At 43.8% G+C, this 56,328-nt stretch overlaps 1 protein-coding gene across 1 annotated transcript; it reads left to right on the forward strand.

The window, feature by feature from the left end:
* Nucleotides 1–15,933: 15,933 nt before the first annotated feature.
* Mylk3 (myosin light chain kinase 3) lies at nt 15,934–50,513 on the forward strand. The gene is made up of 13 exons (XM_042667380.1): nt 15,934–16,395; nt 26,170–26,260; nt 27,939–28,365; nt 32,493–32,947; nt 34,040–34,145; nt 34,659–34,752; nt 35,305–35,414; nt 36,849–36,990; nt 38,398–38,468; nt 42,936–43,064; nt 45,526–45,678; nt 49,275–49,407; nt 50,343–50,513. The coding sequence occupies exons 1-13, from the start codon at nt 15,934–15,936 to the stop codon at nt 50,400–50,402; spliced, it is 2,433 nt and encodes an 810-aa protein (XP_042523314.1). The 3' UTR covers nt 50,403–50,513.
* Nucleotides 50,514–56,328: the final 5,815 nt, after the last annotated feature.

Here is a 56,328-nt window from a genome sequence, read left to right on the forward strand (position 1 = left end):
TCTCAACACCATTTTTGAAGAAAGTGTACTTTTTTCATTATATCTCCTTGGTGGCCTTGTTGGAAATCACAGGCATTCCTTGGGGAAATGCATTGCAGTTTCAGACTGCTGCAGTAAAATAAGTATTAAAATAATTTGTGTTTGTTTCCCACTATTTAAAATTATTTTATAGGGCTGGGAAGGTGGCTCAGTGGTGGAGCGCTTGCCTTGCATGCATGAGGCCATGGGTTCGATTCCTCAGCACCACATAAGCAAAAAGAAAAAAAGCCAGAAGTGGCGCTGTGGCTCAAGTGGTAGAGTGCTTGCCTTGAGCTGAAGAGCTGAGGGACAGCGCCCAGGCACAGAGTTCAGGCCCCACGACTGGACTCCCCCCCCCCCCCAAAAAAATAAATAAAATAAAGTAATTTTATATTGTATTCAGTCTAAAGTTTATAATATCATGTGTCTAAAATGTATGTACTTTAAGAAACTTAATTCCTAAAAAACAATTATGCAAGTCATATTCTTTTTGCTCTTGGGTGGTCTTACCTTGATGATAGTGGCTGCTGACTGATCAAATCCAGCATAGTGAGTGGTTCTGACAATTTTTTTTTAATTTTTTATTATGAAAATACTGTACAGAGGAGTTACAATTACATGGGCAAGATAATGAGTACATTTCTTATCAAGCATTGTTGCTTCCTCCTTTGTTTCCCCTTCCTATCTCTTCCCATATCCTGTCCCCCCCATACCCCTCACCTACATCCCCTCTCCCCCCCTCCCCAGGTTCTGACAATTTCTTAACCCAAAATTTGCTATATTGGTTAAATTCCTTTCACAAAACATTTTTCTATAGTACATGGTAGCATTTTAGTCAGTTCCCTCATACCCTGCTACTGTTTTACCAACAAAGTTTGTATAATAAATTTAAGGCTATACTGTTATAATTTCAACTGTCTTCATCAGTAGAGTCCACTTCAAGAAACCACTTTCTTATTCAGGAGAAGTGTCATAAGATTGAGCAATTCAGTCACACTTTATGGTCAGTTTTGTAAGTTAATCAACACCTGAATTCCTATTGACGTTGATACTTTGGCCTTCTCTCATGAATCATGAATGTTCTCACCTGGTGTGATGCAAGAGTATACTGAGCTCAAGGCCAGCACAAGCCACGTGGATCCCGACAAAACAAGGTCTGGGCACCTGGTTTGGTGTGTGGCTACTTGGGATGAAGATCAGAAGGATTGAAGTTTGGTGCCAGCCTGGGCAAAAAGCAAGATCCCATCTCAACGAAAAGTTAGGCATAGTTGTGTGCATCTTTCATCCCAGTTACCTAGGAAGCACAAATAGGATCAGTTTATTAGCAGTACAGCTTATTCTGGGGACTGGGAAGGTGGCTCGGTGGTAAGTGCTTGCCTTGCATGCATGGGGCCCTGGGTTCGATTCCTCAGCACCACATAAGCAGAAAAAGCCGGAAGTGGTGCTGTGGCTCAAGTGGTAGAGCGCTAGCCTTGAGCTGAAGAGCTGAGGGACAGCGCCCAGGCCCAGAGTTCAGGCCCCACAACTGACAAAAAAAAAAAAGATTCACACTGGCAATACAGCTTATTCTGAAGTCAACATTAATCTCGCATGTTTCTATTTTAACTCTTGGGTTACCAGGTGTATTTTAGCCAGTAGTATTTAAAAAGCCTTTTCTTGAGACTGTCTTAACAATGGGCTCAAAATATTCAATAAATCAGATTGTAAACAGATGTGCTATTCTCTATACTTCATATATTTCTGTGTGTGTATGTGTGTGTGTGCGTGTGTGTGTATTGCTTTTGTGTAGTGGGGCTTGTGCTCAGAGCTTTGTGCTCTTGCTTGGTGTTTTCTGTTCAAGGCTGGTGCTCTGCCACTTGAACCACATCTCCACTTCCAGCTTTATGCTAGTTAATTAAAGATAGTCTCATGGCCTTTCTTCCTAGGCTGGTTTCAAGTTGCAATCCTCACATGTCAGCCTCCTGAATAGCTAGGATTACAGGCATGAGCCACCAGTGCTCAGCTGATTTAGTATTATTTCTTAGGGGCTCTACAGTTTTTCAAAATGGCATACAAACATTGGCTTGTTGTTGGATTGGCCCCTAACATGAGTCTGCTGGTCCTTTCAGTCTTTGAAGTGTAGACATCTCCAACTAGGAAAGCTTTAGATAACATTTTCCAATATGATACTATTTAGTCTGCATTGAAAATCTTAGTATAGTCTCCTTCCTGAGTTGTTGCTAACTGCAGCCTGAGGCAGTGTGACAGGATACCTGGCAGAAGAAAATTAGAAAAGGCAGAGATAGGAGATGAAAATCAGTGGGGACTAAGAGTCCCAAGGCTTTCCAACACTTGGGCCTTGAATACCCACAAGCAAGCATATTTATTTGAGTTCACACAGGGAAGCTTCCCATGGATACATGTAAAATATAAAGCATCTACATTGCTATTACAATCAGAGCTAAATCAGACTTTGTGAGAGACACTGGTTCCCTTATTCTTTTGAGACAGAAGACTTTGCAGCCCAGGGAAAGTCCAGACAAGATGTCCACTTATCTAGTCCAAGGTTAAGCTGTGAAGGTTTTTTGTCAAGCCTACCAGTTCCCCAGCACAGCTGCTAGCCTAAGGAAAGGGAGCAGGGGAGGGTTGGCAATCCAGTCTCTTAATCCTCTCCAGAGTTGTCTTTTAACCCTTTCATGGCCAGCTTCTAAATGTGCTGTTGAGACAGTGTTCCAACCTCTCAAACCTTTTCCAGGATAACAGCTCAGCTTTAGAGTTCCCTACACTGAGTGATCTTAGAACTTGATAGCTTGCTGCAGCTTTTACCTCAGTAGTTTTTGCTTTACTTTGCACTTGTTTCTGAGGAGGTTTCTTAAAGCTCATCAGTCTCTTCTGTCAGCTTCAAACTTTTCTGTAGCTTCCTTACTTCTCATACTAACTGAAGAGACATAGGCCTTGCTCTGACTTAAGCTTTGGTATAAAGGGATGTGGTAGGTTTGACCGATTATTTTCTCCATCAGTATAAAGCCTGCTTTGCTTTCTTCCATTTTGGGGGTTCAATGGAGCAGTTCTTTTTCCTTTGCATTCACAACTTGGTTAAGTGATGTATGATACCTAACTTTTGTCTTGTTTGTCTTTCAATATGCTTCCTGGTAAAGTTAATATTGTTTATGCCTTTGACTTAATGTGACTCTGTCTTTAGCTTGAATACTTAAGTTCATTGCAAGCCAAGCACTGGTGGCTCATGCCTGTAATCCTAACTACTCAGGAGGCTGAGATCTGAGAATCATGGTTCAAGGCCAGCCCCAGCAGGAAAGTCTGAGACTCATATCTCCAATTAACCACCAGAAAACTGGAGTGGCACTGGCCAGGAATGAGCCCCATCACCTGTGGATCACCACAAAGAGATCTAAGTCTGAGACCATGGCCAAGAGATTTCACTGTCTTCCCCTCAGATTTCCCGCTGAGCCTAGGTTCAATAGAACACTATCTCTCCAGCTTTCTTCCTCCTAGAGGTTGACTTACTGCTGGATGGAATTTCAAGCTTTGAGACCTGCAGGCATATTTTCTCAGCTCTTCACCTCTAATGCAGGTCTCAGAGTTCTGCCATTTCTACATACTCTTCTGCACACTTGGGGAAACCCTAGGCTTGAATAATTGCTGCTCTTAGGTGCATAAATTAGAGGGGGGGTACTCCTCTTGCTGGAGCAAGAGGGATGCAGCTGGGAGGCTGCGAAGTTTTTGGAGGACCTACTGCATCTTCAGGTATGAAAAGAAAGGAAACGTCTATGTGACTATAGCCCTCACTCAAACAACTGACCCTCAACTAGGCTAGCATGCAGCTCACATTCTCCAGCAGCTTGGCAAAGTTGTTATGGTAGTTTTATTTTTCTTTTTATTTTTTTGAGAATGGGAGAAACACTCCTCAAGAAAACACTTCTCCCTAAGAAGTCAACTAAAATGGTAGAAATGTACATCTCAACAGGTGTGCAGGGCTGGGAAGGTATCTCAATGGTAGAGCGCTTGCCTTGCATGCCTGAGGCCCTGGGTTCGATTCCTCAGCACCACATAAGCAAAAAGAAAAAAGCCGGAAGTGGCGCTATGGTTCAAGTGGTAGAGCGCTAGCCTTGAGCTGAAGAGCTGAGGGACAGCGCCCAGGCCCAGAGTTCAGGCCCCACGACTGAACACCCCCCCCAAAAAAAGAAAAGAAAAGACAAGCTAATAGGACTCCTAACTAAATCCAAAACTATTGAAGTAACTAAAATGCTAGACAATGAATTCCAAGTCTAAGAAATGATTGGTGACCTCAAAGACGATTCAAACAGCTAATAAAGTTAAGACGTCATTGTAAGAGCTAGATGAGAAAGCCAGGAACATGAACAAGAAATTCAGCAAGGATACTAAGATTCTGGAAAAATAAAACAACCCTCCACCAAAAAACTAAAAACCCACAACAATGAAAACATCACCAATAGGCCAGAATAAGCAAAATAAAATATCAGAGATTGGGTCAGGTATGAAGGGTGGCTCATGCCTGAAATCCTAGCTTCTCAGGAAGCAGAGATTAGGATTGCAAAGGCCAAAAAGTGAGAACTCCCCACCCATCTCAACCAGTAGCTGGATTGGTGGTATATGCCTGTCATCCCATCTATATGGGAGACTTAAATAGGAGGATAATGGTCCAAGCTGGCTGAACAAAAATATGTGACTCTATTCAAAAAAGTTCTCAGATATAGCTTTAGTGGCATAGCACCTGTCTAACAAGTATAAATCCTTGAGTTCAAACCCTAGCACTACTAAACACAAATCAGTCAATTGGGTTGAAAACAAAGATGAGGGGATATTACATTCAAAAAGAAATATAGAAAAAATAAGTGTGAATGTGGCCTTCAAAAACTCTGAGAATGATCAGAATTCCAAACTTGATAATTGATGGGATAGTAGAAGGAGCTGAAACATAAACCAAAGGAATAGAAAACTTATTCAAGGTGATTACAGCAGGAAATTTCCTAAATCTAAAGAAATATATGTACTTACAAACACAAAAGCCTATAGAAAGAACCTCAAACAAACATGACTGGAAACCTCTCAGTCACAATGCTAACATTACAAACCAAGAAAGAACATTGAAGCTTTGGGGAGGGGTGGTCAATTTACAAAGGCAAACCAACAGAATTACATCAGACCTCTAAGCAGAAACCCTAACAGCCAGGAAAGCATAGAGTGAAATTGAAATGATATTTTTCCAGGTCTGAAAGTAAATTAACTATCACCAAGTTATCCTTTAAAATTGATGGAAAAATAAAGACCTTCCAAGATGATCGCAAATCAAAACAGTATCCACTAAGACAGCACTATAGATGAGGCAAAAAGAAGGTTCTGAACATAAGAAATCAGAAAAGAATAAATTCCAGGTATATACAAATAATGAAAATGTCAAACATGTATGAGTCAATAAAACATTGATCTAGCCAAGTGCCCCTGGCTCATACCTATAACCCTAGCTACTCAGGAGTCTGAGTTCAAAGCCAACTCAGACAGGAAAGTCTGTGAGACCCTTATCTCCAATTAACCACCGGAAAACTGGAAGTAGCACTGTGGCTTAAGTGGTAGAGAACTTGCCTTGAGCTGAAGAGCTCAGGGACAGTGCCCAGGCCCAGAGTTCAAACCACAAGACTGACCAAAGGAAAAACAAAGAGGTAGAGACACACAGATCACAAGTTTGAGGTCAACCTGGACTATACAATGAGACCTTGTCTCTCTCAAAAAAAAAAAAAAACCAAACATTGAAAGTATGAATGACCAACACATTTTGATCTATTATCTATAGATAGGAGCAATGACAGGGAGACTGTAATGATCTATAGGCATATTTCCCAACAATTAGGAGTGATTTCTTCCTGAAGCTTGGCTGGGGGAAGGAGGCACTGAATTTGCATGTGAGATATTCCTACTTATTCATTCATCTCACAGAGACATCATTATTTCCTTGTGCTTCTCTGATTGAGAGGTGGAGGAATGAGCAGTGTGGCCTGGAGTGGCTCTCAGCTGGCTGGGGCCAGTTGACACAAGCCACTTAAGTTTCCAAGGAGCCAAACTATCCCCACTCACACATGGTTGATGCATTTGTGTCTAAATGTGGTACAGTCAGGGCACCTGGCCAGCTTCAGGGCAAGAAATAGAAAACCATCTCCATCACCAGGGAAACAAGGGCCTGCGTGCATGGTTTATCCCGGGGCCAATGAGAAAGTTCAAAGGGATGGTCAGTGTGAAAAGGAGACCAGAGGACAGCTTGCATATAATCTGAGATCTTATCTTGGGTTAGAACTGTTGACAAGCCACTTAACTGCCCCAGATTTAAGTATTTCTGCATATAAGATGGAGGAAACAGTATTTACTCATCTCATTGGAAACTTATGAAAACAGTTCTAACGGGATCCATGGATGGAAGGTGGTATGTAAGTGCAGATGATAAACTTAATGTGTTTTTGTGTTTTCAGAACTGTATTAGTGTGGTATGTATGTAGACTTACCAGATAATAGTTTTAGAGTTTATTCAGAATAAAAATGAGCAGTTCTTGGCATTATATATATGGACTTGTCTTCAGTGTAACCCTGTTTGGGGGGATTGGCCTGTGTAGATCATACTTAAAACTGTCCCCCAACCTCTTGTTATATGAGTGCATAAATCTTTTGAGACTATTGAAGCTGGCTATTGGTCACAGAAGCTTGACAACTTTACTTTAAATTTTTTCTGAATTAAGCTGGGTGCCGGTGGCTCATGTCTGTAATCCTAGTTTACTCAGGAGGCTGAGATCTAAGGATCGAGGTTCAAAGCCAGCCCAGGCAGGAAAGTCCCTGAGACTCTTTTCTACAATTATCCACCAGAAAACCAGAAGTGGCACTGTGGCTCAAGTGGTAGAGCACTCACCTTGAGCTAAAGAGCTCAGGGACAGTGCCCAGGCCCAGAGTTCAAGCCCCACAACCAACTACAATAAAAGAAATAGAGCCAGGCACTGGTGGCTCGTCCTAGCCACCTAGAGGTTGAGAACTGGAGAATCATAGTTTGAGGCCAACTCAGGCAGAAAAGTTCCCAAGACTGCTTCTCAACTCACAGCTGTATGTGGTGGCAATCTAGCTGTTATCAGCTAGATTGAAGGCTAAAATTGGGGGATTGGGATTCTAGGCTAGTCTGGGCAGAAAAATCTATGAGGTGCTATTTTAACAGAAGAATCTAGGTGTGGTGGTACATCCTTATCATCCTAGCTACAATGGAAAGCAGATGTTGTTCAGAAGTGGGCCTGGGCAGGATGTAAGATTCCATTTCAAAAACTAAACTAAGCTGCACTCCGGTGGCTCACACCTGTAATCCTAGCTACTCAGGAGGCTGAGATCTGAGGATCATGAGTCAAAGCCAGGATGGCAGGAAAAGTCTATGGGACTCTTATCCCCAATTAACCACCAGAAAACTGGAAGTGACACTGTGGCTCAAGTGGTAGAGCACTTACCTTGAGCTGAAGAGCTCAGGGACAGTGCCCAGGCCCAGAATTCAAGCCTCACGACCGACCAAAAACAAAACAAAAACAAAACAAACTAAACTAGTAGACTGGGAATGTGGCTTAGTGATAGAGTGCTTGCCTAGCATACATGAAGACCCGGGTTCAATTCCTCAGTACTACATAAACAGAAAAAGCCAGAAGTGGAGCTGTGTGGTTCATGTGGTAGACCCCTAGCCTTGAGCAAAAAAAAAAGAAGCTCCGGGACAGAGCCCAGGCCCTTAGTTCAAGTCCCAGGACTGGCAAAAAATAAAAATAAAAAATTAATAAACTAGTACAAAAAAAGGGACTAGATGGGCTAGGAAGGTGGCTCAGTGATAGAGTGCTTGCCTTGTATACATGAGGCCCTGGGTTCAATTCATCATCATTACATAAGCAGAAAAAGCCAGAAGTGGCTAGAGATACAGCTTAGCAATAGAATGCCTGCACCTGACAAACATGAGACCCTGAGTTCAAACACCAGTACCACCAAAAGAAAAGAAAAAAAAGGAAAAAAAAGCAGCACAAAAGAATTGCTTTTCCCTGTGAGATTTGCTATTTTTGGAGGTTCTCCTAAGCTTGTGTTTGTAGGTATTTTCTATTTACTGAAGACTAAGCAACTGACCTCAGCTCTTCCAATAGGGTTATTAAATATTGTTTCCTGTCTACTGAGGTCCTGAGGAAGTCTATCGCTCTATGTTCTTGGTTAATTAAACCTATCTCTGGCATATGTTATCTTTCTAGAACAGTTTCTGAGAGTCTGGGTAAATGGTTGACAATTATAAAATAATAAGCTTTTGTAGAATAACCCAAATTATATACCTCATTTCTCAAAAATAGAAAAAGTTAAAGAAAATCTAGGGGCTGGGAAGGTGGCTCAGTGGTAGAGCGCTTGCCTTGCATGCATGAGGCCCTGGGTTCAATTCCTCAGCACCACATAAGCAAAAAAAGAAAAAAGCCAGAAGTGGCGCTGTGGCTCAAGTGGTAGAGTGCTAGCCTTGAGCTGAAGAGCTGAGGGACAGCGCCCAGGCCCAGAGTTCAGGCCCCACGACTAGATCCAAAAAAAAAAAAAAGAAAATCTATAGGCTCACATAGAATTAACTAGGTTGGCCTCTATGTAGAATTTAAACAAAAATAAGAGTCTAATATATGTACTTGTGGTTTTATGTCTGTTTTGGGGGTGAATCATTTACCTATTGCATCTGGGAAGAGCATCATACTCTACAGAAGTTCTAGGGCGAGTCCTGCTTCTGCCAGTGGTGGGATGAGGATCTCGGAACTGCAGGAGGCACTTACATAGAATTTTCAAAGATTGGTCCCTTAGAAATTGCTCCACTTGGGCTGGGAAAGTGGCTCAGTGGTAGAGTGCTTGCCTAGCATGCATGAGGCCCTAGGTTCGATTCCTCAGTACCACATAAACAGAAAAGGCTGGAAATGGCTCTGTGGCTCAAGTGGTAGAGCACTAGCCTTGAGCACAGAGAGGCTCAAGAACAGTGCCCAGACCCTGAGTTCAAGCTCCAGGACCAGGAAAAAAAAAAAAAAAAGCTCCACTTGGCCAGGTGCTGGTGGCTCACACTTATAAGCCTAGCTACTCCAGAGACTGAGATCTAATGATTGCAGTTCAAAGCCAGCCAGGGCAGGTAAGTCTATGAGACTCTTATCTCCACTAAAGTACTAGAAGTAAGAGTTGTGGCTCCAGTGGTAGACTACACTAGCCTTGAGCAAAAGGACAGTATCTAGGCCCTGAGTTCAAGCCCAAGGACTGGCGTACACACACACACACACACACACACACACACACACACACACACACACACACACACACACACACACACACACACACACACACACACACACAAAGTAGAAAAAGAAGAAAGAAAGAAAGAAAAGAAATTATTCCACTTTTTAGCACTCTGGGTTTTGGCAACGTAAGAGCACACATCCTAGAAGTAAATACTTGCTGACACTGGTTTCTGTGTCTGTGCTGGTTCTGGCCCTCCTACTTAAATGTATGCTCTGCTGTCAGGCCCACCATTCCTCTTTCCTTTGACTTCATCCTGACAAGATTTGATTAGGGCTTTGTTCACTTGCAGTACAGGACACACATATTACAACTTATAAAATTTTAACATGGTTATACCCATGGGATCAGCACTCATGATAGAAAACATATCCAGCATCTTATTTTTTTTTTTATTTTTTTTGGGGTCCGGTCGTGGGCCTGAACTCTGGGCCTGGGTGCTGTCCCTCAGCTCTTCAGCTCAAGGCTAGCGCGCTACCACTTGAGCCACAGCGCCACTTCCGGCTTTTTTTTTCCTGCTTATGTGGTGCTGAGGAATCGAACTCAGGGCCTCATGCATGCAAGGCAAGTGCTCTACCACTGAGCCACCTTCCCAGCCCCATATCCAGCATCTTAGAAGTGGCTCTGTCTCCCCATTTAATCACTTCCATCTGTTCCTGACTTTATCATGTTGCTTCTACCTCAACACCTTTCATAGCATTGTTAGTAGGACTGTTGGCAGTACTGTTTAACATCTAAATGTCTCTGCCTAATTTTCTAAATCCACCCTCTTAAGGGACTTTATACCTGCTCATCCTGCCCTCAGGCCAGGCCTGCACATGGCCCCTACCAACCAGGCTCTACCTGGGTCTCTATTACTCTGTCTTCACTAAAGTTGCCTTTTATTGACTTCCTCATATCTCATCCATCTTTCAAGATTTAGCTCAAGTCTTATTTCTTCCAAGAAGTCCTCCCTAGTTTCTTTGCCTCAGACTTGGAGCCCTGGATGCCCAGACAGCCACGGTACTATTTGTTTCCTGCAGTAGACGTTTTTCAGTCTCCAAATCCTAGACCATCTCAGTGTCTTTCCCCTTTATCCTTTCCTGCCCTTAGGACTTTGTCACCCAGATGAACTAAGGCTTCTTCCAAACCTTCAGGTTGTGCCTTTGCTACCGGTTCCTCAGATTTGGCATAAGCAAAGCTCTGAGCTCACGATAATTGACAGAGTGCTTATTAAAAAAAAAGTAGCTAAAATATTTTTTATGGGGTTTGCTCATGGTTAGACTGAGAAAGCCTGCAGTTCCTTTTCTGATTCTAGTCCACCAGGGCAGATAAGAAGATCCTAAAATCTTCTGGAGAGAGTGGGCTTCTAGAATCCCTTCCTTCTGTAGTGCTGTAAGGTCTAGCTCCCCACTGACTCTCATTGTGAGTCTCAGTCTCCTTGTGAGTCAAAGGGAGGCATAGTGATGCTAAAGAACTGCAATACCTTTGTCTCCATGACTTCCAAGAACAAGTCCATTGACACAGAGGGAGAGGTAAAACGGCAAAGATTTATTGAAGAAAAAGATGAGGGGCTGGGAAGCTGGCTCAGTTGTAGAGTGCTTGCCTTGCATGCCTGAGACCCTGGGTTCGATTCCTCAGCACTACATAAGCAAAAAGAAAAAAGCCGGAAGTGGCACTGTGGCTCAAGTGGTAGAGCGCTAGCCTTGAGCTGAAGTGCTGAGGGACAGCGCCCAGGCCCAGAGTTCAGGCCCCACGACCGGATCCCCCCCCCCCCCCAAAAAAAAAAAAAGATGAGCAGAGCTCTGGCTGCTCTATGTGGGAGTGCATGGCTTGGGGTGCATTGTATAGGGGTTAATAAGGCATCTCTAGGAGGGAGATATGTGACTCTCAAGATTACTGGGAAATATGTGAACATCTTTTTAGCCCTGCCTATCTAGAGTCATTCTATTGTTTACATGCAACTCTTCCAAGGACAATGGGTCATGAGGTGGTGCTCAGGTGCCTACTTGCGCAACTGCTCAAGGCCATGGTGATGAGATGTCTAGGACTAACTATGAGACAGCTCAAGGCTGTGGTGAGGGATATAGAACCTCTATGAGAGAAAGCCTATGCCCCAATTACCTGGCCAGACTCTTCTTTACCCTCAGTAGTGCCCTTCAGATGAGCAGCATATGGAAGACACAGCAAAGTGTGGTATAGATGGAATCGTCTTGCCAGTGTGAGCAAAGAAGGCAAGGCAGGGCAATATGTTAGCGTGGAACTGGTTAGCCTGCTTTCAACTCAAAAACATAATTGAATTTTATGAATTGGCAGTTGACATACACAATGACCTAGAGACAAATTCAGGTTTTAGACAAAGAGTAGGAAGTTTTAGACTGCTGTTCATTGGAAACAAACATTGGAGACTGGCTGCTTATATTTAAATCCAGATTCTTTTACACTTTGGAAAATGCCTTGACCAGTCCAAGCTTCAGTTTACTTGTCTATAAAATGGAGATACAGCCACTTTCTCTCATAATTGTTATGAGGAACAGAGATATTTATGTAAATAAATCATCTATCTATGATCTATGTATCATCTATGTCTGGCATGAAAATCTGATCAATAAACATTTATCATTTCCAAGTAAGCATTTGTTATTCAGTAAAGAATGGATGGACTCCTCTTTGAGGCTTCTTTCCAGATAGTCTCCATACTTTCTTTTATGGCTTTCCTTTCACTTTCAAATAAATTTACTCTGCTTAACTTTAAGAAAAAAAAAAAAGGAAAAGAAAAAATCCAGAACCTGAATTATGACAAGATAATCCCTATGTATAACACCTTAATAATTACAATAAAATTATATTTTAAAAAAGGAATTAATGTGTGATTGAATGAATGGGTGAATAAATGGCTACTGGTCTGGATTTGACTCCTCATGATGATTTCTGTTCCTGATTTTCAGGCTGAACCCACCTGACCTTGTTTGCACAGATGACAATTTAACTAGGTATGTGGGGAAGGATGCTATGAAATAAAAAGGCTTCAGCTAAGGAGAGGATTGCTGAGTACTGAAGACAGGGAGACCCTGGAACAAAGCCTGGCCACCTGAGATCTGGCAGAGGACCTCCCCCACACCCAGACAAGGTTTTCATACAATTGTTACCTCTCTTTCTATCTCTTCAAGACAGGCCAACTTTGATTTGATATGATTCCCAAACATAGTTTCTGGATTCACCCTGGCAGGACTGTGGCTGTTGTTTTAATTCTGAGTAGTTGGGATAAGTTCTAAAAATTTTACTATGAAAGACAAAGCAACTGATATTGGTATAGGAGAGTTTTGGCCCTTAGGTCCCCTCCTCGTCTGCACAGAGGATTATCAGAGCCAAGTCTGTGGGACATAGGCCAGACTTAACTGCCTCCTTACACTGCACTCTTCCCAACCTACAGAACAGAGTGTGGAGTTCCAGGCTCTCTCTGAAGGCAACTGCTTCGCAATTAGGTCCTTTCTCTTCCATTGGCATATGGTATGACCTTCAGAAAGTCCCTTCCCTTCTCTGCTATTCAAATTTTCCATCTGCAAAATAAGGGAGATTACTTTTACAGTCACTCAGATTCCTCTTGTCTGCAAAAGTAGCCGAATTCTGTAAATTATGAATATGGGGTTGGAAATCTGTCCTTATTGTTTTCTGTGTGGACTTGAGCAAACTAATTCAATTCTCTTGATTATAAAGTAGGAATGATTAAAAATCTGCTCCTTAGGACTATCATGAGTTTTAAATCATGTATGGTAGGAAAACTAAGCCACAGGGTATCACCCATGTTTAGACTCAGAAAAATGAGCTCATATCCAATTCTTACAACTCTTCCTGATTCCAATCAGTCACATTGAGTGAGTTGTGGCCTCAAAGAGATATAATGCCTGTCCATCTGCAAGCCAGTGTGTGTGTAGAGCTTGACCTCCTTCAGGAAGGTTTGTCCAAAGAATCCTCTCTAGCTCCTCATTGAACAAAAGCTTTCAGTCCAGCCGTCTCCTCATTGCAGCATGCCACAGTCCTTGTGGTTTCTACCTCTTTATTGCTTCTTTAGCAATTCTATTTTGAGAGTCAACAGCTGAATCCTCCTACCCAGAAGATGATTAATTAGGCTTTCAGAATGCAAGCAGTCTATTGAAGAAATGCAGGCTTGCAGGACTTTCCTTTGACCTGGAGCAAGGATTCCCAATTTCTTTGGGTCCCTGCACCAGGATTCTGGGCTTTGAACTCAGATCATATTTGTTCTGGAACTCTGCCCCTTCTCTCCTCCCTCCTTGGACACATGGTGTTTGTTTCATAGTTAGACACTCTGCTAAGTGATGCAGGAAGTAGGGCCCTAGGGAGGCAGATACAGCCTAGCAAAGCAGATAACCAAATGGAGTCTCTGCATGCTTCTGAGGCCTGGTTCAGGGTCAGAGATAATCAGAAATGCCAGGCTTATCTCTACTGCCTGAGTTCTTCCAGAGAAATGCTCTGGGCCAGCCAGCCCACCTCAGTCCCTGATCTCCAGGCAGTTGGTCAGCATCTATCTCCAGGCAGAGTAAACACTGAGCTGGCACAGCTATAGTGGCTACAGGATGGGAACTCTGTGCCCTACTCCAGCACTGCATGATCCTTGCACCAGAGGCCAGCAGCGAGCATCAGATTACACCCAGATATTTGTGGTAAGGACAGCTCCAAGTTAATATACTTTGAAGTAGGAACAATTGCTAAGGTCACAGGAACAAAGGGCCCCTGATGATAATTGTTCCTCAGACCCAAGGTCTTCTTGGACCAAGAAACTCAGCAGAAAGCTTTGGTGGATGGGGTGGTGAGTTTGGACTTTCCCAATGAATGTAGGGCAGAATGGGCAGACAATGCGCAGTGTTTTGTTGGTTGGTTGGTTGGTTGGTTTTTTGAGACATGTTCTTACCATGTAGTCCATGCTGATTGACCTCTAGTTGTAATCCTCCTGCCTTAGTCTCTCAAGTTCTGTGATCACATATGTGTCACCATGCCTATTTGTGTCTGTTTTAAATCACAGTGATAGAATTAACCAACGCTCTTTCAAGCTTACTCTACACCATTCTGCCAATAACACCCAGAAATGCTCCAAGAAATGGTTTAGACTTCTTTCTGGACTACTTGGGGGCTCCTGTCCTCATAAAGGGAGGGCAAGGAGGCTTATGTTTAAGCACATTTACATTGAAAGGATCTATCACCAATAGGTCACTGATGGCTTAAAATAGTGAAACCATTCAATGGTGCATTTGGATGTCAAATTTCCAGATCAGACCAGGTGCTGGTGGCTCATACCTGAAATCCTAGCTACTCAAGAGGCTGAGATTTCAGGATAATAGTTTGAAACTCTTATCTCTAATTAACTGGCAAAAATCCAGAAGTAGAGCTGTGGCTTAAGTGTAGAGTGCTGGCCTTGAGCAAAAATTTTGCTCAGGGACAGTGCCCAGGCCCCAAGTTCAAGCCCTAGGATTGGCACAAAAAAATTATCAGAGTTGTACCTTGATTGCTTTTATTCAGAAGTGAGAGGCACCAGCACCCCAGCCTTTATGCCTCACTGACCTCAGGTTGTTGACACATTTCCCTCTATGGGTCCTGCTTTCTCCCCATGAGGGCTGGATGAAGAAGGAATCAGACTGCTCTGTGGCATCAATGGAACTCAAAGGTGACCCATCTCTTATTATGTCTGCTTTGTATGTTGGTGCTTCCGTGAATATTTCATTCCAACTGAAGGGTTGTTGAGTCTGTGAGACTCTTACCTACAATTAACCAGCAAAAATCCAAAACAGGAGACACAAACTTTGTTGCTCTCAAGGGCCCTATGCATGGTACCTGATAGCTGTATTGTCATTACTGGGGGATCAGGAGGTTACCTACAAATGTCCTCCACAGGCTTTGCAAGGAACATGCATGACCTATGGGGCAGCATTTGGCAAATAGCCTAAGCTGTTGCCTCTCTGTTCTATCTTTAGGTATAAGTGACTAGTGAGTTGAGGCATGGGGAGGGGGACCTACAGACTTCCCCCACAAGCAGTCTAAACCCATATTTCAGGCATCAGCCAAAATAAGACCCCAAAAGTATTTGTTTTGCAGGAATATCAAAAGTTTCATTATGGTTAAGCAGTCTTATGTTTCTTTCCACTGGTCATGCTTTTCATTGTAAATTAGATTTACGTGTGGCAGGTAGGAGCCAATCTTTTCAGTGCTCAGGGTTGCTAAAGCCCCTTGAAGAGTATAGTTCACAGGTATATACTTAAAGGATACTTCCCCCTTCCCCCACACCCCCAACTTTAACATAAGCTACATGAAGTTTGGCCTGCCCTATGCAGATTCTTAAAATACTTAACTATCAGCAGCTCTCAAAGAGGAATGTTGTAAAAGTCCCACCCCTCCCCCCCAAGGGCAGAACTCAGCCTGTCACTCCTGGCCTGTGGTTGAGTAGGAGATAGGCAAGCAGAGGCACCAAGAGGACCTGGCTGTCTGGGATCCCAAACTGGATGGGTTGGTGCTGTGGGCAAGGTGGGTAGCTATCAAGGACAATGAACTTCCACACACACCCATCTAAGTGAAACAGCGGGGTCTCATCCTTGCCAAGCCTGAACTGAGATGTCAGGAGCCTCTAAGGAAGATTTGGGACCTCGGCGTCTGCCAGTGTTGGGCAAGGCCTGCTTAACCACCATGGATAAAAAGCTTAATATGTTGAATGAGAAGGTGGACAGACTCTTGAATTTCCAAGAAGATGTCACAGAGAAACTGCAGTATGTGTGCCAAGGGATGGGCCACCTAGAACAAGGTCTGCACCGGCTGGAGTCCTCCCAAGGGGTCAACAGTGCTCCTCCAGCTGATGGCCAGACTGACTGGCCTGAGGTCCTGGAGCTGGTAAGGGGTATACAGCAAGATAGTGCCCAGCATGGCACTAGACTTGAAGCCTTCTTCAGGATGGTGGTGGCTGTAGAGAGGGCCATGGCATTCATGCGGGCCACATTCCAGAACTTGAAGGTGGTGGATTTCGTTATGCAAGGCAATGTCCCCTGGAGAAAAGGCAGCCTGAGTGACGGTCCCGAGGAGGTTGGTGCTTACTTCCCTGCCCTGGTTGGTAAAGAGGCCCTAAGCCCTGGTGGGGACACTGCAGGATTGTTCTCCCTTGTACCTCCTGTGTGTCCCATTAATGGGGAAAAGGAGGGTCTCAACTCTTGTTGGTGTCCTGTGTAGCCCAGTGGATTTCCAGAGAGCACACTGTCTGCTGTTCCCAAAGGAAAGGAAAGGTGTCCTGGCTGAGATTATGGGCCTTGGGCAGCTTCTAGATGTGGAGGATAATACCTGGAGGTTACGGAGAGAATGTCTTCATTGTCTCCAGAACTTCTTTTCTCTTCTTCTTTTCTGCTTCTCCCTACTTAAGGTGGGAGACAGGTGTCAGTGCTAGTTTCCTTTGATAGCTCCTGTCCAGAAACTCAACCCCCCCCTTCCTGTCCTTAATCTTGCCCCAGAGTGGGTGGAATGGGAGACAGGCAATCTGCAGCTGCCTATGGGGAGAGGAGTGTTGACAGCGACCCATAGAGGACAACCAGCTGGGACTGGAGCCTGGAGGTGGAGGTGGCATTTCTGAGAGAGACTTTCCAAAGGTTGCATAATCCAGCCTGATGGCTAATGGAAGCTTGGACACTGGTGGGAGTGGGGGAGGTGTATAGAGGGGACACTATGTTTGGGAACAACTGAGACCACACTCAGACAGCCTGGAGCCACCATTCCCTGTTATTGCCGCCAGCCTGTGGCAAGGATGAGCTGGGGTCTAAAGAGATTTGTGCCTGGCCCAGTGCAGCCAGGCTGAATCTAGCCTAGCTACCCATTCCCCAACCTCACAAGGCAGACCTCTCCCCATACAACTCTTTGCTGTCTGACCTGCAGCTCCAAGTCTAGCCCGCAGGATAAAAGGGACCCCTCCCCTTGCAGTGGCTCTTGCCCCTTGATACCAACGCAGTCCTTATAAAAAGAAAATTAACTGTGTTAATGTAAAAAAAAACCATCAATAACTTTAGAAGGAAAATTAAATTAAGTTTATTTGTACATAAACTTGTGATACAGGAGGGCAGCACCAAAAAGGAAAGAAACCCAAAGTGGGAGCCACATCTCCTGTCTGTTTTATCTGAGGTCCCCAGCAGCACCAGCACCAGTTTCTCTGCACCCTTTTCAGACCTAGGATCTGTGTCTATGAGCCAATTACTATAATGTCACCCTGTTTTCTGTTTTGTTTTCATGCAAACATTGTGCCCATTATTCTGGTCTGGGTGATAAGGAACTATTGCTTTGTATTTATATTCAAAAAGCTTCCTCTTCGAGTTTCTTAAAGTTGCAAAGTACTGTATTTGGACGATGTCTTATTTTGTTAGCTAGTCCTCTTAATATTTTTTCTCACTTTTAGCTCTGATAAATAACAAATCAGTGGATATCCACAGAAGTATGTCTTTGAAACCAAATGTGAGTTTATCTGTATGATATACTCTAAATAGTAAGTGCCAGGCCAAAGGGTAAATTTATATCAATAATGCCTAACTAGCCTTCAAAAAAATAATTCCAGAGGCTAGGAGTTCTTCATAAGCTAAGCAGTGGGTTCTGCATGTAAGAACTGAACTAACCCCAGATAGAAAATATTCAAGGGTGCTGGGTAACAGTGGCACAAGCCTTACTCAAGAGGCTGAGATTCGAGGCTGAGATTTTCCCAAGCAGGAAAGTCTGTGAGAATCTTATCTCCAATTAACCACAAATCTAGAAGTGGAAGTGTGGCTCAACTGGTAGAGTACTACCTTCAGGTGAAAAAAAAAAAATTGAAAGGACAAGCCCTGAGTTCAAGCCCCAGTAATGGCACAAGAAAAAGGGAAGAAGAAATAAAGAAATATTCAGGAGAAAACAATTGCATTTGTGCTTAACACATGCCCATTTTTTCCTTATGATTCATTCCTAAATAATACAGTATAACACAGCACTTGCATTGTAGAATGGAAAAATATGAGATAAAGAGATGATTTAGAATATACAGGGGTTACACATTGTTATCCAGTAAGAAAACAGAGAAGCCACATTTTGAGAGGTCAAATTGAGTCTTTATTGGAAAGCTAGTGAATGCAGGCGGACTTCTATCATAAAGGCCTGTAGCCCCTTGATTACACTTAACACTGTCAGAAAACTGAGCCATGAGAGCAAGAGAAGAAAGATAGAGCATAAAAATACCGACAAACCAGATTAGCAATTATGAGGAGCTGAAGTGGGACACCATGTTGACCAGGAGAAGCACCAAGAAACAGGACAGAGAGATAACAGACAGGAGACACATGGCATGGTGTATCCATGCTTGAGCTTGTCCAGGCCTAATGAGGGTCAGGTCAGGGGGCAGGATCACAGGGAGTTTGAGAGTTCATGACCCAAGACTGGCAGGTCCAGTAACCTGTTGTCCAAGTCCCAGCCCTTACCTCTAGAAATTCAGACATGCCCGTCACCTGGGAGGTAGGGCTTCTCTGCCTCCACCGAGGCGGAGGTGACAAGATGGTGCCAGTTACACTCAATACCCTATCATCTACCACTTGGCCAACGTGGCGCTGGTTAGATTTCTTCAACATAAGCTATAAATCTATACCGCATTGTTTCTCATCTGAGACTGGAGCATTTGTAGATTTTGGTAACTGAAGGGCTCCTAGAACTAATCTCAAGTTTTCCAAGTGTTTAAGTTTTTTGTGTTGAAATAGTTAAAAACACAAATGTAAGCTCTCATTTCTTTTTTATTCATCAGACTGGAAAAGAATGAAAATGTTGAATAATATTCTTTCCTTTGTGCCAGTAGTAGGGCTTGAACTCAGGACCTTAGACACTTGTCTAGCTTTTTCCACTTAAAGCTGGTACTCTACTGTTAGAGCTACATCTCCACTTTTGGCTTTTTGACAGTTAGTTTGAGAGACAAGAATCTCTCAAATTTGTCTGCCCAGGCTGGATTTGAACCAGGATCCTTAGATCTCAGCCTCATATATAGGGTTAGAGGCTTTATATAGACACTGAACAGGATAATATGCTTTTTAGTCAATGTAAAGGCAGCAAACATTCACAGATACATTGGAATGACTGCTATGCCCAGGGGTAGAGTAGTTGTTTAGCACATATAATGCCCTGGGTTTGATCTCTAGCACCAATAAACAAAAACAAAAAAGGCCACACCCACCCAACACAACAGCATCAACAACACCAACAAATAAAAGCATTTTAGCATTTATGTCTGCAAAATAAACATGTGGGTTTTTTCCCTCAGTACTGGAGTTTGAACTCAGGGCTAGACAAGTGCTCTGACTACTGAAGCTATACCTACTCTTTTTTTGTGTGTGTGCCAGTACTGGGGCCTGATATCAGAACCTCAAGCTCTTACTTGGATTGCTTGCTCATGGATGGCATGCTATCACTTGAGCCATGCTTCCTGGCATTGTGCTGGTTAGTTGGAGATGGTGTCTCACAGACTTTTCTACTTAGGCTGGCTTCAAATCTTGACCATCTAGGTCTCAGCCTTTTGAGTAGCTATGATACAGATATGAATCATTAGCACCTGGCATATACCTAACCCTTTATTATGTGCTTATTTTTCAGATAGGGGCCATTCACAGACCTTGATTCTTCTACTTATACCTCTTACTTAGATGAGATAATATCCATGAGCCATATTACTTCAGTAAGAAAGACTATTTAAAATATATAATCAAGCTCTAATTCCAACTACTCAGGAGGCAGAGATCAGGAAATTGCTATTCAGGTTCCCTGTGACAAAAAAAATCCAATCTCAACAAATAAGCCCAGCATGATGGTCCATCTCTGTAATCCAGATTGTGAAGGAGTCTATACGTAGGCATACAGATCCAAGGTTGGCCCTGGGAAAAAATGGGAGATTAGATCTTAAAAAATATTAAAGCCGAGAGGTCTAGGACATGGCTTGAATGCTAGAGCTCTCATACTGGCCCTGAGTTTGAACCACAGTACCCCCACAAAAACCCCATTAACCATAACTAGATCTAGAAATAATGGTAACTTCTAATATTACTTGAAGTTAGTATTCAAATGTCTGTGATCAGCTTATACTTTAAAAAAATGGGGAGGAGAGATGGTGGTACTCAGGGCCTTCCACTTGGTAGGCAAACACTCAATTACTTAAGCTATACTTCCAGCCCTTTTATCCTTTATTTTTTTGCTGGTGGCTGGCCTTCGATGCAATCCTACCTCTGAATCCTTCCTAACTGTGCCACCATACCTGGCTTGTTGTTTGAAATAGTCTTATCAGATTTTGTTCTGACTGGCCTCAAATTGTGATCTTCCCATCTCTCTATCTCTGTCTCCTCCATGACTAGCATTGCATTTTTGTACTACTACAATTTGAATTCAGCCTTCCACTTAGTAGGAAGTACTTTAAAGTGAGACTTTAAAGTCTACTTTAATTTTTTAAAGTTTATTTATTTAAATATGATCCAAATAAAGCACTTGGTTATATGTCTATTAAAGCTTACTCTGCTATTGAACTAAGTCCTCTATTGATAAAGTATTTAAGCTAGCTTAAATACTGGTGGCTCACACCTATAATCCTAGCTACTCAGGAAGCTGAGATATGAGAGTCACATTTTTAAGCCAGCCCAGTCAGGAAAGTCTGAATTTTTTTTTTTTTTTTTTGTCGGTGGTGGGGCATGAACTCTGGGCTTGGGCGCTGTCCCTCAGCTCTTCAGCTCAAGGCAAGCACTCTATACTTGAGCCACAGTGCCACTTCAAGTTTTCTGGTGGTTAATTGGAGATAAGAGACTCATGGACTTTCCTGAATGGGCTGGCTTTGAACCGAGATCCTCAGATCTCAGCCTCCGGAGTAGCTAGAATTACAGGCATGAGCCACCAGTGCTGGTTTCTGTGAGATTCTTATCTTCAATAAATTGCTCAGAAAAAGCCAGAAGTGGCACTGTGGCTCAAGTAATAGAGTGCTAGCCTTGAGCAAAAAGAATCTCAGGGACAGTGCCCAGGCCCAGAATTCAAGCACCAGGACAAGCAAGAAAAGAAAAGAAAAGAAATTAATACATATATGCTTTTTTGACCTTTAGTTTTAAGACTTCCATGTTGCCCAGGATAGCTTTGAACTAACCATCCTCTTGCTTCAGACTACTGAGGCGCCACCATATTCAGCTAAAATTTTTAAAATCTTTTTATTAGGAAGATTATAAACAATAAGAGGTAGACAGATATATTATTATAGGCTTTGCTTACATTTTATCTAAAGTTTATACATCATTTATAGGTTTAAAAACTTTTGTTGTTTTTTTTTTGGGTCCGGTCGTGGGGCCTGAACTCTGGGCCTGGGCGCTGTCCCTCAGCTCTTCAGCTCAAGGCTAGCGCTCTACCACTTGAGCCACAGCGCCACTTCTGGCTTTTTTCTTTTTGCTTAGGTGGTGCTGAGGAATCGAACCCAGGGCCTCATGCATGCAAGGCAAGCACTCTACCACTGAGCCACCTTCCCAGCCCCAAACTTTTGCATTTTTATGAACTATTTATTTATGCTCTTGTCCTTGTTTTCTATCTTTATTGACTTATAAGAGTTCTGTATAGGGGCTGGGAAGATGGCTCAGTGGTAGAGCGCTTGCCTTGCATGCCTGAGGCCCTGGGTTCGATTCCTCAGCACCACATAAAGCAAAATGAAAAAAGCCAGAAGTGGTGCTGTGGCTCAAGTGGTAGAGTGCTAGCCTTGGTCTGAAGAGCTGAGTGACAGCGCCCAGGCCCAGAGTTCAGGCCCCACGACCTGACCCAAAAAAAAAAAAAAAAAAGAGTTCTGTATATTAGTGCAATTATCTGTCATACATTTTTCAAATATTTAGACATTCTAGATGGCAGATGGCCCAGAGCTTTCTCTGTCTGAGATCTTGCAATATTTCTTATCTGCATTACTCCAATGCACTGGTACTTGATTGACATCTCTGGTCCTACCTGCTGTACCTACATGCTGGTTTGGATCTAGATTCCCAGTGCTATTGTTAAACTGCAGCCTTTACTTCCCAGGGCTAGTCTTAGAGAAGAGATTTAGTAAGTGCCTAGTGAATTAAGATACAACTGCAGCGCTTGAACGGTTTTTCAGTTGTGAAAACTGCATTACAGACTTTCTGGAGATACTCTTTCTGTAGTACACTTTCTGGAGATACTCTATGTTCACTAAAGAGAGTAGGGGTCTAGCTCGGTGCTAGTGGCTATGCTTGGAATCCTAGATACTTAGGAGAGTGAGATATAAGAATGGGTAGAGGTTTGAAACCAGCCCAGGAAGAAAAGTCCAAGAGTCTTTTATTTCCAATTAACTAGCAAAAGGCCAGAAGTAGAGGTTGCCTTAAGGCATTCTGCCTTGAAAAAACCAAGTGAGAGAACAAGACTCTGAGTTTAAGCCTCAGTTATGAGAGAGAGGGCGAGAGAGAGAGAGAGAGAGAGAGAGAAAGAGAATGAGAATGAGATTTGAAATGTGTGCGCTGACCTTGTGAAGGTTCTGCTTGGACTGGCTCAGTGAATTTGGTTTGGTTGTAACAGTGAATTTGATTATTACTAGAAACCAGGTGCTGTCTTAGAAAAAACAGCTTCAGGCTCAGCCAGGGCTGTGTCTGAGTCACAGTCAAGCTGTTCAGTGCCCCAGCCCTTTAGAATGGGATTTGAGGTCTCTTCAGCTTCTACAAGGAAGAGAACAGAAGGTTGCTGAAGACAGAGCCTGGCTGTGGGGCAGTGGAGGCCCATGTGAATGGGAGGCGTGTGATTGCCTACACTAAAATCAGAAAGGGAGAGAACACTCTGAGCCCAATAAGGTCTGCCAAAGGACAGTGTGTACGAATCCCTTCCTACCAGTGGGGGGGTTGGTGATAATGCCTCCAGTTCACCAACTATGCGGTTGGCAAGACAGGGGTGGCAGGACAGGGAGAAAAGGGAGCTATCTGCTAAGCAGAGGGACTAGGCCACACTGATGACATTGATGATATAATAACAGCTGCTAGTATTTTTTAAATGTTTGCATATACCAGGTACTGGGCTGTGCTCTCCATGTATTATCTCCTTACCAAAAAAAGGGCAAAATTTGGTGTCCTGGAATGCCTAGGGGTGAGTAGAACTGAGAGACATGGGCACAGTGGAGGGAACCCCCAGCCTTGGGGCAGGGAAACTGAGGAGGGGTACGGGATGCAGTTAGGGGAAGCTGCTCTAACACTTTACTGCTTGGGCCTAGATTTGCCAGCTGTCCCCAATATTGTTTCAAGACAAGCTGGAACTTCAAATTCCTTTTAGTCAAATGTATTAAGGCATAATAATAAAATAATTATTTTGTTAAAGCATAATTTTTTTTTATTTTTTGGGGGGGTCTCCAGTCATGGGGCCTGAACTCTGAGCCTGGGCACTGTCCCTCAGCTCTTCAGCTCAAGGCTAGCGCTCTACCACTTGAGCCACAGTGTCACTTCCGGCTTTTTTCTTTTTTCTTATGTGGTGCTGAGGAATGGAACCCAGGGCCTCATGCATGCAAGGCAAGTGCTCTACCACTGAGCTACCTTCCCAGCCCCAAGCATTATTTTTTGGTTGGTTGTGGGACTTGAACACTGGGCCTGGGCACTGTCCCAGAGCAATTCAGCTCGAGGTGAGCACTCTACCACTTGAGCCACCACTTCTGGTTTTCTGGTGGAGATAAGAGTCTCAATGGTGCTTCTGCCTGGGCTGGCTTTGAACCTTGATCCTCACATCTCAGCCTCCTGAGTAGCTAGAATTACAGGCCTGAGCCACCAGTGCCCAGCTCTAAAGCATAATTTATACATACAAACTATAAACAATTTTAAGTATATAGTTCAACAAACATATATACCCCAGTAACAACCACCACAATCAAAATACAGAACAATTTTATCTCCCCTGCCCACCAAAAGGATCATATAATTTTTTTTTTAAATCTGGATTTTTAAATGTTGTAAACTAAAAATTTTAAGTGCTATATGAACCAAAGAGATGTGTCCTGATCTGTTTTTGGCCTCTGGATTCCCAGTTAAGAACATCTGTGGCCAAGAGAAGAGAAAGTCCCTTTACTGGTAAGTGTCTTGTGTGTGGGTGCTTGAACCAGAGTGGCTGCTATTAGTCATACCAGGAGCCATATTAGGGACTTCACCAGTGAGACTCAGAACCCCTGGAAGCAGCCAGGGGGAGCAGAAGGAGGTTGAGACAGGTAGTTAGATTTGCTTGTGAATTCACTGCTGGATGTGACCAGCATGCTGAGTGCTTGGAATGATGTCAGGCAGAAATCATGCCACATTAGTGCTGGTCTTGGACACAGTATTTGAATTTAAGGGATAGATGCTGAGTGCCCCTGTGGGCTGACACTTACTGAGTACCTACTATGTGCTGCTCATATCTCCTACCCACCCTTTGAAGCAGATATTATCATTCCAATTTTACAGAAGATGGTGTGAGATGCAGAGAACTAACAAGTTTGGCCAAGTGGTGAAGATGGGATCCAAACTTAGCAAGGCAGCTGGTTGCCAGTGGCTCAAGCCTGTAATCCTAGCTACTTAGGAAGCTGAGATCTAAGGATCTCATTTCTTTTTTTTTTGGTTGGTCGTGGGGCTTGAACTCTGGGTCTGGGCGCTGTCCCTCAGCTCTTCAGCTCAAGGCGAGCGCTCTACCACTTGAGCTACAGCGACACTTCTGGTTTTCTGGTGGTTTATTGGAGATAGGAGTCTCACGGTCTTTCCTGCCCGGGCTGGCTTTGAACCGTGATCCTCAGATCTCAGCCTCCTGAGTAGCTAGGATTACAGGCGAGAGCCACCAGCGCCCGGCCTGAGGATCTCATTTCAAAGCCAGCCCAGGCAGGAAAGTCCATGAGTCTCTTATCTCCAATTAACCACCAGAAAACTGGAAATGGCGCTGTGGCTCAAGTGGTAGAGTGCTTGCCTTGAGCTGAAGAGCGGAGGGACAGTGCCTAAGTCCAGAGTTCAAGCCCTATGACTGACAAAAAACCAACAACAACAACAACAACAAAAGCAACTAGCAAGACTTTTTGGAATCTATGCTCCTAGCTACACTGCTCCACTGGAAAAGTGTTAGTGGGGGATCCTCCCACTCAGGCTCCAGGCAAACATTACTCATTGATGTGATACACCATTCCTGCAAAGCACAGACATTTTGACTAAAGAATCCTGCATAAACCGACATTGTAGTAACTGTGAATATACACACCTATAAACTGCTGTACTGTTAGCTGCATCCTCTACTTTCCAGAGCTGGTACTGTAGGAGATGAGCTGATTGTGTTTGTTTGTTTGCCAATCCTGGGGCTTTAATTAAGGGCCTGGGCACTGTCCCTGAGCTTCTTTTGCTCAAGACTAGCACTCTACCACTTGAACCACTGTATATGTGGAACTGAGGAATCAAACCCAGGGCTTCATGCATGCTAGGCAAGCACTCTACTACTAAGCCACACTGAGCTGATATTTTAAGATGATTTTCAACCACTGGTCTTAGTCTTTGAGGTTAAGTCTATTTAGAAGCTTTGTCAGGGGCTGAGTCTGCCCCTCAACAGCAATGTAGCAAAACATTGGAAAGGACCTTGGTTCTGAGTTTGAAGCAGAACTCCTCTTCTTGTGAGTTTTATTTATGGCCTCAAGAAAGCCTCACTGTACATATTCCCCAATATAATAACAAATAATACCTATCTGCTACTCTTACTGTGAATGAATTACATGAAATAACCTATCTTTATGCTAAGTACCTGGTAGGCAACAAATGTCTGTGGCTGGAATGATGGAATTAACAATAATGATCATTGCTTTTATGGTTACTTTAGAACAAAGAACAAGTGGAAGAAAAGGGAGCAAAGCCAAAACACGTACTGAACACCAGAGGTGTGCAAGCAGACCTCAAGGGGCCTTGGGAAGGTGAGCAGACCATTTGCTCCTCTATATCATTTTAACAATGGTTTCACACTAAAACCCTAGCAATGTGATTTCTGGAAAACAATTGAAACTGCCTTTTTCTTTTCTCTTTCCTTTCCTTTTCTTTTCCTTCCTTCCTTCCATCCTTCCTTCCTTCCATCCTTTGCTCTTTCTTCTCCTTCTGCTTTTGGCGCTGGAACTGGGGCTTAAACTCAAAGCCTGAGTTTCTTTGCTCAAAGCTGGTGCAGTACCCCTGAGCATGTCTCCACTTTTGGCTTTTAACTGATTAATTGGAGATAAGCATCTCACAGACTTTTCTACCCAGACTGGCTTTGGACTGCCATCTTCAGATCTCAGTCTCCTGAGTGGCTATGATTACAGGTGTGAGTCACCAGTACCCAGCTCCCAGCTTTATATATATATATTTTTTTGGGGGGGGGGGGGTGGGGGGGTCCAGTTGTGGGACCTGAACTCTGGGCCTGGGCGCTGTCCCTCAGCTCTTCAGCTCAAGGCTAGCGCTCTACCACTTGAGCCACAGTGCCACTTCCGGCTTTTTTCTTTTTGCTTATGTGGTGCTGAGGAATCAAACCTAGGGCCTCAGGCATTCAAGGCAAGCGCTCTACCCCTGAGCCACCTTCCCAGCCCCAGCTTAATTTTTTTTTTTTTTTTTTTGTCGGTCATGGGGCTTAAACTCTGGGCCTGGACGCTGTCCCTCAGCTCTTCAGCTCAAGGCTAGCACTCTACCACTTGAGCCACAGCTCCTACTTCCAGATTTTTCTGCTTATGTGGTGCTGAGGAATCGAACCCAGGGCCTCATGCATGCGAGGCAAGTGCTCTACCACTGAGCCACCTTCCCAGCCCCCCAGCTTAATATTATTAAAATGGCTCAGCAATTGCTTTTTTCTTTATTTTAGTTCTCATATATTTGCTAATTGTCTGTGTGTTGGTGTGCGTGCACGCACGTGCATGTACACACGCGCTTTGAACTCACTTGGCTTTCTTGCTTATGACTGGCACTCTACTATCTGAACCATGCCTCCAGTCCAGCATTTTTCTGATTAATTGTAGATGAAGGATCACAGACTTTTCTTTTCAGGCTTGCTTCAAACTGTGATCCTCTGATATCAGCCTCCTGAGAGACTTAAGATTAGAGGCCAGTGCCCAGCTTTCAATTGCTATGTTTTTAAAACACTATACCCTACAAAACATTCAAGTTTGTTTGCTTTAAATGTTTTTTGGTTGGCTTCAAAGTTCAATTTTCTTTTTAAATTTTGCATAGTATTTATATGGTCTCAAAGTCAAATCAATAAAACAGCTAGTGAAGAAAACTCTAGCTCGCATTGCTTCCTCTTTTTTATTCTCTAGTCTCAACTGTAGTTATCTCAAAAGCTTTTGTCTTATCTTTTCTTTGAGGTTCCATCTATTTAGTCCATCTTTGCACCCATTGCATGCACGTGTAAACAAACACATTCCCCTGTAGATAAACTTCCTTATGTACTGTTCTCTACTTTATTTTAGTTTTCAACTTCCAGTATATCTTGAGATCACTTTTTATGGTTGTGCAATACTCCATTGTGTGGCTGTTCCATGGTTCAGAAGATCTCTGGGGGTCCTTCGGGTCGTTTCCAGTCTTTGGCTATTGTAAACATGGTGCCTTGTGGCTTTGCCTGTTTTCCTATAGAGAGCCACAAAGCTGACCTGCCAGAAGGGACAGCGGAGAGGCTGACCCTCATCAGCACTCCAGGGACGGGAGCTGACCTCCTCACCCGGGCAGGGCCCTTGCCAGGGCAGGGACATGCAGTGTCTAGCCTGGACCAAGTGTCCCCTGACTGCCTGCTGTTTCCCACCAAAGTGCAAGCCAAAGATCATGATATACCCAGTGAGAACCCTGAGAGTGGCCTGGAATTGTCGATAGCACCTGACTGGGTCAGTGAGGCCTGCATCAGCCAGGAGACGGCACCAAGTACAGGACAAGAAGTATTGTCTGATGAGCCCGACCCTTGGTCCCCAGAGGAGAACATGAAGCTGACTTCAGGGCCCAGCTCTCAGCTCTCAGAGTCACCAAGCCTAGCCAGTGCAGCAACCAGTGGTGGCGAAACACTTCCATGGTAAGGATTGCTCAACAGTGTGGGTCAGGAGAGAAATTAACTGTAGTTCTTCCACTGCATCATGGTTAGCAGGCCAGAGCCATATATTGAGTGACTACTATGGGCATAGCTAGGTTAGGTTCATGAGAAAAGCCTGTTTCGGAGCTCAGTACTGGTTCTCACTCATTACCAACTAGAGTTACCTAGGATGATTTAAAAATTCACCTGATACCTCCAAACTCTGATTTAGTTGACTTGGAAAATCTGGGAGTCTCATCTCCAATTAGCCACCAAAAAGCCAGTAGAGCTATGGCTCAAGTGGTATAACACTAGCCTTGAGCAAAAAAGCTAAGGGACAGCACTGTGGCCCTGAGTTCAAGCTCCAGTACCTGTGTACTCACACACACAAACATATACACATACACACACACACACACAGCTGCCAGATGGGATCACAGAACACTTTCACCATGCTGGTCAATGGCCTAGCACTATGCAGGTAGCATCTTGTTTTATCCTCACAGAATGCCCAGCAGATGGATGTGATTGTTGTCCCATTTACTGATGAGGAGATTTAGGCCCAAAATACCAGGCTGCACAGCTAGGTATTCATAGAACTGGAATCTAAGTCTAAAATAATAGACTAAGATAGTCTGAGATAATAGAATCTGTGCCCCTGGCCTGGGAAGGTAGCTCAGTGGTAGAGCGTTTGCCTTGCATGCCTGAGGCCCTGGGTTCGATTCCCCAGCATCACATAAGCAAAAAGAAAAGAGTCGGAAGTGACACTGTGGCTCAAGTGGTAGAGCGCTAGCCTTGAGCTGAAGAGCTGAGGGACAGCGCCCAGGCCCAGAGTTCAGGCCCCATGACCGTACCCCCTCTCCCCCCCCAAAAAAAAACTGTGCCCCTAACCACTGCACTACCCTGCTTCCTCAGATCAGCATTTAAATTCTTAAATATATGGTTGGCAGGAAAGGACAGGGCCGGGCTGGGAAGGTGGGCTCAGTGGTAGAGTGCTTGCCTCCCATGTATGAGGGCCTGGGTTCGATTCCTCAGCACCACATAAACAGTAAAAGCTGGAAGTGGCTCTGTGGCTCAAGTGGTAGAGCGCTAGCCTTGAGCTGAAGAGCTGAGGGACAGTGCCCAGGCCCAAAGTTCAAGCCCCATGACAAAAAAAAAAGGACAGAGCAGGTGAAGTCACTACTGGATGATATTGAGACATCTGTGCCAGAACTTCTGGAGGTGGATTTGGGATAGTTGCCATGATATTTAGGACATATTCTCCAGACATGCTCAGCAGACACTGTGGAAGAGTAGAGATCCTGCTGATTGCTCAGGCCCCATCACTAGCCCTATTGGACAGTACATCTTCTGCTCTAGAACAGGCCATAGAAGGACAATTCTTTCAGAAGTCCTCACTTTCCTCTGTACTTGCCCTGATCTGTAATTGAAATCTCAATGCCTGGCTCAGTAAGGTAATCTGTTGTCTATTTGTTCTGATGACCCTTTGATCTAGAAGGAAATGGGAGCTTCTCAGGAGATCTGATAAGCCTAAGAGAGGGATTCCAGACAGGCAACATGGACCCAGGCCACACCTTTCAATATGAAATCTAGAATTATAGTAAACTCTCTCTAAACTTACTTGTGGCCCCTAAACATTCTGAGTGAGAATAAAAGATTTTGATCTGAGCCATAAATTGAGTTTCAGGTTCATCAGACCTGCACTGAATCTCAGGAAGGATTGAGGTTCCACTTAACTTTCCTCTCTTACTATGTAAGCATTTTTTGAGGAATAGATTGAGAATCAACTGTCAGCTCTGACTGTCAGGGGCTGTTTATGTGAATGATCTTGAAACCATATCTTAACCTGGGAACATTGCATATTGTAGTTGTTTGGCTGTACCTGCCATAGGTGTGCTAAAAGTGATTACAATGCTAAAAGCAAGGCTGTGGTGTTATGTCATGACCCCTTGAGAGGAGCATAGTGGCTTCTCTTTCTGCTGGCCAGATTCTGCACTAGTATATAGCTCCCCGTGATAAGGCCTGATTTAGGTTTGGGTGGTTTGGCTTGGCTACTCCTGTCATCATAGATCGAACTATACTTAGTCCCAAGGGACACAGTGTTCAAAGAATTTTTGTCTGATTGGCTGTGGACAGGATGCTAAGTGTCTCAAATATACGACCAGATATTGGCCTCAGAAATCTGGGAAATCTCAGAAAGCTGGGAAAGGAGTTGAAGAAAGATGTCATTCGTGTGTGGTTTTTTTTGTTTGTGTGTGTGTGTGTGTGTGTGTGTGTGTGTGTGTATGTGTGTATGATGTTGTTGTTGTTTGTTTTTGTGCTGGTCCTGGGGTTTGGGTGCTGTTCTTGAGCTTTTTTGATCAAGGCTAGTGCTCTACCATTCAAGCCATAGCTCCACTTCTGGCTTCTTGGTAGCTCATGGACTTTCCTGTGTAGGTTGGCTTTGAACTGAGATCTTCAGATATCATCTTCCTGAGTAGCTAGGAAATGGGTGTAATACTATACAGACATGCCTATAATCCTATACAGACATGAGCTACCAGTACCCAGCTCATTTTCTTTTTGTTAAATATAATTTTATTGGTATTATTAAGGTGCTGTACAGAGGGGTTACCATTTCATAAGTCAGTTAAAGAATACATATCTTTTTTGGACAGTGTCACTCCTACTTTAGCTTTCTCCCAGTTTCCCTTCCTGCCCCTTCCCACAAGTTGCACAGTTTGTTTTCCACATAGTATATACTGCATGCATTCGTTCATACTTCCTCTCTCCCTACCTGTACCCTCCTTTACGCTGCCCACCTAGAAAAGACAAAAAAAAAAAAAGCGAACATCTCTACCACCACCAGAAACAAGAACAACAAAAACCCATGTTTCTTATTTCCTGGAATGTATTTTGATAAATAGTATTTTAAATGTTTGGAGGAATTATCCCTAATAGAAACCTCCTTTAGTCTAACTGTTTGAATGCCTAGAGTCTTTTTAGGTTGTCATGTCCAGTTGTATTTTAGATCTATCTTCCACATATGAGAGAAAACATGGCTTACCTCACTTAATATGATTTGTTCTAGGTCTGTCCATTTCCCTGCAGATGACATAATCTTATTCTTTCAAATGGATGAGTAAAATTCCATTATGTATATAGACTATATTCTTTTGATCCACTCGTCTATTGATGAGTGGATTTATTTGGGCTGTTTCTGTAACGTGACTATTGTGAATAGTGTAGCAATGAACATATATATTCAAGTGTCTATGATATTCTGACTTGTAATGCTCTGTGTAGATGCCTAAGAGTGGGTATGACTAGGTCATAGGGAACTTCTATGTCTAGTTTTTGAGGAATCTTCAAACTGCCTTCTACAGTGATTTTTTTTGTTTTTGTTTTTGTTTGTTTTGAGAGTGTGACAGTACTGGAACTTGAACTCAGGACTTGGTCTCTTGGCTTTTTTATGCAAAGCCACTTGAACCACAGCTCCCCTTCTCGTATTTTGCTGGTTAATAGGAGATAAGAGTCTCACAGAATTTCCTGCCTGGGCTGGCTTGGATCTATGATCCTCAGATCTCAGCCTCCTGAGTAGCTAGGACAAGAGGTGTGGATCACCAACACTAGGTTTCAAAGGGATTCTTGACCTCCAGCTGGGTCACAAACCCCAGAATCACAGCATGTGGTACCAGAAACAGACCCAGAGAAGGGTAGGTAGAACCCAGGTTTCCCACCTGCAGGCTGCAATCTTCCTGGGTACAAGCAAGTTTCCAGGGACCTTGAGGACATTTGGTCTCCATCTTTGTCCATTACAGGTTGTTTCAAGCTTTCCCTGGATCCTCATACAGTGGAATTCTGAGAGCTGCTGGTCCATCTGTTAATCAAGCTAGCCCTTTCCCTGGATCCTGTCTGGGCAAAGATGTTCTTGGATCCAGAGAGGCAGGGATTTCGAGCCTTCTAGTTCCCAGTGCACACAAACTCTACTATTGTAAAAACCCTGAGATCTCCATGTTATAGGTAAAAACTGAGACTATAAAGGCCACTGTCAGAGAATAGCAGCAATATATCTTTGAACCTAGGTCTGTTCTGACTTCAGAGTCCTTGATTTTAACCTTAGGAACATTTTTTTCTCCCTCTCTGCCCAGGATTTCCATTGATATGCAAGAGATGAATACACCTAGGGAGCTGCTTATTACACAAGGGGGCAGCCTCAGATCCACTCCCCCTGTAGGGGCTACCGCAGCTGTCCAATCAGGTGAGAAGGATCTACCTGGGCCCAGGTGCTACTCCAAAGCTCCTGGGGCTGAATTAGAAGAAGTCTCAAAAGGAACTGAAGAGTTTCCCTCATTACAGAAGAGAAACAGTGATGAGAGAGCAAATGTAGAGGAAAAGCAAGGGCATGGGCCTGAGCCTGTCATGGGACCAACCTTGGCCCAAAGGAACAAGAAAGATGCTGCTGACAAGACCCCAGGCCTGCAGCAAGACAAAGGTCCAGGGATAGGATACCACGAGCCTGAAGACTGTGTAGCCAGGGACTCTGTGAGAGCTGAAGCTGGAGGAAAGATGTACCCAGGTGCTAAGGCTGGTGGCGTGGTTCTGGGTAAGTAAGGCTGTTGCCAGCTTGGCACAAGCTCTTTGGTGGATGTAATGGATGACTATACTTTCCTGATGCTTTCAGGATTAGATAGTGTTGGTCTGTAGGTGCCCAGCTTTATTTATTTATTTATATTGTTATTATAAAGGTGATGTACAGAGTGATTACAGTTACATGTGTCCCTTAGCTTTTTCACTCAAAGCTGGTGCTCTACCACTTGAGCCACATCTCCATTTCCTGCTTCTTTGGTGGTTAATTGGAGACAAAAGTTTCATGGACTTTCTCTGCCCAGGTTGGCTTTGAACCATGATCCTCAGATCTCAGCCTCCTGAGTAAGTAGGATTACAGAAATGTGCTACCAGCACCCAGCTGTCCTTGTGTTCTTTTGACACAAAGGTCATCAATCTCTTTATTCTGGGGTTGATCTTAGTTGAGAGGATTATCTGTGGAATACTCTGGGTGCTCCCTGTAATACAAAAGCAGGATGGTTCCATGACAATCCCTCAACTTCTTGCCTCAGCCTCTTCTGGTTTTCTTTACTCACACACTGGCCTATGCCTTTCTGTTTTATTCCTTTACACTATTTTTATTTCTTTTAATATATTCTATTATTCATATCACCTGACTTAAAGATATCAATTCCAAACTATGTTTTAATCTTTCCAAGGACTGATTCTCCTTTGTACTCCCTCCAGATCCACTGTCCCTCTCTTTTCCCCACACTGTGCCTGAGAGCTACTCCTGTGGGCCTCATTACTGGTTCTTCTCTTCCAGCATCAGGATTGGGTCAGCTGCCAAAAAGCCAAGGGTAATAGGACAGAAAATGGTGCATTTACTTTTCACAACACCCTTGCTGCTTGCTATTGGACTAGTGACCAGGAAACCTAGATTTTAATCCTGTCCCTGCCTTGCTGTCTGACCTTGAACTTAGTTACCTCACTTCTCTAAGACTCAATTTTCTCTTCTGCCAAATGGATGGGTGCAACCCTTGTGAAAGGGTCGTAGGCAGGGCAAAAGGCTAATCCATGTGAAGCTGAGTGACTCTCTAATGGGGGCTGTATGTAGAAAGCTCACAGACCCCTTGTTATTTCCTGACAGATGACAGCTCAGCCCCACCAGCCCCTTTTGAACACCGGGTGGTGAGTGTCAAGGAGACCTCCATCTCAGCAGGCTACACGGTGTGCCAGCATGAAGTCTTGGGAGGGTAGGTGAAGGCTGGGAGTGGGAGCAGCAGGACTGACCCAGCAGGGGAATGAGCGAGATGCTGCTGGGTGGTCCTCAGAAGCAGACTGACTGAGCCAAAGGCAGGCCTGGGATTTCCTACCCAGCATAGATGAAGAGAGAGTCCACAGGAATCAGCTGTAGATATCCCTAGAGTATAACCACCAGGTGCAGGGAAGGACAGAAGAGCCAACTCTTGTGGGAGCATGGTCTTCTCCAGCATACAGAGTGTGCAGTGGCATTGGGATTATTTCCCTGGGGGACAAAATAGCCCATATTGTATGGGGGGGTAGTTTTTCCTTACACTTTACAGTAGACTGTATGGTCCAGAAAATTTCTAGATTTCAGAAAAGCCCATATAGTGTGGGGGTGAGGCTAGGACATACTGTGAGGCACAGTGCGTCTGTGGGGGGCGGGGGGAGGATGTGGGTAGCCCACCATGTGGAGGTGAGCTTCCTGCTTTCTCACCCTGCTGTGTCTCCCTGTGTCTCTATAGGGGTCGGTTTGGCCAGGTCCACAGGTGTACAGAGAGGTCCACAGGCCTGCCACTGGCAGCCAAGATCATCAAAGTGAAGAGTGCCAAGGACCGGGTGAGATGCCTGCGCCGGGCCAGCCAGGCCCTTCTAGCCAAGCTCAGGGCTCCTTCACTCCTCTGCAGCTCCCTCCCCACTGTTCCGTGCTGTCCCACACCGTCTCAGTCCCATCCTCCATGCTGAGTAGGTCCTATGGCCTCTCTTGCCTCTTTTCCACTCTCACCTTTCACTCAGCAAGTTGCTTCATACTCCTCAGTCCACACCCATGTATCAGTATGTGTCAGAGTCCTGGCATGGTTCTGCCAAGGTGCTGGCATGACTTTGAGTGACAAGGCCTTTTTCTTCTTGGGCCTCAGGTTTCTATCTGTGAAATGAGTAGCTTAAAATAAGTCTTTACTGTTAAAGGATTGTGAGTCCCTGCTGTGGCAGAGGGATGTTGAAGAAAGATGGTGTGCGTACGTGTGTGTGTGTGTGTGTGTGTGTGCGCGTGTGTGTGTGTGTGTGTGTGTGTGTGTGTGTGTGTCTGTCTCTGTCTTTCTGTCTTGAGAATGCAGTTGGCTTCTATTTCTAATGTGCTTACTTGGAAACTCCTCTCTCTGGTTCCACAAGGAGGATGTGAAAAATGAGATCAGCATCATGAACCAGCTCAGCCATGTGAACCTGATCCAGCTCTATGACGCCTTTGAGAGCAAGAACAACTTCGCTCTCATCATGGAGTAGTGAGTGTCTCAGAGATGGGGCAGCAGCTATTTCTCAGGTTGGAATAAAGGCTGGAACTTAAAGTCTTTATTCTAGGAAAACTCTTTCTTTCCTCTTCACTCACTGAGAGTGAGAAAGAGTGAGTGAGAGACATCAGTGGCCATGCCATCACCTTTTTCTCTGGCTTGACTGTTGAGTCCCAATAGAGGATATAGGAGAAATCCCTTCTGCCCACAGAGCTGTGGCCCTGGGTCTAATTGTACTGCAGATATTACAATGGTATAGCCTACACAACTTTTACTGTTTGAGTTTTTTTAACAGCTGAAACTGGGAAATTTAGATAATGAAAATGGGAAAACCTATATATCTGACTTTTAAGAAAATATATAGGGGCTGGGAAGGTGGCTCAGTGGTAGAGTGCTTGCCTTGCATGCCTGAGGCCCTGGGTTCGATTCCTCAGCACCACATAAACAAAAAGAAAAAAGCTGGAAGTGGCGCTGTGGCTCAAGTGGTAGAGCACTAGCCTTGAGCTGAAGAGCTGAGGGACAGTGCCCGGGCCCAGAGGTCAGGCCCCACGACTGGACACCTCCCCCCCCCAAAAAAAGAAAATATATAAAGGATATAGTGATGCTGGGCCTGGGTTTTTTGGGAGGGCATGTGTGTGTGTGTGTGTGTGTGTGTGTGTGTGTGTGTGTGTGTGTGTGTGTGTGTGTTGTGTGTCCCAGTCCTGGGGTTTAACCTCAACATCTGGGCACTTGAGCCACAGATTCATTTAGACTTCTTCCTAGTTAATTGGAGATAAGAGTCTCATGGACTTTATTTCCTGGGCTGCCTCAAACTGTGATCCTCAGATCTCAGCCACCTAAGTAGTTAGAATAGAGGCATGAGCCATAGCACCCAACCTGGCCCTGCATTTCTGGCTGGAAAATAGTATATTGGAACTTATAGTAGATGCCTTTTGTAGATAATCCAACCTGTCCACAAATCCCCAACATTCTCAACCAATGGTTGGCATGGTAGCCATGGATGGGCTGTTCATGTTTGCATTTGTATTGCTGTTTTCCTTCTGTCAGGGCTAAGGAAAGCAAAACATTTGCTATGCCTGACTCCATCAAAAGCATAAAAAATAAAAGACTAAGGGCTCTATGTTTACAGAAAATGGTATAATCTGTCCATTTAGGCTTCTTGTTACCTAGGTGCATGTGGTTGGCTTCTATAAGCAGATGATTTTACTACTCTAATTTAGATGATCCAGAGTATGGTTTATCAATATAGAAAACCATCTTAGGAATAGGCCAGAGCAAAAATTCTGACAAAACACCAGTGATCCATCCATAAGATGTAATCAACACTGGGCTGACTCAGACTGGCCTTCTTGGGCCCTGAAAAGAGTAGAGAAGACCTCCAAGAGCTTTGCCCAGTTTGGTGCTTGCTTCTCCCTTTTTATCTGGCAGTGTGGATGGTGGTGAACTCTTTGACAGGATCACAGATGAGAAATACCACTTGACAGAACTTGATGTGGTCTTGTTCACCAAGCAGATCTGTGAGGGTGTGCATTTTCTCCACCAACACTACATCCTACATCTGGACCTTAAGGTAAGTTCTGCCCTGGGATGTGGCAGATGGTTCCTGAGCTTCTCAGGCTCACCATTGAGCTTTCTGTCAACAGACAACCCTGACTTCCCTTCCTGGCTCTGCTATTTTCTAGCTCTGGAGTTGTGAGGCCAGTCTTGCCACTTTTCTTTTTTTTTTTTTTTTGTCGGTCGTGGGGCCAGTCTTGCCACTTTTCTTTTTTTTTTTTTTTGTCGGTCGTGGGGCTTGAACTCTGGGCCTGGGCGCTGTCCCTCAGCTCTTCAGCTCAAGGCGAGCGCTCTACCACTTGAGCTACAGCGCCACTTCCGGTTTTCTGGTGGTTTATTGGAGATAAGAGTCTCACGGTCTCTCCTGCCCGGGCTGGCTTTGAACCGCGATCCTCAGATCTCAGCCTCCTGAGTAGCTAGGATTACAGGCGTGAGCCACCAGCGCCCGGCAATCTTGCCACTTTTCTTAGCCTCTACTCTCCCATCTGTAACATGTGGATAATTGTGCCCTAATTTAAAGGGTTATTTGAAGATTAACTGGTATAATGCCCTTCCTTTTCTTTAAAAGTAGTTTTAAAATGGCCAGCCAAGTGCCAGTGGTTCATGCCTGTAATACTAACTATTCAGGAGGCTGAGATCTGAAGATTGCAGTTTGAAACCAGCCTGGGCAGGAACGTCCATGAGACTCTTATCTCTAATTAAAACTTGGAAGTGGAGCTGTGGCTCAAGTGGTAGAGCACTAGCCTGAGCAAAAAGCCTCAGTGAAAGTGCCCAGGTCCTGAGTTCAAGCCCCAGGACTGGCACTCCTCCCCCTCAAAAAAAGTCCAAAAGAAAATATATGCTTATGTGGCAAATATAAACAATATAAAAGTATATAAAATACACAGTGGAAGTTCTTCCCACACAATCTTCATGAAGCATAGTCTATATGAGCAGCTTGACAACACAAACACATACACACACACACACACACACACACACTCACACACTCACACTCACACACACACAGGACAATTATACAATGAATGTTTTGTTTTAAATTTTTTAATTAGCTTACATTACTTTTTCCAGAGCAGGGGGCAAGGAGACTATGATTTATAAACAAATAAATGTGGGAGAAGCACGCCTTCTTAGTTCTTTTTTCTGTTGGTCATGGGGCTTGAACTCTGGCCCTGGGTGCTGTCCCTCAGCTCTTCAGCTCAAGGCAAGCACTCTACCAATCAAGCCACAGTTCCATTTCCAGTTTTCTGGTGTTTAATTAGAGATAAGAGACTCACGGACTACTTTCCTGCCTGGGCTGGCTTTGAACTAAGATCCTCAGATCTCAGCCTCCTGAGTAGCTAGGATTACAGGTGTGAGCCACCGGCACCCGGCCCTTTTAAGTTCTTAAACCTGGCTAACCAAACTTCTTTTTCTTTTCTAGCCAGAGAACATTCTGTGTGTCAATCAGACTGGCCACCAAATTAAGATCATTGACTTTGGTCTGGCCAGAAGGTAAGGGAGATTTATTCTGATATTTTGACAAAACTGAAAAAGACTCTAGCTCAACAGAGCTAGTTACCTGGTGAATTCTTGAGTTGGGAATGGATGAAGACATTTGGAGGCTTATGGCTTTTGACTTCCAGATAAGCCTTGTGCCCACCCAGGAGGTGGCTTTGTGGAATTAATGGTTCTTTGAGCCAGCTGAAAAGTGGAAGGGATGGTTAAAGAGGACTCAGGATGTGGTGCTGGGCAGCTCTCTCTCTCTCTCTCTCTATATATATATATATATATATTATATGTATATATATATATATATATATTATATGTGTGTATGTATATATATGTATGTGTATATGTATATGTATATACAGGGTCTTTCTGACTTGTCCAACCTGTCTTTGAACTATAGATCATTCTGCTCCCACCTCCTGAGTGTTGGGATTACAGGTGTACAAAACTCATGCCTGTCTAAATTTTAAAATGATTCAAAAGACTTAAAACTTAATGCAGCTGTTTTTTTCTGCACAGTCCTGTTCAGTCATTTGTGTGATAAATCCTAAGCTTCTGCAGGGCTCTTGCCATTCCAGACACACTTGGTTCTCAACAATGGATGTTGCAGGTTTCTTGGCATTAGGAAGGTGCTTCCTGTCCTCCAAACCTTCATGTATCCACAATTCATGCTTCCAGCTATAAAGATATTAACTGAAATTGGTTCACAATTGTACCATACTTGTGGCTTTCTCTAGAACTTTGTTCCCTCCAAGAATGACTTTTTTATCTGGAAACCACACATTTTCTGGATAGGTCTTCATATTGTAGCTGAGTCCTCAATTCTTCCTAAAGTTTTTTTTTTTTCTTTTCTTTTTTGCATGTTCTCTATATGTAGTTGAGCTGGCTTGGAACTTGAGATCATTCAGCCTTTCAAATTCTGGGGTTACAGGTGTGAGTTGCCACACACTTTTTTTTGTCATTTAATGTCTGTTTCCCCCAAAGAAGTAGTCATTGTTATAAGCCATAGGATGTTCTCCACTTCGTGCACAAGTTGGAGATAGTACAGCTTTGCCCCATAGAGGCAGAGCTGCTGGCATGAGCCTCGCTCCTGGTTTCCTACTTCCCCATACCATCCCAAACCACAGTGGCCACTCCTGAATAATTTCTCCCCTGGTTGAAGTGGCAAGTGTTCCTGTTAGCAGAATAAGGGCTGCAATTTCACTGCCCCACATGCTGTTGGCATACAGCAAAAGGAAGTTTGTATCATCCCTGACACACAGTGTGGGCATTCCTATACACAGTGGCCTCAGTTTTCTCCCAGCCCAAATAGTTAAAAACCACATTCAATCCACAATATAAAAAAAACTTATTTCATGTTTTCTTCAGATAGTGTCTATTAAAATCGAAATTAATCCTATACACTTGCATGTCTTACATACCTGAGCAGTGTTTTGCAGTGTTTGCACCATTGCTACCTGTCCCCACATTGGGCACCATTTTTGGCTTTTTTTCCTAGCCTCTTGGTCACCCCATTTCATGAAATTTAATGCCACAGATGTCTGTGCACATGTATCATTGTCCTTTTCTTTTTTTTTTTTGTCGGTCGTGGGGCTTGAACTCTGGGCCTGGGCGCTGTCCCTCAGCTCTTCAGCTCAAGGCGAGCGCTCTATCACTTGAGCTACAGCGCCACTTCCGGTTTTCTAGTGGTTTATTGGAGATAGGAGTCTCACGGTCTTTCCTGCCCGGGCTGGCTTTGAACCGCGATCCTCAGATCTGAGCCTCCTCAGTAGCTAGGATTACAGGCGTGAGCCACCAGCGCCCGGCTTATCATTGTCCTTTGAAGAGCTATAAACCATCATAATAGCTAAGTTATTTTTCCCTCCTCCTTGGGACAGTGTTGTCTTCACTGAGAATGTATATACTGGAGTGTGCATTATATTCACAAAGCCAGGTGACCAATTGTCATATGAGTCCTTACAGTGATATACTAGGAATTCAGGGCAAAAAAATAATCTGGGGCTGAGTGTTTGTGGCTCATGCCTATAGTCCTAGCTACTCAGAAGGCTGAGATATGAGGAGCACAAGTCAAAGAAAGCCTGGGTAAGAGAAATCTGTGAGACTCCAATTACCATCAAAGAGCCAGAAGTGGAATTGTGGCTCATGTGTGGAATACTAGCCTTGAGCAGAAAAGCTAAAGGACAGTTCCCAGGCCCCAAGATCAAGCCCCAGGACTGGCAAAAAAAAAAAAAAGCAATTACTGCTAAGTACTGGTGGTTTACTCCTGTAATCCCATCTATTCAGGAGGCTGACGTCTGAGGATCATGCTTGAAAGTCATAAGACTCTTATCTTCAATTAACTACCAAAAAACCCAGAGGTGGAGCTGTAACTCAAGGAGTATAACACTGGCCTTGAGCAAAAAACTCATGAATACACCCTAACTCTGAGTGCAAGTCCCAGTAGTGACACAAAAAATAATCCAAGCTGGGCACTGGTTGCTCATGCATATACTCCTAGCTACTCAGGAGGCTGAGATCTGAGGATTGCCATTCAAAGCCAGCCCAGGCAGGAAAGTCTGTGAGACTCTTATTGCCAATGAACCACCAGAAAACCAGAAGTGGCACTGTGGGTCAAGTGGAAGAGTGCTCACCTTGAGCTGAAGAGCTCAGGAACAGCACACAGGCCCAGATTTCAAGCCCCACGCTCCTCACCCGATCAAAAAAAAAAAAGCTAAAAGACAAAAACACATTGTGGGTTTGGTTTTTTTGTTTTCAGAGGCACTGCAGTTTGAACTCAGGGCCTCAGGCTTGCTCAGGATGGCACTCTAACTATTGAACCATACCTCTAACCTGGCTTTTTGCTAGTTAATTTGGAGATGGAGTCTAGCCAATTTTTCTCCTTGGGCTAGCCTTGAACCTTGATCCTCTGGAATTTAGCCTTTGATAGCTAGGACTGATGTGAAGTACTGGCATTGGGCACAGTATAGATTTTGAATGTAGTTCCCTAATGATCAGTGATGATGAGCATCTTTTCCTCTTTTGCTGGCTTTGTTATTCCTCTAGCCACATTGTACATGCAACAGAGCAGTGGCTGCCCAATATCTTCTACTCCATTTGTTTATATTTTTTCATGTGGGTATGTAGCAAATAAGATGTATTGGTAAGCTGGGGGTGTGTTCAGCAGTAGAGCACCTGCTTAGGAAACAAGAGACCTTGAATTCAAATTTTATACTGTCCCACCTCCCCCCCAAAAGAACAATAAAACCTATTAAAAGAAAAAAAGCAGGACATTAGTAACACATATGTATAATCCTAGCTACTCAAGAAATTGAGATCTAAGGATCCCGCTGTAAAGCTAGCACAGGCAGAAAAGTCTATGAGATTCTAATTTCCAATTAACTAGCAAAAAGGTGGAAGTGGAGGTGTGGTTCAAGCAGTAGAGTATCAGGCCAGAAAAAGTTAAGGAAGAATGTGAGACCCTGAGTTTAGGTTCCAGAACCATGTGTGTGTGCACACACACAAACATACATACACACACACACACACACACACACACATAAAAGAGAGATATTAGTGTGCTGCCTCTTCAGTCAGGCATGTATGGAGAACTGTAGTTTTCTGATCTAGCTAGGAAAGCCTGAAGTTTGGGGCTTACAGGTTTGATTATTCCCCAGTGGATATGAGACCTAGGCATGTCTAACAGGAAAGGTGGGGGACTCTGCCCTCCCACTAGGCCTTAGTTCCATATCCAGATTTATTTTTTATTTTTTTGCTGGTCCTGGGGCTTGAACTCAGAGCTTGGGCTCTGTCCTTGAGCTTCTTTTGCTCAAGGCTAGTGCTCTACCACTTGAGCCACAGCTTTTTCTGAGTAGTTTGTTGGAGATAAGAGTCTCACGACCTTTCCTAGGGAGTCTCACAACCTTTCCTGCCCAGGCTAGCTTTGAACCAGGATCCTCAGATCTCAGCCTCTTGAGTTATTACTGTTTCTATTGTTATTATTGTTACTATTAAGTTGTTGCATAGAGAGGTTACCATTTTGTAAGTCAGGTAATGAGTACAATTATTTTTCTGGACAATGTCACCCCTTTCTTGGCTCCTCCCAGTTTCCTCCAGATTTTTTGTGTGTGCCTGTTCTGGGTCTTGAACTCAGGACCTAGGCACTGTCCTTTATGTTGTTTGTTGTTGTTGTTGTTATTGTTTTTGGCAGTCATGGGGCTTGAACTCTAGGCCTGGGTGCTGTCCCTCAGCTCTTCAGCTCAAGGCTAGTGCTCTACCACTTAAGCCACAGCACTGCTTCTAGTTTTCTGGTGGTTTAATGGAGATAAAAGTGTCACAGACTTTTCTGCCTGAGCTAGCTTTAAACTGCAATCCTCAGATCTCAGCCTCCTGAGTAACTAGGATTACAGGGATGAGCCACTGTTGCCTGTTTCCCCACATCTCCATCTAGTTCAGGTCTTGCTTCTATGGTCTTCTCCATTCCCTCCTCCCCAGGTACAAGCCCCGGGAAAAGCTGAAGGTGAACTTTGGCACTCCTGAGTTCCTGGCCCCAGAAGTCGTCAACTATGAGTTTGTCTCATTCCCCACAGACATGTGGAGTGTGGGCGTCATCACCTATATGCTGTGAGTCCCCAGGGGCCTGGCACTGAGGTGGGCTGGGGCTCTCTATCTTACTCTGGCAGCCTTAGAAGCAGCAAAAACTTGAATATATTTATTTCCCCAGGAACACTAGTAGAAGAGCAGTGTAGAGAGATGTGAAGGAAAGAAAGGCTTTCAGCGATGGGTATGTTACTGAGCCATCTACCTATCACATGTACAAAGGGATCTTACTTCTAAACTACCACTTCCAATTAAGGCTGTTGTTGAAAAAAATGTTGAGTTATATGATACTATTCCTCAAAGTAAAGGTCTGAATATTTCATTTCATAGTGAAGCTTTTTTTAAGTTTCAGGAGCCATAGCTAAGTCACAGGCTGAGCCACTGAGTTTAATCTGATAGTCACATATAAAATAACTCAAATTAACAGATATTAATGACCCAGAAATAAGCAACACCTGTGAACATCTAGAGTTTATTTCCACTGGGAGACTATGGATTCCATTGTGAAATACTCTCTCAAACTTATTTTTATGAGGGGCAAAAGAGCTCAATATTCCCACTCTTTTTTTTTTTTTTTCTTTTCTTCTTTTGTCTTTGCTGGTCCTGGGGCTTGAACTCTGGGCCTAGGTGCTGTGCCTGAGCTTTTTGTATTCAAGCTAGTGTTGTACCACTTGAGTCACAGCTCCACTTCTGGCGCTTTTTTTGTAGTTTAATGGAGATAGGAATCTCTTGGAATTTCCTGCCTGGGCTGGCTTTAAACCGTAACCCTCAGGGGCTGGGAAGGTGGCTCAGTGGTAGAGTGCTTGCCTTGCATGCCTGAGGCCCTGGGTTCCATTCCTCAGTACCACATAACAAAAAAGAAAAAAGCCGGAGGTGGCGCTGTGCCTCAAGTGGTAGAGCACTAGCCTTGAGCTGAAGAGCTGAGGGACAGCACCCAGGCCCAGAGGTCAGGCCCCACAACCGGACCCAAAAAAAACAAAAACAAAAATAAACCGTAACCCTCAGATATCAGCCTCTTAAGTAGCTAGGATTATGGGCTTGAGCCACTGATACCTGACTCCCACTCTTATTAACTAAATTTTATGTGCTTATCCCAGGAGTGTGTGTTGCAGAAATGAAATTAGTTTCCAGGTACTTTGGGTGGGTAAAGCAAATTTTAATCATAGAGAAAGCTATCTGGCAAAGAAATTCAGGTAGTTGGATACAAGTGTATAGAGTGTATAGAGTTAACCAAAGGGTTACAGTAAGGGGATGGGTGAGCCAGGCATCTCTATACAGTGCAACCTGTCACTTCTTTTTTGTTTGTTTTTGTTTTTGTCAGTTGTGGGGTTTGAACTCTGGGCCTGGGTGCTTCCCTGAGCTCTTCAGCTTATGGCGAGCACTCTACCACTTGAGCCACAGAAGCACTACTTCTGGTTTTCTGGTGGTTAATTGGAGATAAGAGTCTCTTGGCCTTTCCTACCCGAGCTGGCTTTGAACCGTGATCCTCAGAGCTCAGCTCCCTGAGTAGTTAGGTGTGAGCCACAAGCACCTCCCTTGTTTGTTTTTGTTTTTGCAAGTCCTGGGCTTTGATCTCAGAGCCTGGTACTATCCTTGAGTTTCTATTGCTCAAGTCTAGCGTTCTACCACCTAAGCCAAATTTCCTCTTCTGGATTTTTCTGTTTATATGGTACTGAGGAATGGAACCCAGGGCTTCCTGCATGCTAAGCAAGCACTGTATCACTAAGCCACATTTCTAGCCCTGCCTATCACTTCTTATCCTAGCTTTCCTGTTTTTTTCTGTACGTATATGTGTATGTGCACGCGCGTGCATGTGCACACACACATGCATGCATGCATGCATGCAGACACACACGTGTTAGTATTGGGAATTGAACTCAGGGCCTTATACTCCTGCTTGCCTTTTTTGTTCAAGGCTGATGCTCTACCAGTTGAGCCACACCTTTACTTTGTTGTTGTTGGAGGTGGTGGTGGTGGTTAATTGGACATAAGAGTCTAAAGGCCTTTTTGTCTCCCTGGCTGGCTTCAGTCCTCAGATCTCAGCCTCTTGAGTAGCTAAGATAACCACTAGCACCTAGCCCTGTTTTTCTCCTTTCTCTCTGACTTTGAACTTCCCTTGACTAGGTTCTTAGAAGCCACCATAATGTTTTACTTCTTGTCTTATTTTTATTGTATAATGGCTACCCTATCTGTACTATCCCAGATTGGGGAAGCTTCAACCTTATGGCCAACCAATAGAACCAATTTCTCTTTGGTGACTAATTGAATCTAGTTGTCTCTGAAATAACCAATAAAAATATTTTAAAATTGAATCATAAACAAATAAGAATTTGATTACTGGATATATTTGTTGGGTCCAACTGCTTCTCTTCTTCATCACAGTTCTGGTTAGATAGGCCTGGGACTTATGTTTCCTCTCTGTTCTATGGAAGAATATTGGCTAAAATGGCTTTGAGATATTGATGATCTTTCCTCTTCTCTGTAGGCTCAGTGGTTTGTCCCCATTTCTAGGGGAAACAGACACAGAGACCATGAATTTCATTGTGAACTGCAGCTGGGATTTTGATGCTGGCACCTTTGAAGGGCTGTCAGAGGAAGCCAAGGACTTTGTTTCCAGGTTGCTTGTCAAGGAGAAAAGGTACCTTTATTGTTGATCACTCATGAGTTGTTCTAATGAGATCTTGACCTGGATATTCGGCTGGCCTGTTGAAACTAAAGATTTTTCATTTGTTCAGTATTTCTTATCCTGAAACTTGTTTGGAACAAGAAAGGGTCAGAGAAAGGAACAAAGGTAATCAATTCAAAAACAACTAGAAACAAAGTCCAGTCAGAATTTTAAAAATCACCATATTTATAGATGGACCCTATTTCCAAGGTATTACTTATTAGACACACTTGATAAAAAGTAAAGCTATACAGATGTCATTGCATTTCTTTTGACAAGGACTGCTTCAAGCATCTCCTAAATCATGGATTGAGCCCTTCAGGTGTTTGATACCCAGGTGAAATAGTAACTTTAAATAAAACTTTAAATAACCAAAGGTATTAATCATCCAGAATAAAGCTCTGAGCTTTCTTCCTCCCCCACTCCTCCTCACCCCTCCTCTTTCCTTCTCCTTCCTCTTCTTCCCTCCTCCTTCCTGCTCCTTCTTCCTTCTTGTTTTTGTTGGTCGTGGGGCTTGAACTCTGGGCCTGGTCACTGTCCCTCAGCTCTTCAGCTCAAGGTGACCACTCTACCACTTGAGCCACAGTGCCACTTCCCATTTTCTGGTGGTTAATTGGAGATAAGATGGACTTTCCTGCCCAGGCTGGCTTTGAACTACCATCCTCAGATCTCATCCTCCTGAGTAGCTAGGATTATAGGTGTGAGCCATCAGTGCCTGGCTTTTCTTCCTTCTCCCCCTCCCTCTTTCCCTTCCTCCCTTCTTTCTTTCTCTTTCTTTCTATCTTTCTTTTTCTTTCCCTCTCTCTCTCTTCTTCTTGTTCTTGTTCTTTATTATTATTATTATTGTGAAAATACCATACAGAGGGGTTATAATTACATGGGCAAGATAGTGAGTACATTTCTTCCTCCTTCTTTTCTTGCCAGTCCTGTGGCTTGAACTCCAGGCCTTTATTTGGTACTGAGTAATCAAACCCAGGGCTTCATGTATGCTAGGCAAGCACTCTACCACTAAGCCACATTCCCAGCCCACTTTCTTCTTTTTTTGGTGCCAGTTCTGGATCTTGAATTCAGTGCATGGGTGCTATCCCTGAGTTTTTTTTGCTGAAAGTTAACTCTGTACAACTTGAGCCACAGTTCTACTTCTAGCCTTCTGGTGGCTAATTGGAAATAAGAGTTTCACAGACTTTCCTGTCCAGGCTAGCTTCAAACTGTGGTCCTCAGATATCAGCCTCCTGCATAGTTGAGATTACAGGCAACAGCCACCAGTGTTGGTTTAAGAAATTAACTTCTTGGGGCTGAGAAGGTGGCTCAGTGGTAGAGCACTTGCCTTGCATACTTGAGGCCCTGGGTTCAATTCTTCAGCACCACATAAGCAAAAAGAAAAGCCAGAAGTGGCGCTGTGGCTCAAGTGGTAGAGCACTAGCCTTGAGCTGAAGAGCTGAGGGACAGTGCCCAGGACCAGAGTTCAGGCCCCACGACCGACCCCCCAAAAAAATTATTTAAAATTTTTTAATTTTTATTATAAAGGTTATATATAGGGGTTACAGTTAAGTCAGATAATGAATACTTTTTTTTTTAACATTGTCACCCCTTCCCTCACTCCCTCCCATTCCAACCCACAAGTTGTATAGTTGATTTTTAATATAATGTCTAGGGAGTACCACAGCTGACATTTGTTTACCCATTGTTCCTCCATTTCTATGTCTCCCTTACCCTCTCAAATTATTATTATTAGTAAAGTAGTTGTACAAGGAGGTTACAATTCCATGTCAGGTTATGAGTACAATCCCCTTCCATTGTTCTTCCCTATTTCCCCCCTCCCATTTCTACCCTTACCTTTTACTTCTTTTCTTTTTTTTGGAAGGTTGTGGGGCTTGAACTCTGGGCCTGAACGCTGTCCCTCAGCAGTTCTGCTCAAGGCTAGCACTCTACCACTTGAGCCACAGTGCCATTTCCAGTTTATGAGTGGCTTACTGGAGATAAGAGTCTCAAGACTTTCCTGCCTGGACTGGCTTTGAATTGTGATCCTTAGATCTCAGCCTCCTGAGTAGCTAGGATTACAGGCATGAGCCACCAGCACCTGGCATATTTTGCTTCTTAAGCACAATCTTAAGAGGTGTATTGATGTCTCACAGTTTTAATTCTACTCAGGAGGCAGACACCTGAGGATCACAGTTTGAAGCCAGCTAGGACAGACAAATCCAAGAGACTCTTCTCTCCAATTAACCAGCAAAAAGGCAGAAGTGGAAGTGTGGTTCATATGTAGAGCACCAACTTAGAGTAAAACAGTCAAGCAAATCTGGGTGCTGATGGCTCATACCTGAAATCCTAAATTCTCAGAGGCTGAGATCTGAGGATCATGGTTCAGAGCCAACCTGGGAAGGAAACTCCATGAGATTCTTATTTCCAAGTAACCACCAGAAAAGTGGTAGAACACTAGCTTTGAGCAAAAGAGCTCAAGATAATGTCTAGGCCCTGAGTTCAAACCCCACTACCAACAAAAATTATTAAAAACTTAAATAAAATTTTTTTAAAAAGCTAAGGGACTCCCTGGCCCTGCATTCAAGCCCTACTACTGACAATAAAAAAAATAAGCCGGGTGCCAGTGGATCATGCCTGTAATCCTAGCTACTCAGGAGGCTGAGATCTGAGGATTTCAGATCAAAGCCAGCCTGGGCAGGAAAGGCCATGAAACTCTTATCTCTAATTAACCACCAGAAAACCAGAAGTGGCACCGTGGCTCAAGTGGTAGAGTGCTAGCCTTGAGCTGAAGAGCTGAGGGATAGGAGTCAGGCCCAGAGTTCAAGCTTTGTAACTGACAAATAAAAAATAAGGTGGACACTGGTGGCTCATGCCTGTAATCCTAGCTGCTCAGGAGGCTGAGATCTGAGGATCATGGTTCAAAGCCAGCCAGGGCAGGAAAGTCCAAGAGATTCTTATTTATTTATTTACTTTTGAACTTTATTTATTATTATTAGTAGTAGTAGTTGTTGTTGTTTATTGGTCATGGAGCCTGAACTCTGGACCTGGGTGCTGTCCCTCAGTTCTTCAGCTCAAGGCTAGCGCTCTACCACTTGAGCTACAGTGGCACTTCCAGCTTTTTCTGTTTATGTGGTGCTGAGGAATTGAACCCAGGGCCTTATGCATGCAAGGCAAGCACTCTACCACTGAGCCACCTTTCCAGCCCCCTCCAAGAGATTCTTATCTCAATTAACCACCTGAAAACCAGAAGTGGCACCATGGCTCAAGTGGTAGAGCACTAGCCTTGAACTGAAGAACAAATGCTATGGGACTCTCTGGCCCTGAGTTCAACCCCTAGTGCTAGCGTGTGCACGCAAGCACGCGCGCGCACACACACACAAATCCTCAGAGATAGCTGGAATTTCTACTGCTCTGCCTCAGTATAGGATGGAGAATATCTTAGGCAAGTTCTTCTTGTTGTGCAGCATGAATCTTAATGATCAACCTGTTCCACTGACTCAGGCTTCCTACCCAGTGGAATGATGCTGGATAGCTAGAAAAAGCAAATACAACTAAAACTTTCAACTGCTGTTTGATTTCATTCACAGCTGCAGAATGAGTGCCACACAGTGCCTGAAACATGAATGGTTGAATAACTTGCCTGCCAAAGCCTCAAAATTCAAAGTTTGTCTCAAATCCCAACTATTGTTGCAGAAATACATGGCCCAGAGAAAATGGAAGGTATTTTGGTTTTCTTTCAGCAAACACAGAATTGAAGCTAAGGTTTTATTTACACTTTTGTCACTAACTACAAAGATTATTTAGGGGAAAAAGTCTTTCCCAAGTCAAAAGCTGTCAGCTTGATCACAAGATGCCACACACTGTCACAAAAGTGCTGTTTAGTTCCAAGTCCTCTGGGCACTTGGTGACAGAATGCAATTGAGCATATGGTCGTAGTGATGGTGGCAGGGTCCCTGAGTTTGATTTTTCTTCATTTCAGACACTGGAAATGGGAAAGATTCACTAAGCTTTAAAAGCTTTATAAGTTTGCTTATAACAAAATTCTTTGAACTTTGGCCATAGAGCCTATCTTAATAGGCATTGTCATTTGGGAAAATAGCTTTCCAACATTTTAGTACTGACTTGGATGTTCACTAAAAAGCAAAACAATAGGGCCAGGAAGGTGGGCCATTCCTTTGTGTCTCAAAACAAAAACAAAAAACCCTTTCCCAAGGAGTCAGAATACAAGTACACATATACATCTATAGACATACACAGGGCAAAATTTTCACTTTTATTCTAACAGAGTGCGATGTATTCTATTGCTTATCCCATTTAATTTCATTTTACCAAAAAAAAAAACCCCAAAACAATGTTCATATGATTTCATGACCCTTTTGTAGGTTGTGAATCATAATTTGAAAAACACTATTCTGGGTTGCTTATTTTTTCATGTGAGAAGAGCAAGGTCACTTATTATCTTAACTCACACTTATTCCAAACATTTCCTTTCAGGTTATGTGAGTATTGTACTATAATTATTTCAGATACTTGTTATTCACTTTATCAATTTTAAACAAACTCAGTGGATAGCCATTCAAAGCATCTGTTTCTTTTAAAGTACTTGGTCTAAAATATGCCTTTTCTTTTTTTTTATCTTGTCTTCTTATCTCAAGAAACATTTCTACGTGGTGACTGCTGCCAACAGGTTAAAGAAATATCCAGCTTGTTCTTAATCTTCTACTCTGCAACTCCAGTGACAGAAATTATTGAGGCCAGTGGTAATGTGAAGAGATGACTCACAAATTTAAATAACCTGGCCCTTTATTATGCTTGACTCCTAAACAAAACAATAATCTCCCTTCTTACAGTTATGTTGCTTTTGTTATAGATGAAAAGTGGCTATAAAAGAACTCTTGAAAGATCACTAAGTTTGAAAAGCTATGTTTACTTTTCAAATATCTCTGTTTGGTAATAACTGTAGTCATAGTTAAGGTCATTAGGAAAGGTTCTTTTTGCAAATGTCAAACTCAAATTCTAAGCTTTCTTGATTAAAGAATTCAGTATAATATTTCACTAGGTCATTTACTCAGTATTAGTAAAGAATTTCTAGCATTTTGATTTGCCTAAGGTTGAACAAATCTTTTCCCACCCTGCTCTAGTGTCTAGCTACAGGGATTTAGGACAGTGATTCTCAAAGTAGTTTTAACTATGTTCCCTTTAAAAATCTCCATCAGAAGCCAGGCCTGTAATCCTAGCTACTCAGGAGGCTGAGATCTGAGGATCAGAGTTCAAAGCCAGCCCATGCAGGAAAGTCTGTGAGACTCTAATCTCCAATAAACCACCAGAAAACTAGAAGTGGCACTGTGGCTCAAGTGGTTGAGCTGAATTGCTGAGGGACAGTGCCCAGGCCCAAAGTTCAAGCCCCACAACCTCTCCCTCCCCCCCAAAAAAAGCAAGCAAACAAAAAAGCACCAATATGCGTTCTTGAGTATTGTTTGAAATTTTGAAATAAGTCATCTGTCATGGTTAAGGTCTGAGCATTGTAAATGTGTTTTGTAACCCTTTATCTTCTCTCCTAATCCTACCCTGTCCTGCCCCTACCCCTTATTTGCTTATGAATTTCTAGTCTTGATTTATCAGTTTCTGGCTGTGAAAGTCTGGAAATGATATGTGGAAGACAGGAGAATAATGGTGTCCAGCTGTCAGAGAGGAAAAATGACTGTGAGGACACATTACAAAGCAATAAAGGAAAGCTGCTTTCCTGCTGTATTTGTCATTCTTTTTTTTCTGATTTATTGTTGTTTTAGAGGAGATACACAGTGAAGTTACCTTTACATACATCAGATAGTAAGTACATTTCCTTTTGCATAGTGTCATCTGTTCCCTCATTTTCTCCTATTCCCTCTCTCCCATCTCCACCCAGGAATTGCATAGTTCACTTTCATCAATGTCCAGTAAATTCCATTGCTGCACTTTTTCACCCTTTTTCCTCTAATTCTGTGCCCTTCCTTCACCTTGGCACAGGTGTGCATGTGAATACACTGTATATAAGGTAAGAATACACAGTCATCAGAAAAAGAAAAGATAATTTAAGAAAAAAAATCCTTTGTTTCCATATCTTTGGAGTTCATTTCAGTATGTATCATATTTTATATACATATGAAGAGGAACTTGAGTATTACACCGTTGTGATTTTCTCCTAAGACTATCTGTAAGGTTTTAGGTGAGGAAAGAACGCGCTGAGGAAGTAAAGGTGAATAAAAGTTTATTGCGGTATGCTCCCAGGCGAACTCCCTAGTCGGGATGAGAGAGGTTGCAGAGTCTGGTTGTAGCAGGGTTATATGGCCGGGGTCAGCAGGAACTTTTAGCACGTACCTTGTTTTGCAAGTTTGAGCGGTTTCAGGCTTGTGTCCCCGAAGAACGATTGGGACGGGTGGTGGATAGGAAGTGGCTTCTCGGCTGCCTCTGCCTTCCAGCGGCCTGACGCTATCCTCCTTTAGTTTCACTGCATGTGAGTATCTAGAATTTGTGTCCTATCGTGTTTGTAGATCTCATTCCAGTCTGGGGGGAAGGGGGAGCTGGGAAGATTAGATTTGGGCCTCCAGGATGGGCTCCATTGGATCTGTCTGCTGGACGTGGTCGGGTGGATGTGAGGCTTTGGAAGGGGTGGGCTCCCATTGGGTCCTTGAAATCTCTTCTGTGTTGGTTTCAAGCCAGCCCGTTTCCGTGCAGATAGCCAGGGCTGTGAAGGATGCTGGGTCCCGGTGTGGGTATGGGTCCCGGTGGCCTCCTGCTGGAAGTCAGCAGGTGGGGTGAGGGGAAGTGAGGAAGGGCTCTGGTCTCTGTCCTCTTCAAGCGTGGTGTCCCTTCTTGGGCAGGAGATGAAGTACTAGGCTGTAGACGCGGCCCCCGCCCCGCGCGCACACACACACACACACACAAAGACCACCAGGGAAGCATGCCTGATGTAAATGCGCGAGAGTCGTCCATTAAAACTCCAGGGGAACTCAAACTTCCTGGCTCAGCAGGTTGGAAATTGTAAGCCCGACCACGGCGTCCAGCAGGGTTTTTATAGGGAGGGAACCGTGAAGCAGAGGGAGGGTCATTACAGCATTGGTTGTGTGGGGTTATGTGATTGGTTGAGATTCGCGGGTGGTTGGGGCATGATCATTTCTAGTGAGGGCAGGGGCTTTCCAACTTAGCGGCTACAGGATAGGTTAAAGCATATGTAGCAAACATGTCATTGGTAGGGGTAAGCGGGTTAGTAGGGCTAACTACAGGAATGCTGATTCATTTCCCTGTTCTAAATTGCTTCCCGCAGGGTTGGGGTGACTGATCAGGACGGTCTGACCCCGTGGACTGTGCTGATACTGTTACGTTGTCTTGGAGCAGGCTCTAACATTTATCCTCCAGTAAACGTATGACAGATATTTTCTTTATGGTTTCGTTACTGCCGAACTTACTTTTGGTCGCTCAGAGGGAGGGGATTGGGCCAAGCTTTGTGGGTCAGCACCAGCGCTTGTCTCCCATGTGGAAGAGTCCTCCGCAGGGTGCTCTCTCTGATCCTGGAGTTGGTTGTGGGCTGACCCGAGGTGCTGCTTGGATCCCTGAGACCAGGGCAGCCGGGGAGCTGGAACTATTCTGGGTCTGGGTGTCACAATGGCTCTCTGCTAGTCTCTGTGAGTTTCTGCGCTGTCTGGTCTGGCGCTGTGGGAGTTTTCTGCATCTCTATCTGATCGGTTCTGGAGTCCCACGCTGCAGCCGCGCTGGGATGGGGTCTGGGGGAGGGCTCTTTGAAATTTTCTGTCCTGTGTACAAGATAGGGGTTCGGTGCTTTTGTTTTCCTTCAGTTCCTGTGATTCTCTCCTTGTGAATATATTTGTTGTTGTAAATCTCTTGGGGAGAGGTGTATGTTAGGACTCCAAATCTCTGGTTAGAGAGAGCCAGGGTGATTCTCTACTGTTTTGCGGCCATCTTCTTCCCTGTATTTGTCATTCTTTCAACAGTCACTTGCACCTGTGTGTTCATTTATGGCTGCCACCTGCATTAGGGCAGCTGAGTTCTCCATTCACTGAAAACACACTGCTCTCCAATTTGTAATTAGCACATTTGCATACTTCTGCGTAGACAATTTATCAACTTATAAAGTGATTAAAGGTCTGTGCCAGATAAGCATCCTCAAAGACCACCAAGGAGCCAATTCCCATGCAAGCACAGTTGAGTCGTTTATTGCAAGGTCAAGCCTGGACTCACAACGTCACCTACACAGCGGATTGAGAGTCCCGGCCCTTCATCTAGCGGGTTTTTAAAGGCAAAATCAATGAGGTCAAGCCTGGTCATGCGTAGGTGACCAATGGGATTGTAACACACACAAAGGATTGTACAGTCATACCAGACCACACACAGTGAGTTTGTAATGGCTGTTTAAACCAGCTATCACCTTGGTTTAAAACGACATACAAGGGCCTGGGAAGGTGGCTCAGTGGTAGAGCGCTTGCCTTGCATGGGTGAGGCCCTGGGTTTGATTCCTCAGCACCACATAAGCAAAAAGAATAAAACCGGAAGTGGCGCTGTGGCTCAAGTGGTAGAGTGCAGCCTTGAGCTGAAGAGCTGAGGGACAGTGCCCAGGCACAGAGTTCAGGCCCACCACCAGACCCCCCCCCCCCCAAAAAAAAAGAAAATGGCACACAAATTTAGTGAGTAAGGCGAGGTCTACCTTTTGGTGGGCAAAAGGTGGAGTTTACCATAAGCATCTGTTTTATGGATCAGTCTTTAACTCAACAATCAAGAGTGGATTAGGTTGTTAAGGGGAGGGAGAGAAGATGCATTTTTTTTTTTCCATTCCAGAAACTAGGACCATCAAGTCTAAAATCCCTAAAACAAAGGCAAAGCTCAAAATGAATCACACCAGCTTGGGCCCCATGTCCAGGTCCACTTCAATTAAAGGTAAACAATCTCCTTAATTTTCTCATTTCTCCGGTGCTTTTTGTTTCCTTCCCAATTCTCCTCTAGCCAACAGTTTGGTTCCTGAAGTGACTTTAGTTTTTTGTTTTGTTTTGTTTTAATGAGATACACAGAAGTTTTGCAGCCTTTCAGGATTTTCCTCAAACTTTTTTTTTCCTTTTGCAGAGAAGCTGGGTTTGGAGGTGGAGGCAGGAGTTAGGAGGTTGGCTTCTTCTGCAGCCTTCTTCCAGAGCACCGGAGAGCTAAAATTCCAAGGACAAATACCTTTAGGCTGCTCTTAGGTATTTAGTTAAGGTAGGCACTTCATACATGGCTGCTGGACACTGCCTTCAATTAGATGGAACAGTAATTTGGTAAATGGTTCATCTCTGTCAGATATCTTTCTGGAAAGGTTCTGAGGTTTTTTGTTTTTATTTTTACATTTTTCTGCCATTTTGTGTTTATGTTTTAAATCTTTTGTTATTATAAAATGATGTACAGAGGGTGTACAGTTACATAAATCAGGTACATTGCTTTGGACAATGGCACCCCTTCCCTCATTCTCTCCCTGTTTTCCTTTCCCATCTCTATCCATAAGTTGTACAACTCATTTTCAACATATTGTCTAGTAAGTACTACTGCTGCATTTATTCACCCTTTGTCCCTCCATTTCTGGGCCTCCCCCTACACTCTCAAAGACATATAACTGAACAAGCAAGCCATTGAAATTAATTTGAATACAACCCAATGTGAAAATATTATTGGCTATGTAATCAATATAAAATCAAGGTATTTTTATATTGTTTTTCATACTTAGTCTCCAAAATGTATACTTAAACAACACATGTCAATTTAAATGCGATTTTCATTTGACATACTTAATCTGTATTTACACTTTGTAAAATTTACTGTAGAAAAATATACTCAACATACTCAATTGAAATATACTTAAAAGTTTTCCCACCAAGGGCTGTTGTGCTAGGCCGCAGACCCCCAAAGACCATCAAGGAGCCGAATCTGATGCAAGTACATGAGAGCTGTTTATTGCAAGCCCGAACCTGGACTCAGAACCTGGACTCACAATCATCACCGATGCAGCCCATCAGAGTTGTGAGCCCCGGCCGTATGTTCAGCGGGGTTTTTATAGGGTTTCTAGCATGAGGAGGGGGTTTCCATCCTAGCAGTTACATGATTGGCTTCAGGTTCGCGGGCTTCTACATAATTGGTCAGCATTTCGCAGGCAAGTTTCATGGTAGACTCATTGGTTAGGGGCAATCATTTCCAGTAAGGATAGGGGCTTTCCAAGTTAGTGATTACAGGATTGTTTAAATCCTACATAGTAAGCAGATCATTGGTTGGGATACATAAGACTAACCATAGGAATGCAGGCAACAATATATTTTTAAACTGTTTATGACCCTACAGCTGCTTTTTCTAGGAACTTGACCAACTAGTTCATTTTCCAGTAACTGGGGTGGTCCCTTCCCATAAGTGGCTAACTTGTGTTTTGCCTCAACAGGGCCAGTGGCTCACAGCTATGATCTTAGTTATTCAGGAGGCTGAGATCTCAGGATCATGGTTTGCCTGAGCAGACAAATCTGCAGGACTCTTACCTCTAATTTACCAGCAAAAAGCCAAAAGTTGAGGTGTGGCTCAAGTGGTAGAGCACCAACCATGAGCAGAGAAAGCCACAAAAAAGTTTTTCCATAATTGAAT

The sequence above is a fragment of the Dipodomys spectabilis genome, unplaced genomic scaffold, assembly GCF_019054845.1.
Source record: "Dipodomys spectabilis isolate Male_0828 unplaced genomic scaffold, ASM1905484v1 ptg000394l, whole genome shotgun sequence".
In the NCBI taxonomy this organism is placed as follows: domain Eukaryota; kingdom Metazoa; phylum Chordata; class Mammalia; order Rodentia; family Heteromyidae; genus Dipodomys; species Dipodomys spectabilis.

Excerpts from the sequence above, each read along its gene's own strand:
- Mylk3 (XM_042667380.1), top strand. The coding sequence starts at position 15,934 with ATGTCAGGAGCCTCTAAGGAAGATTTGGGACCTCGGCGTCTGCCAGTG. Across the intron at positions 26,261-27,938 it reads CCTCAAGGGGCCTTGGGAAG|AGAGCCACAAAGCTGACCTG; the intron begins GTGAGCAGACCA and ends GTTTTCCTATAG. Across the intron at positions 32,948-34,039 it reads GGCTGGTGGCGTGGTTCTGG|ATGACAGCTCAGCCCCACCA; the intron begins GTAAGTAAGGCT and ends ATTTCCTGACAG.